Source organism: Lytechinus variegatus, chromosome 14, assembly GCF_018143015.1.
Source record: "Lytechinus variegatus isolate NC3 chromosome 14, Lvar_3.0, whole genome shotgun sequence".
NCBI lineage: Eukaryota > Metazoa > Echinodermata > Echinoidea > Temnopleuroida > Toxopneustidae > Lytechinus > Lytechinus variegatus.
In genome coordinates, this window is record NC_054753.1 from 30,238,532 (window position 1) to 30,310,620 (window position 72,089).

Consider the following 72,089-nt stretch of genomic DNA (forward strand, 5'->3'; position numbering starts at 1 on the left):
GACTACTCCTTGAAAGAAACCAAAAATCATCTTCGAGCGGCCGATCGGGGAAAATATGGCTGAAAAAAAAATTTGGGCCCCCCAATTGGCGAAGGCTGGATCCGCCCCTGTACTATATCATAAAGGTAAATAGGACAGGGGTTCTTTTATCCTTGTCTTTCATTTCCAGGCATCAGATTGTTATCCCCCCCCCCCGCCCTCACATCAACGGTTTTTAAAGGGGGGGGGGCTGGGGCTGACCATGCAAACAAATGTAACAATCACAATAATTTGGCCATTTTTACGTTTTTGTACACAGTTTTCGCTTCCGCGGCCCCAGCCTCCCCCAAATATTTCCAACATAGTGGCGTAATTGTAAGTAAAAAAAAAGAGAATGGCAGACATGGCGAATGAAGTAAAATCGTAGCAAAAATAAAAGAAAAGAAAAAATGTTGTGAGGGAGTGAAGCAAGCGCGTAAAGATTTTTACATACCTTTTTATACAAAAATCTAATTTTGTGATAGACTTTGACATGATGTTAAAACTTTATTTGAATTGTCACCCTTTTGCCTTTCTTTTTCGTATTTTAGGGTGGTTGGATTGCCAAAAGGTAAAAGAAACAGCTTAAAAACGAGAGCGGAAAAACGCACATAACAGCCAGGCACACTCCGAGTATCAGTATTGTCACAAGAAGAGATGCATTTTTGTGTTTTTTTTTTGTAATGCTTGTTTGCTTTGCTTTGCTTTGCACACGTCTGAATTAATTTTGGAGAGCGGATATAGTCGATAACTTAAAGCTTTCCATATTGCACGGTTGCACCTTTATTTGATACTCATGATTATTATATAAATGTGGATGTTATCCAAGAATTATTGCCTGTTATCAACATCTCTAATTTGGAGGTAGGCCTAGGGGAAAAAACTAATTATCATGAATTCATGATTGTTGAATTCATTTGTATGAATTTATGTGCAAGATTGCAACATCAGCGAGCAAATGGCATACTTGTCTAGGAGCATGAGAATGTTTTTATTATTTTTCCCCATCAAAGATACAATAACAACTGCTTCACCCACGGTGCGGAGCCCCGACGCGATCGATCGCGAAGCGAGGGCCTACATCGGCCTACATCCATGGACGTACCCCGCCGGGGCGGCGCGGGTACCCGGGTGTAGTCGGAGAATGCTGCTATCTCTGGTGAGTCCATCTCTCTTCGCTGACATCAAAAAGGTCTCCTCTAGCTTTCACAAACTAAACTCATCTTATTCATACAGGTCATTTGGGAGATTAAGAGTCATCATCTACCATTGTATGGTAGGGGGTCCTAAAGCTGCGCGGGTCCTAAAGCTACGCACCACCCATCGCGCATGCAGTTTTTAATGGCAAATGCGCACTTTGTGTGGAATTGTGACTGCACAGAGTGACGAACGATTCCTATTCAATCTTTTCTACAAAGGCTGCAGTAAATCTCTAAATGCAGAGAACACCCACAACTATTTTGAATTTTGGAGCTATATTTCTCTTTAATTTCATATTATCGTATAATAGTATGAACATATTTTAGAAATTGAGGCACAGGAAATACTATTTTTCTGCGTGATAAACCGAGTGCGTAGCTTTAGGACCCCTTCTAACATCGGGCGGCGAATTCAAGAGGTGTTCGGAAAACACGGCGGGATTTTCGTATTAAGTGAGTTTTGTGATATTTTGTTCTGCTTAATGATCTTTAGAATATTTGCCACAAGTTAGCGACAGATAATTTGTTCAAATATTAAAATTTGGATAGTTTTTATCGTTTGTAAACAAAGTGCGTAGCTTTAGGTCCCCCCATCATATACCGGTACCGTAAGGGCACTAGTATTCAACCCGTTTGGAGAGTTTCCTCAAATATATAGAAACATAGAATTTACCTGAATTTCAGACCCGTCTTATTTCTAAGAGCAAATGCTGGTTATTCTTTTTCCGTTATTTTTTTCTTCAACCAGTCGACTGTGTGCGCGGGCGATCGAATTATACGGCGACGGTTTTTTGCACTAGTATTCAACCCGTCTGCACTAGTATTCAACCTAGCGATGAAAGATGGTCCTGTCTCTCAATCTGCCCTTGTCCCATCCGACTATGGACTAGACCATTTGAGATGAGACCAAACAGGGAATTAATAAAAACCAGAGACTTACATAGATCTAGATCTAATTTACCAATATAAACCCTTTTGAGATTTGCTATCTATCCTCACTAGGTTGAATACTAGTGCAATTCAGTGCAAAAGGCCATCGGCGCATAATTCGATCCTACGCGCATCCAGTTGACAGATTGATAAAGAAAATACCGACAACAGATTACCCTGGAAATAACAAAGGTATGAAATTAAGATAGTTTCCATATTTCTAAATATTTTTGGAAATATGTCAAAATCTTTGAATTATGCCGGGTTGAATACTAGTGCCCTTACGGTACCGTACCGTAGACGTAGCCTAGTAAGTAGTATAACCTTGTTCATTGAATGAGTGGTTGTAACTTGTACTAAACAGAGTGAGTCAGGAGTTATTGGAAGCTTAATTAAATTTTATCAGAATCATGTGGGACTGGGAGAAATGATCAGATTAAGAAGATCCTTGCTTGATCTCGTCATGTCTGTATGTTTTATAAGAGATGATCAGATGGCAAGATCTTGGATCCGAGAGGCGAGATCCTCCCATGATCTGATCATCTCTCCCACACTATGTAGACATGACGAGATCCAGAGATGCCAAGTTCAAAGACCAGCTATGCGTGAGATTTTCTGTGAATCTGAGTGAGATCACAGACATTGTGTACAATGGGGATAGGCTGTGATAGTTGCGTGAGACAGAAATTTGAGGGGATGAACAGGAGTCCAAAATGCTTGAGTCTCACGCATTATAGCTCTGGAGATCTCGTCATCTTAATTCTTAATATCCCTATGGCTATGGCCTAGTAAAAGACTAGGCATGACAAGATGATGGGTTGCACTTAAGATAGGTTCCATAATTAAGTAAGTAACAACTAACCATGCTAACGGTTACTTAGTATGGTGGTGGTCCCTAAGTCTGCACACCTAACAATTTGAGTTAAGATTTAACATGATCTTCTTTTTATTTCACAAAATCTTTCTGTTGATAATGTTACTTCTAATTATCATGAGTAAGTGTATCAAATATCTCATTAGAATTTGAAAGAAATATAGGATATTCCTGGAAAAAACCTCAGCCCAGGCAGTCATTTTCAGATTGGATAAAAACAATACGCCATGTCTGCGCACCTATTCACTTTGCACACGATTCGGGTATTGGAAAAAAAAACTTGGCCAGTCATTTTCAGATTGAACAAAAAAAAAACGGTGCCTCATGTATAGAGATCTACGTAGCTGTACCTGCACCCATTCAGTAAAAAAACACACACTTCAGGAATTTTGATCACTCTTTTGAACATCAGGTTTATCCCTAACTTCATTATCTATTAATTATCAAGCACAGTATCATCATCCTCATAATCGTCATTGAAATGTTTTGGAGCAATCCACAAACATGAACATGTCTCATTTGCATTGCCAAAGGCATCAGCATCTTCATGACTCCATGCCAATTTCATTCCAAGTTTCGTTTGCTCTTACTTTCTTTGCAGATTAAACCCATGAATTCTGCAACCTGGACATCTCTGAAAATCTGATGAAAATCACAAGTTAGTACAACTACAAGTTAGTACAACTACAAGTGGTTAATATCTATGGCTATTGAACTCACCACGAAAGCCATAGAGGCGATGTCTTCTACCATAGGGCTCCCAGGACCGTCAGATGTTACGGGTCACTACAAGGTCAACGGGAGCCATGGGATGAACATCACATTGAATAACAGTAGCAGTAACGAGACAAACAGTGGCAGGAATATCGAATCTCTAAAGCTTGCCAACCAGTATGTGTTGATGGTTACTCTCGGACTCACCATGGTCGGGATGGGAGCTGCCATCGAGTTAAAAGACTTCAAAATAGTTGTAGGTATCAATCTAAAGAGATCAGGGGAACATTTCCTAAAAAATTAGTCAGAAATTTTCTCTGAAATATTTTTGGCTATGAGCCAAACTGATGCAAGTATTTCAGTAGCTATTCAAGAATACAGTGGTCAGTGAAAGCCACTGACTATGTTTCAAGAAAAACTCATTGGAGTCTAGAGTTACTGGGAATTTTGGCTCTGTGGCAAGTTCGTAATATCATTCTTTATTGCAGCAGGAAATTTTGATTTGCTATGGAGTGTAGGATGCAATCTTGCAATCAATACAATATCATGCAAAAGGGGCAAAGGGCCTATATTTTATACCATTACAGTAACTTTTAATGCTGGTTTATCACACTCTATATCTTATTCTTAACTCTAAACACTCACTGACCTTTTACTTTGAAGTTTTATGCATCCGTTGAGACCAAATTTGCAATGCCCTGCCACACAGTTCTGAAATGACAAAACATTTTGTACGTACAGTAGATAAGTGCATGTCAGATCTGAAATTAACCAAAATATTGATTTTGTGTACAAAGTCATTGTATACGGTGTTTCCTTACATCCTGTTCATAAACAGTCTGCTGCTTTTGTATTATCACGCATTGTTCATAATTCAGTTAAATTTCATTTGGGGTAAGTTTTTATATGTCAGGCTATACTGATGCCTCTGATGATATTCATCATTGCCATTTTTCTTACTCTTACCTGAGAGCTTTGTCTACCTGTTGGGGTCGGTATAGGGTTCGTATGTCAGGTTATAGGCCTTCTGATGCCTCTGAGGCGATTCGTCCTGGCTATTGTGCTTCGGATGCAGCTACCCTATACTCTAGGTATACATATATAGCAATCTCTAGTGTCAAGGCGAAACAACCTTAAAGGGATGGGGTGGTGAGATGACCTAACAGTGACATTATTTATTTTTCCTCTATTGAATACTAAGTGATAGGGTTAATATAGATGATGGTCAACTTTGATAAAGTCTTTCAACTTATCTTGGTTTTATTTGAATCTAATATAATAATATCCATATTGTATCTTTCCTGTCTTTCTTTTCTGATGTACATGTAGCTTCGTCGACCTGTTGGGGTTGGTATAGGGTTCGTCTGTCAGGTTATACTGATGCCTCTGATAGGATTCATCCTGGCGATTGTGCTTCGGATGGAGCCACCCCATGCTCTGGGTATACTCATTGCAGCTTCGAGTCCTGGAGGAACAACCTCAAACCTCTTCACCTACTGGACAGATGGTGACGTTTGCCTCAGGTGAGTCAAATGATGAATAATAATGATAATCCTGTGGAGGATTTGACAAGTTTCTTAAAGCCTTTCTTTATTTTTCTTTGGTAAATCCCCCCCCCCCCTATAAAAAGTTGTATATCACTTTTCCATTTCATTACAGACAATAATGCCCCAAAATTGTTGTGTGAAGAACATAAAATAAAAATGTATTTTTATTGGATAAATATACCTATTTTGCATAAAATTGTTCGGGTGCCTAGTCAACAATTGCCACAACACTTATATGACATTATACCTATTATCAAATACTTCAAGTCATTTCATTAAAGTGATTGCGGAATCATCGTGGTGTATCGGTTCTGACTCTCGCCTTGAAATCAGAGGGTCGTGCGTTCAAATCCCACCATGGCCTAGCGTCCTTTGGCAAGGTGTTAATCCACACTTTGCCACTCTCCACCCAGGTGTTAAATGGGTTATTAATTATTAGTATTGTCTGTAAATTTTTATTACTTCTTTTATTTTCACCCAATTTCAGCGTGGTGATGACAACGATATCAACGGTAATAACGCTAGGCTCGATGCCGCTCAACCTCTTTATCTATGGACGACGGTGGACGGACAGAGGGGCCGTTATACCGTACAAGGACATCATTATCGCACTGGTATCGTTCATCGGTCCCGTGGGTCTCGGTATGCTGATCAGATGGAAGTCAAGAAAGTGGGGGATCTTTATCGGCAAGGTGAGTCCACTTTGTGATAATATAATAATATGTCCATTTATATATCGCAGTTACTATGTGCATATACTCAACTGCGCTTTGATACTTGGTATCATATTATTACCCGGGCTGTAGCTGAGCCGCCATATTAATAGGCGCTAAAGCGTTCAAGGAAAAATCCTACCGGGTACCCATTCACCTCACCTGGGTCGAGTGCAGCACAATGTGGATAAATTTCTTGCTGAAGGAAATTATGCCATGGCTGGGATTCGAACCCACGACCCTCTGTTTCAAAGTACGGAGACTAATCCACTGGGCCACCATGCTCCACGCTCCTGATGTTATGATAAAGGATAAATTACCAAAAGCCATGGTGGGGTGGGAGGTTTACATGAATTTTTCGGATAAGCATAGAAACATGGAGGTCTAACGTCACATCCGTTAGAGCCGCTTTCCCCATATGAAAAATAAATCCCCCCTAAAATGTCTTGAAGGAAGGGGGCACAATCCCCCCTTGAGTACCTCCAGATCTGTGTCTGGATGTCAGTGGCCACTCGGTGGTGGTGGGGGGGGGTGTTTCACAAACAGCTGATATTGATTCACAGTAGGATGTATTTGCTTTTACATGATGGGAATGTTAATATGTTTAGAGCGAGGCCACTTATCCTTTGTAGATCAGATGTTTTATATTTTAGCTCAAATGACCAAAATTATATAACAAATAGGGAACAACAAATATTTAAGATTAACATTGTGAGAAAATGCCACATTTTATTCCAAGCTAAAATGCATTCTGTACGTAATGGTAATAAAATTGGTAAAGAGATATTATTTTGCCCCAGTGACAATTTCTCTGCTGATTTCTCAGAAAGTGAAGTGTGAAGGCAAGAATTGTGATGGGATTTATGGAGCAGAATCGATATGAGGATTAGGATTAAGATTAATACTGTGAAGTTGAAGTTCGCGAGTCAAAAGGGGCCTAAGCTTTTGATCCTAGCAGAATCTTCGTTGGAGGCAAAATGACAAACATATGAAGTGGAACAACCATAATATAGACCACAGACATTCAATAGTAACACTAGAAACAAGGAGACAAAAGGGGCATTAGTGAGTGGAGATGACCAATCAGGTTTGTGAAGGGGATGTAAGAAAAGGAGAAGGCAGACACAAAGGGAAGTTAGTGTAATACAGGACCTCAAGCCAAGAGGGATTAAGATAATGAGGCAGGCAACATCAAACAGGATCTGGAACAAAACAGTGATAGAGGGTATGAGGAAGAGATGAATAACAAGAGAATTAGTGAGAGGTGGGTCAAACAGGTAACAAAGAAAGGTAAAATAAACTGGTGCATATAAGAGTGGGGAAAAAAGGGAAAGAATGGGGAACAACTGATAATGTGCAAAAGACATATAAGTCAGTTTTAAGTTTGGGATAATTGTGTATGGCTTTTAAGGCCACTGCACACCCTACGACCCAACTGGTCTCTGACTGAGTGAAGGGAGATGTGATGTCACAGCTCTTGTCAGCTTGAGAGTCGCAGGCCGGTCAGAGTAAAGTCACAATGAAAATCGTAAAGATTTGACGTGTCGACTGGATTGCAAGCTCAATCCAACTTCCAGCCAAGCAGAGTTGCACGACGCATATATGATATACAACGCGTATACGCTGTTTTAAGCGTCATTTTCTCAGTTGCCATGGCAAAGGCATAACGCGCATGCATCAGTCGCAGACAGCATGGTTTTTCGGATCGCAAGCAGGTGTGCAGTGTCGAAGCTTATGACTACCTTGCGATTCATCTCTACTCACTCAGTCACAAGCCAGTCGTAAACCAGTCGGGTCGTGGGATCTGCGGTGGCCTTAATGTCTTCAATTTTAATAGGAGCAACTTTCGCAAGAGCAAATGTGACCAGGCACCACAAAACCACTAAAATGAAATTTTAGTTAAATAGCCCTTTGGAAAGAGGAGATACTAAGCTTTATTATAATGATATATAACTCATGCACAATGATTGATCTTAACCCACACAAGAGGAGAATGTTCACTACCATTGAACACTCCTTTTGAGAAAAGGGGGATAGAAAATTACTAGTCTATTGAATAGCAATACTCTTCCACAGTTATTGTGTATTGTAGACTACAGGAATAATAGAAAATAAAATTTCAATTGAAGGAATTATTAGCTTGTCCCCAAAGTTCAAACACTTAAGTACATCCTGTCCATTAGTTTGAACAAGTATCAATATTAGAAGTTATCCTGTTTAAAGTTTATAGGAGTTCAAAGAGAGATGAATATTTCAGGGTTTTTTGAAAAAAAAACAGATAAAATAGTTATACTAAAACACTCAAAAATAACCCTTTAGTTTTGATTGGTACATCCAAATTTTTACAGTAAGTAGGGGAGAGTATACTCTTTCAGAAAACACAAAAATCTGAAATATGAACATGCTGACCAAAATATTCTTAGCTGGCTCCAATTGAAAATCACACAGTGCGACTTTTTTGTAGGTTTTGTGGTGCTGGGTCACAAATGTCACATGTTATCAAGATTAAAAAGTGATATTTGCATATCTCTCTCCAGCCTCTTGGAGTAGTCAGTGTGCTTGGTACAGTATCATCATTGCTGCAAAAATGTGTAACAATACCGCATTTTGTTTAGATGCTAAAATGAGTTGTATCTAGGTAATGATGTGATACTATTATGATTAAATGGTAATGGGTCTGTCTCTCTATCCAGGCTCTCGGTGAAGTGGTTATGTGCTTGGTATTGTCACCAGTATCATCATCACCTGTGATGCAAAAATGTGCAATAATACCACATTTAATGTAGATGCTAAAATGAGTTGTATGTAGATAATGATGTAATAAAAGTATCATCATCACCTGTGATGCAAAAATGTGCAACAATACCACATTTTATGTCGATGCTAAAATGAGCTGTATGTAGAAAATGATGTAATAAAAGTATCATCATCACCTGTGATGTAAGAATGTGCAAGAATACTGCATATTTTTACAGGTATAGGTAAAGAGGTATTACAATTTTGATGACATGGTAATATTTTTATCTCTCTATTCAGCCTCTCGGCATAGTCGGCATGCTTGGTATCCTCACCAGTATCATCCTCACAGTCTTCATCAACCCGAACATCTGGGCATCCACCTGGAAGCTTTACGTTGCCTCGCTCCTCCACATGTGGATCGGCTGGTCTCTGGGCTACACCCTCGCCAGGCTCCTCTGCCAACCCCACAAGCAGTCCCGTACCATCGCCTTTGAGACCGGACTACAGCAGATAGGGATCGCGATGACGCTGATCTCGTTCTCCTACAAGGACGACACGGACCTGTTCCTGGGGGTCATAGTCTACCCGATGTTCTTTGGACCGTTCAGCATCCTTAGTTTCAGCTCCTGGACGTTGGCCTACAAGATATACAGGTTTGTTGGCTCATTTTTTAAATGCTTGGTTTTTTCATACACGATAACATTTCATTGACTTTTATTATTATTATTATAATTCATCTTGGTACTTGGTTGTAGTTCTTCCAAAATATTTCTGATGGAATTGTAACTGGCAGTTGTGGTGATTGAGGGTGGATTTAGAGAGTTTTTAGAATAGCAGCTTTGAATTTATCTGGGTCGGTTTGACATACCAGGGTAGGGTGGAGATCATTCCACGATGCAATTGTGCAATTCCACGATCTTAATTGAAACAAGCTCTTTTTATTCATTTTTCTTCTCTCAGACATTACAAACCTGAACTGGAGGGTGATGTCAAGGATGATGCCAAGGATGACCAGAGAGGAGGCGACAAGGAAGTTGAGCTCCAAGATCATGATAATGATGAACAAGGGATTCAACCAAGGGATGCTGAAGAAAACGCCACCAAGGAACCTTTCATATGATAAAATCATTTGAATACTAACAGGTATTAACACATTTTCTAACATATTTTTTTCAATGTGTCTTCTCGAGTCCTTGGCCAATATTCAAGTTTAAAATCTGCTCTAGAGTTATTATTTAAAGGCATACGCTCCCAGGATTCAAGAAGGCGCTGTTGGACGGTTTTTCTACGGGCTGTGCTCAAAGGTCTTCGACTTAATTTGCATGCTACTGTCCATCATTATCCAGTCACACAACACATACATAGTACACATACACTGCAGGGCTTATGTATACATCGGTGCTGGCCTAAATGTCCACTCAGGTCACTTCACGCAGTAGGGTCTATTAGATGCAATGTTAATTGTTACCTGAGAGACACATTTTTTTTCTGTCTAATTGATGTACATACTCAACACAAAACAGGTCACGATGACCCAGCCAGGGTTCAGCTTTATGACTAGGGACCATAATATTCATCTGTCGTCCAGAATTTTGCCAGTTTCTGATTGCGCCTCTGTGCAAAATTATCAGTCAGTGATATCTGTATTCCGAGTTTGTCAAACATAAGCTGCACAAGTTTTGTGTAATTGTATGTGGTAAGTGCCACGCACGGTAACAATAAACAGTGCAATTACTTTGCCAGTATTCAAGTACAAGCACAATACTGAAAATTTCATCAAAATCGGATGTAAAATAAGAAAGTTACGACATTTCAAGTTTCGGTTGTTTTTAACAAAATATTTATATTAACGAGCCAGTTACATCCAAATGAGAGAGTCGATGATGTCACTCACTATTTCTTTTGTTTTTATTGTTTGAATTATACAATATTTCAATTTTTACGAATTTGATGATTTGATGATTAGGACCTCCTTGCCTGAAGCACAAAATGTTAAAATAATTGAATTCCACGTGTTCAGGGAGGAATGAAACTTCATTTTACATGACAATGACGAGAAAATCAAAATATTTTCATATAATAAAATACAAAAGAAATAGTCAGTGAGTGATGTCATCAGTTCCTTCGTTTGCATACCGACCAAGATGTGCATATAACTGTTTTGTGAAATGAAATGAAACTTTAAAATGTCATAACTTTCTTATTTTACATCCGATTTTGATGAAATTTTCAGTGTTATGTTTGTTGAATTTTTTCTTTTAATTCAAATCAAGTTTTTGTTGGGGTGGACTTGTCCTATAATAAATTAATAAATTGTTTGGTTGGGGGTAAAAATGGGTTGGTTGGTTATTAGTTTTTTTTTTATATAAGTGAAGGACAAGGGCACATTAGCTACATGTATAAGGTGCAGTAAAATGTAGATTAAACAATGAATAGCAGGGTCAGATCAGTTCTTTTTTATGTATTGCAAAAATGTTTTATGTTACTTTGGTGATGGTATTTTAAAATATGTTATTCAATTGTGTTAGACTTGTGAATATTCCAATACGTATGGATTCTTACTAATAGCATATGAACTCCATATCAAATTCTCATCCCCACGCAACTACTGGTATTCTTTCCATATATTTACGATGCCCGATTCATCTGTGCCAGCTAAACCTGCCATTGCAACTATTTTACAGGAGGTAACTTCTGTTGATGGCCTACATCTATATGACGATTTCCATCCTAGTTTTAATGCTTCCGCTACAGCTATATTGTGGATGAGATCCAACCTTGAATAATACTGAATATTACATAGGCTATGTAGATTCGAATCAGTGATAGGTCAATACGCCATCACGTGACCATAGCTGCGAGGATCGCATTTGTTATATTCTAGGTTTTGACGTCACTTTAGGGAATATACTGCGTTGTATTTTCAATTGCGGCGTTATATTCACTAAGGTGACGTCACTCGCTGCATACAAGTTGCGTACCAAGGTAGTTTATATGATGTACGCGCTAATGTTAACGTGTCGATTGCATGAAGAACGCGCTTGATGTATTTTCCACACAAAAAATCTATTATGACGTAGATGGATCAGAGCTGTAGCAAGAATTTCGGGTTTGAGCCAGATGATGAATGCAATTTCTGATGGCGAATCCACATATACTATATAATATAACAGATATTGCCTGGTCTATCGTTTTAATAAATAACATTTCTACTCCCCTCCGAAGCTATATTTTTCCCTCGGGATAATATTTTCCCTCAGCGCTGCGCGCTTCGGGCAAAATATTATCCCTTGGGAAAAATATAACTCCGTCGGGGAGAGGAAATGTTATATTCAAACTCTAGGTAGGCAATATCTGTATAATATTACCTTTGACTTTACCTATAGGCAATGCAGTTAATGTGGCATTTTGCAGATTTTGTTCACTTTATGTGTGTTGTCATTCTAATGCTATGCAATCATTTTCCTTTGTTATATTGATGAATGATGCTATGCTTTTGGTAGGTGATAATAAATAATACATGTAATATGGGTGTTGTATAGCGTACTCATCCACTGTAAATTGCCATTTCTGATACTGCATTTCCGTCCACTCACAACATGGTCTACCTTCATTGTGTCGAATGCCATTTCGTCCATCAACATTTCATCCAATATCCATTTCGTCTAATCATCAGTTTGTCTGTAACAATTTTGTCTACCACCCAGCCTGCTACCACCCATTTAGTGTAATTCCATTACGCTAATGTCAACTCGTCCATTAATCTGTTCGTCCAATATTCATTTAGTCCAATAGCCATATTGGCTAATATCAGTTGGTCCAATATCTAAATTGTCTACTTATCAACTCGTCCAATTGCCTTTTCATCTGATTATCATTTCGTCCACCACCCATTAGGTCCAATAAGTTTGTCTAACAACCAAATCGTCTAATAAACATTTCGTCCAATTCCCAAATCGTCCATTAGTCATTTCGTTTGATAGCCAACTGGTCCAATAGCCATTTCGTCTAACACTCATATGGTCTTTATCCGAGCAGGGGTGGCAAAATGTTTTCTCAATTATACGTTGAAATTATTGAAGATAAAATAAATCATTTTTAAAAAATCATGATAACTAGGCCTACTATCAGCGATACCATGGTGGTGAGTGGACAAAATGACAGTAGATGAAATGGCAATAAACCATATCCACCTTGCTCGGTGCTCAAGGTGCTCCCATATTACCCCAGCTTAGCTTGTCTACCGATTCCAGTGCTCACAGCTTTTTGAAGAATTACTTCTTGCCAGTACCCATTTACCTCGCCTGGATTGAGTGCAGCACAATGTGGGTAAATTTCTTGCTGAAGGAAAACACGCCATGGCTTGGAATCGAACCCACATCTTTCAGATTAAAAGACGAGAGTTTTAACCACAAGCCTACGACGCCCCCTCATGCATATTGGCTATGTACTGGATGACTGGGGGGGGGGGCTGACCCATATTTTCATGCATCTTGGTCAGAATTATATTCAGGTACATTCATGTTTATCTCTGTTTGCCAATCTCTACCCAGGTTTAGTTGTTGGTCTTTCGGTGGGAAGGAATTTATTGAATGTTCGAGAGCCTTTCAGGAGTAATAGTATGCGGCACTTGGATGCATTGTATCAATTGCTGTATAAATATTGCAAGCATTCTAAATTTTAAGGCATGTGTGTCTACAGCATTTCCTAATATAAGAAACACAGTCAATAGTCTCCCTCATCCATTTTTTTTTCATTTATTTATTTTTATTTCTTTATATTTTATTTTTTTTTTCATTTTTTTTTTGGGGGGGATACTGTTCACAACTTGCTGTCTAAATCTGTAACATTGGATAAGCTTTAACATTGAGGTGAATGGGGAGTTCCAGGGCTCTTCTTTTCGTTTCCAGGGCTCTTGTGAGCATTTTGGGGGCCAAATCGCACCCAGCCCCCCCCCCCCCCCGTGTAATTTTTTTCCCCTGTCTCTTTCATAGTGTAATTTATGTGAGGCTGAAATTTTAAGGCTGAGGGAGTTTTATTTTTAATCTAAAAACAACAAAAGACCAGGAGTCCAACTTGATGTTTTTTACTGAAACCAGATTATATAGAAATTGCATTGGTTTTGCACTGCTGTATTCTATACTCTCTTTTAATGAAAATACTGCTGGTTCAGGAAAAATATATTTCCAAAAAAAAACATTGTATATGTGGATTGCTGAAAAGTAAAAAATACTATTTTTTCGCTCCGAATATTATTCTCACCCTTCAAATATTGCAGTGCTAGCCCTTCAAATGCACTTGTTTGAATCTTGCAGACATGTTTGTAGTGATTTTGTTTTTACTTTCAAGAGTCTTGAAAGAATATTGTCACTTCAATATCCAGTTCAATACTATCTATATAATTCAATAATCTAGAAATTATTTTTCCCTACAATCTGGTTTTTGTTTTTTTGTTTGTGTCTGTGGCATTGTGTGAATATCAATTAATTTATATGCACGCTTTCAATAAAATTGCAATATTTCTTGTGGCCTCTTTAAACTACGTCACGACAAATGCAACATCGTGATATGCAGTATTATATTACTTTCTACAGTGGCGATTCATTTCATTCTTATCTATGCATACAGCAATATTTTACATGAAACTTTTTTTATAATACTTTTATTGGGCATTCCTATTTTTAATGAAGATGAAATTACCATGGCATTTTAAACCAAAAAGATTCAAAATATATAACTGATTCCAAATAATTTGTTACATGATTTACCAACTCTCATGTCAGATCGCAAAGCCTGGCATACTATTGTTGATTAATTATCGGATGCATCCGATTGTAGTGTAATGATTCAATTAAAGGGTATGTTCATGACAGTACTCAGGAATTTTCCAGGAAGGGGAAGGGATGAGGCAAGACACGCGAGCGAGGAAGAAACTCGAGCGAGGAAGCGAAGCGACCGAGCCTGACGTGGGGGCACTTTTACATTTTCTGTGCATATTTTTTGGTAAATTTTGTGAATTTTGCACGGGCCGGTGCCCCCACCCGGATCCAGCACTGATATTAATTTATGTTATGTGTAGTTCCTTCAAATATGTACTCAGATATTGATACCTTATTCCTTTGATCAAAAGTATTGACTGACCATCATATTTTTTTGTAATGTTTGACTTGCTTGAATTATGATAATGGGAACTGGTTCACCTTGATTTTATTTTTTGAAAAACTTTCTTGGAGAATTTTCATTCACTTCACTTATTCAAGCTTGGCTGAAATAACTTTTATTACTTCATTTTATTTATTTCAATATATTTTGATATCCTTTGAGGCCTGTTGGTACTATGCTTGATATTGCGTAATAACAAAACATATTAAGCATTTACTAGTATTGGTTTGCATATTATTGGTTTAATGGTGTTGAAATATACTTGGGGCCCATCTTACAAAGACTTGCGATTGATCCGATCAATCGCAACTACGGAAAGCCAGCAAAGTCAACATATGAAATGCATGTTTGTTCAACGATTTTCTAGATATGAATGTACATCCATGAATTCATTGATTTCTTGACAATTTGGTGTTTCCTTCTTTTATTACAAAGGACATTTTGCAAATTTCCTGTAGAAAAAATATGGCACTGATGGATTTCCTTATAGTTACGATTGATTAGATCAATTGTAATTCTTTGTAAGACAGGGCCCTGGAATACCAGGCTCAGAATTTAGCGGGGGGGGGGGGGGGGGGGGGTTCCTGCTTGTCAAATCTTTCAGACAAAATTAGCACCCCTGTTATAGCCTCACTCTGGATCCGTGCCTGGATATCTTTTATAAACCCTGAACAAGGTGAAATGAAGGAGTGGTTGTGATTATATTATAAAATATATAAAGATTTTCAAATGTTTTTATACATCTGATCTAATCATGTCATTCCTGTTTTTGTGTATTTTTCTAACATGTCAACCTTAGGTTCTTTGGTGCTCCCTCTTCACTGGGATAAAAAAGTAAATGGATTGTATAAAACTTGTTGGAGGCTGCTACTTTTAAAGAAAGTGTTTAGCTGAATTTGTCTTTCCACTTGGTTTGAATGGAAATAAAGCATTTATACATTTTTTTATATCACGCACTTATGACTGGTAGTTTGTCTTCATTTCATCTGAAAAATGTGCATTACTTCTTAACTGGTCGGTACCATGACGTTTGCTCCGGCAACAGTTGCACCACTGCGAATTCCACACATTAATGGAATGACCAACCAACCCTGAACTTAAAGGGGAAGTTCACCCTGAAGAAAACTTTGTTGTAAAAATAGCAGAAAAAATAGTAAAATTATTGGTGAACGTTTGAGGAAAATCCGTTAAAGAGTAAGAAAGTTATTAGAGTTTAAAATTCTGGATTTGTGACGTCATAAACGAGCAGCTGCCCCATGTGTTATGTAATATAAAATGTATGAAATTCAAATTTTGTATGGTTCCTGATGACTCAATTTTATTTTCTTTTCATGATCGGGTGTGAAAAGATTTGTCTATTGATATACAAAAGTTACAGTGAAAACCATTTTCAATTTTCTGAGAAAATGACATTTCATTGATTTTTTACCATTCGCTATGTAGGAATGCTGCTCGCATATGACGTCACAAATCTAATAACTTTTTAATTATTTGATGAATTTTCTCAAACCTTCGGCAATATTTTTTATTATTTTTTCTGCTATTTTTACAATAAACTTTTTGTCAGGGTGAACTTCCCCTGTAACACTATATTATCCCATCCTAAGCTTAACCCTATACCCGACATAAAACCCTATTGCAACCCTAATCCTTACCCTATATCTTAGACGAAATAAAGCCCAGAGAAATTGTCGCAGGAGCAAATGTCATGTCGCCCACTGCTTACCACTCCTGAACACGGGCCTGTTGCAGAAAGAGTTGCGTTAAGACGCAAGTCAACATATCAGGCGCAAGTCCCGAATACGGGTGCTTCGTTGGCTGAAAAATCAAGTTGCGCAAGATTTTTTGAGTTGCGTTTGATCGCAACTTGTTTCTGCAACGGGCCCCTGGATTGCTTCATTTATATTGATAGTAGTTGGTATTTCATAGTCTTTTCCACCAGATATAAAGCACTTTGAGATTTCGTCCTTGATCATTAAACTTGAAATGATAAGTTAACTTTTAACTACAGTTATAATCTACTGAAATCAATCAATTCGATTGGCTGATGGTTGATTTGTTATAGATATTATGCAACGGAACACTGAATATTCACTTTGAGATGCCGTACCTGATCTAGCCCGGCCCCATCATGCGCATTGCATTATAGTTGCGATGATTAAGTCTTTATGAAACTGGTCCCTGGATTGAATTGGGTTCAATTATGGGAATGAGTGCGATAAAGTGAAGAACATAATAAAATGGATATTATTTTGGTACCAATGGTATTTAAAAAAAGGATTGGGAGAGAGTAATTGGAAAAGAGATCGGAGTGTGAAAAGTGTAGGCAAGACAAAGAGAGAAGGGAGCACATAAAGAGAATAACAATGAAAGAGAGAGAGGTGGGTAGCGGTGAAAATCAAAATTAAAACTAGAGAGAGAGGGGGGGGGGGTGATACCAAGGATAGAAATAGGGCCTAATAGGTACGAAATCATGAAGGTAGGTCCATGCTTGGATCCAGAGTGGCTTGTGGAGACGATTATGAAGAGAGAGAGATTATAATATTGTAAGGGGACGATGGGGCCATGAATCGGGGACAACTCGGACCGCGGGCCGAGTTGACCCACCCGTTTCGTGAATTTTTCCCCACAAATTTGCGTCTATTTTTCCGTCATTTCGAAATTTCTTGAAACGATTTTCTAGAGATATGGTTTGATGGTAATGTTCTTCACTTTCCATTACTTGTTTTCGTTGAAATAAAAAAAAGTGTAATTTTAGGCGTTTTTCCTACAATAAAGTCATGAGACTGGGAGAAAATTTTCAAGCGAAACAAGCAACAGAATGGTGAGTTACTTTGTCATGTTTGTAGTCAAAGTGTTGAGGAGAGTTGGAGTGATGTATTGAGAAAGGTGAGAGGGAGGGATGAAAAAAGAAAGATAGAGAGGGGGAGGGAGAGATATGAAAGTGGACAGATATACGGGAGCACATGAAGGAAAAAAGTACTGAGAACAGTGACTAGTTTTGGACACTAGATGGCGTTTTCCAAATCCACTTCTGTCTGGACATGCTGGATGTGTACACTGCTAGACCAATATTGTTACGTCTGAGAACATTTTTTTTTTCCAAAAGGAAGAATTATCATCGATTTTCAATGTTGATTTCTCTCACCTTCCCCTCATCCAACATAGCCACCTCCCTTAAAGGGCTTACCATTCATGCCCTGTGTCTTAGATCGATAAGCAGTGAATGCAAAATCAATAAAAGGGACCTTACAACGACGCAACCCGATTGTGGTTTAACAATCATGAAAACCAAATGAAATCAATAAATACGTCTTGGTCAACTATTTATATATCTGTATATACAATCTTTATGCCAACATCAAACAGACTTGTGATGTCGAGAGGGACGACGCCATGATGGTATATTCTTCAGGATAGGAACAATTTTAAAGCTGATGCTATCTTTCGACTTATTCCATCTTCACCATCTAATGTCGATTGAGGACATTTATTTTCAAGCAATCTAGACCTTATCGGAACTCGTTTAAGGTGAGTTTTAACCACTGGGTAGAAAGTTCTTCACGTCTGTTAAGGAGGTTCAAGTCAATAAGGGCGATTAGCACCAGTGTGCTGATTTTTTTGGTTAATATTGATATCAATTAATTCAATTCCGGGAATTATTTTTTTTCTTAATGTGTGTAATTTTCCAATGTTGAACATCCAATTAAGGTACACGTGGCATGTGGAACATTAATAAAACGTTCGCCTTTAATTTGGTGTTAATATGAGCAATCGCTTTGAAGGAGAGTTGCGCAATATCAGTTATACCAATTTGATGACCCGAAATCTCTACACAAACCGGATCACTCCTGTCAGCATCTTCAGCACAATCATTGCAATGTTTATAGAATATAGTTGAAATCATCATGATTTCGTGTAAAGCAAGCTATGTCTGCATAATGATAGAAAATATGATTTCTAAATTCACCCTAACAGTTTCTAATGGGCCCCTTCTCTCCTTTTTTACCATCAAATTATTAACCACCCTAGCCTGTGAAATAACACAATCCTTTACTGATCAGCTTAGTTTTTCATGATCTCAGTCATCGTTGATACTGGTGTATAGTTGAGGGGCCATGGACACCCCCCCAAAAAAAAAAGAATAAATAGATAAAATAAAATAATGATAATAAACAAATAAGTTAATAAATACATGAATGAAATAATAAATGAATAGATAAATAAATAAACGAAGAAATGAATAAATAAGTAAATAAATAGATAATAAACTAAATCATGCCAAGAAAAAAAGGAGAAAAGAAAGAAAAGGAAAAGGAGGAGGATTAAATTATGATTCTATTTTCTGAATCATCTTTCAAAATCTATCACAAATTTAGATTTTTGTTAGAAGAACGGTCAAAATTTTTGCCCATACGCCATGTCTGACCCGCTAAAAAACTATTGGCTCATTACGAAACCATCGTCGTCATCATTCCATGCTTGATACCATTTTATCTTTTCATTAATCTCAACCAAACCACATGCAGGAATCTCCCGAGGATGGCTCTTTGGGGCACGATCTCCTTATCCTTCTTTGTCATCCTCCTCCACGTCACATTGGGGGAGCACCAGCGCATCGAGTGTCCCAAGAAATCCGGCAAGTCAGCCCACTTCTACGCCCTCGCCAACACAGCCATGGAGATCGCGTACACCGAGGAGCTCAACGTAACCGTCTTCGAATGCTCGAGACGCTGCCGAGATGATGGTGGCTGCATGAGCTATGGCTACTCCAAACGTCTTGAGTCGTGTCAGCTTTACGACTTCGATCGAGAGACCGGGCCGGAGTTCTTAGTGACGTCGTCAGATTACGTCTACTACGACACCGTGGACACAAAAACTTCGAACCCGGTAGGACCATTACCCCTCCCCCCCCCCATCAGCCCCACCCCTATCATGTCGTATACGAGAGGGATTGCAACAACAAAATAAATGTTCAGTTCAGCTCCGTTTTCGTTATTTATTTTCTCAGCATAAATAAAAAAAATGCAACATTAGAGAAAAACGGAACACCGTAAAATTTTATGAAAAAAAAAGAAATTTTAGGAAAGATATATATTAAGAGCACTTAATGTCATCAATGTACATGTATAATCTAATGAAAGAAGATTAGATAACAGTTGTTTTAATTTTCGTTTTCTTGACACTATAAACAGTAAGTTTTGTGCCACACTAAAAAAATATTCTCTTCTTCTATAGCTTCTCAGATTGACACATGTGCTCCCAATTCGATTTTTTTTGCAATTGAGTTTATATGATACGGGGGGGGGAGCCCAGTTATGCTGTATTATGGCAGTGTTCGTCCATGTCATGGAAAATTTCAGCTTCCGAGCCCCCCCCCCCCCCCCCTCCCCCAAAAAAATAAAAAAGATGAAAAATAAATAGCCTAAATGAAATAAATAAATAAATAATGAAGAAATCGGGGGGGGGGGGTATCTAGTTCGTAAAGAAGCTCCTCATTTCATAGCAACTTCGGTATGATTTCAGATTTTTGGGGATCGCACACCCCTATCCTATCCAAATCCGAGTGCCCCCTCCCCCAGGCATTTTCGACAATGGTAGAGAATTTCACAAAAAAAACCCGTCGTCACAGTAGGGTGGGGTTGGGAAGACACGGCCCTGCCCGTCATCCAACACGCCCAAAATAACCATGAGTCCCACTCTTTGTTTAATCATTTTCCTATATTGCCTAATTGCATTGACGCCCAATGGCGACAATGCATTGTTCTTGTTCCATATTCCTATTCCGTAATTGCATTGACGCCCAATGGCGACAATGCATTGTTCTTGTTCCATATTCCTATTCCGTAATCTTCTTCTTCTTCTTCTTCTTCTTCTTCTTCTTCTTCTTCTTCTTCCACCAAAATCCCATTTGTTTAACACATGGTTTTGTTAGCTCTACCCTGACTCCGTCCCTGATCCAAATTCATCCAAATTTGGTAGACATGTTGTCCAGCATCCCTAGTTGTGCCTCTCGTCTTCCATTTTCCAAAATCACTCATGCATGACCATCCAGGCGCCATTTTGTCAATTTCAAGTCCATTTGCATACCATTCTTCATTCTTTCATATCTCAGTTATCCTGCATGCTACAGACTTCTAACAAATTGCTATAGATAGTCCAAGAGTTGCTCCATCATCTGCGACGTATAACTTGACCTTCAAAATGCCATCTTCATGCCTTAAATTCAAATCCGAAATAGCCTTCCTTCAAAAACTTCATATTTATTGAAATGTAATGTCTAAAAGTCGTAAAATGGCCGTAACTTTTGTGTTTTTATTCATTTTGCGCCCATTCTTTTAGAAATTGATCACGGTATCATAACATACATGCTCCTAAGTTTTCACGCATCATTGATCTTCTGTCATTGAAATAGCGCCCTCTAAAGTTTCAAAAACGCTTACCTTTGAATGCCCCTCATTGCGCCATGCATGGCCAAACCCGTACCCTTTCTTGGATTTAGGGTCTTCAAGATATGCCCTTTCATGCCATTTAAAAAAATATATACCTTACAACTGACGAAATATCTCAAAAATGCTCCCGAAAATCAGCAAAATACCCAAAAATGCACTTTACTGCCAGCACAACTTCAACTTGCTCTTATTTCCTTATTATTGAAGCTTATTCTTTTTAACTTGGCAGATATGAGTATTGATATATACTTAAACAGTTCGTTAATGTTTTGTAACAGAAACTAACAAATTGCTGACGGTAGCTTAAAATTATTGTGCAAAACCTTCATTTTTAATGTCTTTCTTTATATGGCATTTACTTCCGGTCTATTGCCTCCACACAAATAAAAGTGGTATCAATGTCACCGCATTGGAATACTCTTTCTAGTGATACCAAATACGACATAGGTTACAACAGAAAATTTCAAGATAAGTCAATCTGAACACAAGGTATCCTGCTCACAATGCACACATTTTCAACAACCACGTATGGGCCGCCAATATGGTCTAAAAAATTTTACTCGAGAATGTAACTTCCTATGGACAGCAAAAAGTGCTAATATCCAATTTGATTAACATGTAATATTTGTTAGTCCTCCCTGCCACCGTTCCTCATCAAAATTCATTCTAATTTGGTAGACATGTTATCCATAATTAGTGACCATAACTTTAGAAATAGCGCCCTCTATTGCAAAGTCTTAAAATAGTTGAATTGCCATAACTTCCTTTGAATTTATTTTTGTCTCATATTTTCAGGGTTTGCCAATTGTATCATTTCACATAATCTAACTGTGTTTTACGCATCAGTGACCATTCCTTTAAGAAATAGCGCCCTCTAATATTTTGAGAATGTATATCATCTACAGTTTTCTTTCTATCTCTTTCTGTTTCTTGCCCTCTATTAAATCAGAGGCGTCAATGCATGCACATCGTTCTGAAACGATTGCAGTTCTAGTCTTCTTCTTCTTCTTCTTCCACCAAAATCCCATTTGTTTAACACATGGTTTTGTTAGCTCTACCCTGACTCCGTCCCTCATCCAAATTCATCCAAATTTGGTAGACATGTTGTCCAGCATCCATAGTTGTGCCTCTCGTCTTCCATTTTCCAAAATCACTCATGCATGACCATCCAGGCGCCATTTTGTCAATTTCAAGTCCATTTGCATACCATTCTTCATTCTTTCATATCTCAGTTATCCTGCATGCTACAGACTTCTAACAAATTGCTATAGATAGTCCAAGAGTTGCTCCATCATCTGCGACGTATAACTTGACCTTCAAAATGCCATCTTCATGCCTTAAATTCAAATCCGAAATAGCCTTCCTTCAAAAACTTCATATTTATTGAAATGTAATGTCTAAAAGTCGTAAAATGGCCGTAACTTTTGTGTTTTTATTCATTTTGCGCTCATTCTTTTAGAAATTGATCACGGTATCATAACATACATGCTACTAAGTTTTCACGCATCACTGTGGCGTGTTGACCTTCCGTCATCGAAATAGCGCCCTCTAAAGTTTCAAAAACGCTTACCTTTGAATGCCCCTCATTGCGTCATGCATGGCCAAACCCGTACCCTTTCTTGGATTTAGGGTCTTTAAGATATGCCCTTTCATGCCATTTAAAAAAATATATACCTTACAACTGACGAAATATCTCAAAAATGCTCCCGAAAATCAGCAAAATACCCCAAAATGCACTTTACTGCCAGCACAACTTCAACTTGCTCTTATTTCCTTATTATTGAAGCTTATTCTTTCTAACTTGGCTGATATGAGTATTGATATATACTTCAACCGTTCGTCAACCTTTTGTAACAAAAACTGACAAAAATCTGACGTCAGCTTCAAATTATTGTGCAAAACCTTCATTTTTAATGTCTTTCTTTATATGGCATTTACTTCCGGTCTATTGCCTGCTCACAAATAAAAGTGGTATCAATGTCACCGCATTGGAATACTCTTTCCAGTGATACCAAATACGACATAGGTCACAACAGAAAATTTCAAGATAAGTCAATCTGAATACATGGTATTCTGCTCACTATGTACACATTATCAACAACAGAGTTGTACACAGTGTCTATTGCATCGGTTTCGCACAAAAACGAACTGAACGTACTATGGCACGCCATCTGTCCAGTAAGGCGATAAACTCAGTTTATGCATGCACATCGTTCTGATATGTACTTAACACTGGGTTACGTTGATGAATTGTCAGCGAATTTGTATGCTTATTTCTATTACTCTCTCTGCGTCTTTCTCTCTCTCTCTCTCTTTCTTCAGCGGCCACATGGTCTAAAAATGGACGAAATTTGTTTGACTCGAGAATGTAATTTCCTATGAAAAGCAAAATCTGCCAAAATCCAATTTGATTAACAGGTAATTATTGTTAGTCCTCTCCTGCCTCCGTTTCTCATCCAAATTCATTCTGATTTGGTAGACGTACTGTTCATAATTAGGGACCATAACCTTTAGAAATAGCGCCTTCTATTGCAAAGTCTTGAAATAGTTAAATTGCCATAACTTCCTTGTTTGAATTTATTTAGGTCTCATGTTTTCAGGGTTTCCCAATTGTATCATTTCACATACTCCAACTGTGTTTTACGCATCAGTAATCATTCCTTTAAGAAATAGCGCCCTCTAATATTTTGAGAATGTATATCATCTAGAGTTTTCTTTTGATCTCCTCCTGTTTCTTGCCCTCTGTTAAATCAGAGGCGTCAATGCATGCACATCGTTCTGAAACGATTGCAGTTCTAGTCTTCTTCTTCTTCTTCCACCAAAATCCCATTTGTTTAACACATGGTTTTGTTAGCTCTACCCTGACTCCGTCCCTCATCCAAATTCATCCAAATTTGGTAGACATGTTGTCCAGCATCCCTAGTTGTGCCTCTCGTCTTCCATTTTCCAAAATCACTCATGCATGACCATCCAGGCGCCATTTTGTCCATTTCAAGTCCATTTGCATACCATTCTTCATTCTTTCATATCTCAATTATCCTGCATGCTACAGACTTCTAACAAATTGCTGTAGATAGTCCAAGAGTTTCTCTATCATCTGCGACGCATAACCTGACCTTCAAAATGCCATCTTCATGTCCTAAATTCAAATCCGAAATAGCCTTCCTTCAAAAACTTCATATTTATTGAAATGTAAAGTAAACAAATCGTAAAATGGCCATAACTTTCTTGTTTTGATTCATTTTGAACTCATTATTTCAGGAATTGATTATGGTATCATAACATACAAGCTACTGAGTTTTCACGCATCATTGATCTTCCGTCATCGAAATAGCGCCCTCTAAAGTTTCAAAAACGCTTACCTTTGAATGCTCCTCATTGCGTCATGCGTGGCCAAACCCGTACCCTTTTTTGAATTTAGGGTCTTCAAGATATGATCTTTCATGCCATTAAAAAAATATATACCTTACAACTGACGAAATATCTGAAAAATGCTCCCGAAAATCAGCAAAATACCCCAAAATGCACTTTAATGCCAGCACAACTTCAACTTGCTCTTATTTCCTTATTATTGAAGCTTATTCTTTCTAACTTGGCTGATATGAGTATTGATATATACTTCAACCGTTCGTCAACCTTTTGTAACAGAAACTGACAAAAATCTGACGTCAGCTTCAAATTATTGTGCAAAACCTTCATTTTTAATGTCTTTCTTTATATGGCATTTACTTCCGGTCTATTGCCTGCACACAAATAAAAATGGCATCAATGTCACCGCATTGGAATACTCTTTCCAGTGATACCAAATACGACATAGGTTACAACAGAAAATTTCAAGATAAGTCAATCTGAACACATGGTATACTGCTCACTATGTACACATTATCAACAACAGAATTGTACACAGTGTCTATTGCATCGGTTTCGCGCAAAAACGAACTGAACGTACTATGGCACGCCATTTGTCCAATAAGGCGATAAAGTCAGTTTATGCATGCACATCGTTCTGATATATACTTAACACTGGGTTACGTTGATGAATTGTCAGCGAATTTGTATGCTTATTTCTATTACTCTCTCTGCGTCTTTCTCTCTCTCCTTTCTTCAGCGGCCACCTGGACGAAATTTGTTTGACTCGAGAATGTAATTTCCTATGAAAAGCAAAATCTGCCAAAATCCAATTTGATTAACATGTAATTTTTGTTAGTCCTCTCCTGCCCTCGTTTCTCATCCAAATTCATTCTGATTTGGTAGACATACTGTCCATAATTAGGGACCATAACCTTTAGAAATAGCGCCTTCTATTGCAAAGTCTTGAAATAGTTAAATTGCCATAACTTCCTTGTTTGAATTTATTTTGGTCTCATGTTTTCAGGGTTTGCCAATTGTATCATTTCACATACTCCAACTGTGTTTTACGCATCAGTGATCATTCCTTTAAGAAATAGCGCCCTCTAATATTTTGAGAATGTATATCATCTAGAGTTTTCTCTTGATCTCCTCCTGTTTCTTGCCCTCTATTAAATCAGAGGCGTCAATGCATGCACATCGTTCTGAAACGATTGCAGTTCTAATTGCTAATTGTATCCCCCTTACTCTTTAGCATTACATGGGCTCATGCAAGCACCATCAATGTGAACATGGAGTGTGTAGAATGGATTGCTCAAACAGGGGCTACTACTGCGAGTGTGCCGAGGGATACCGAGGAGAATTCTGCCAATCTGGTAAGGCCAAGGAACGATGGGGGTGGGGGGGGGGGGCAGTGAGGAGGGTTGATGCGTTCTGAGTGAACGAAGCAAGCGAGAGAATATCTTGCATGTACAGTGGTGCTCAAAAGTTAGTGAACCCCACCGAAAAATCTTTCAAGACAAGTGTTCAAGTTCTGTCATGTTTTAGACATTTAATTTTGAAGTAAAGTTATGAAATACTACTGAAGTTTGTTTCTCTTGGCTCGCCGAATATTGCAGTGCAGTTGCCTACATTCAAAATACAGCATAAAGGAGTGCATTTTTGGTGGGGTTCACTAACCTTTGAGAACAATTGTGTATACATATGATTATTTTAGTAGTTCTACATGTATATGGAGATTGTTTCATAAGCATGTTAACTACTTACAGTAATGGAAATGTTTGCCGTAATATTCTGCCATGGTATACTATAGCCACTAACACAGCCAATTAAAATCAAGGGTCCCATTGTGGTTACCGGCACCATGTCGATATTCCCATAAACTTTTTTGAATCGGGTCACGGTAAATAACAAATTTATGCTTTCACCATTTTTTGTTGAAAGGCCATTAGTAAAATATGGGAACAAATTAGCTCTAATCAGTTAAAACAACTCGCAATGTTGGGAAATTTGTAACAATTGGGGAGGGGGCGGGAGACGAATAGGATATACCAGAATTTCAATCTTAAACTCAGAACCTTCTACCAGAGAATGGGAAGGGAGAGAAGAGGTGGATAGATTATAATAATAATAATACTCAATGATAAGGAAACTCAATAACGCGCTTTTCCCAAATGGCCCAAAGCGCTCACAATTTCAGTTAACGTATTTATACAAACAAACATAAGAACGACGTGAAGGGAGTTGCCTATAGAACAAGAGAGTTTTAAGGGACTTCTTAAAGGACTTGATTGTTGGGGATTGTCTTATTTCAAGAGTGAGTTTGTTCCATTCCATTGAGGATGGAACGGTGAATGTTCTGAAGGATGAATGGAGAAAATCTTATTTGTTAGATTTGTTAAGGCCTGGTCACACCGCCCGAGCGTCGTTGGAGCGGTCGTGGAGCGAAGAGAAAACAATTTATCAACGCTTGCTACCGTTTACCATTTTCGATTTCGATTGTTTTTTTATTTTGTTTTTGATTTTCCCCCAATTTTGTGAGCGAAATTCGACCCTCTCTCCCTACCGCTCCACGACCGTTCCAACAACGCTCAGGCGGTGTGACCAGCCTTTAGATTTATTTCTTTTCTCCCATTAACATGTGGAAGGTTCATAGTCCACTAATATATCGATAATGTGAAGCAAGGCGAATAGAAAGAAGATTTTCCCCCATTTTTTTGCCCTAATGGGCAATTTTATTTACAACAAAAGAAATATTGTACGTTTACAAAAGTAAAATCATTATATGAACCATACAAATAAATCTTCAGCATTCATCAAAATAATATGTCTAAATTGACTTTTGTATCTTTTAAAAATCAGGCACAATCTTGTTCAGCCTTGAATAAACAATTCAAAGGATCATTTCGCTTTTCTTTGTATCCAAATAATGTGTTCTGTAAGGTTAACTAATAGGATATCCACGTCTCTGCTGTACTACAATTATTTCTTCTGAAATTACAGAATTTAAACAAAGGTGTTTCCTTCACAGTATTAAAAAGGGTGCAAAAACACAGTATCCATGATCTTCACTTTATATAGAATGTCATTTAAAAACACGATTTTATTTAAAACTTGGTATTGGAAATATTTTAGCCTACACAGTAAAAACGCTGTTTAAGATTTTATACAACGCTTTTTACTATATGAACCTTACAGTTTTTGTTTAACCGTTTAAAAAAATCATGTTTAATTTATTGAAGATTGGATATTGAAAATTAAACGTTTGTTGCTTAATATTTAAACACTTGTTTAATCTGTTTGAACAATTACTGTAAGGTTCATATAGTAAACAGCGTTGCATAATTTTTTTTAATGTGTAATGTCCGTTGCTGTTCTGAAAATCATCCTATTAAAATCAGGTATTAGAATGTGATCTACCATATTGGAATTTCTTTCCCATTTTCTTGCAATAGTTTTGTAAAAGTCATTATTTCCTCTCAGTAGTTGTGCATATATTTTACATATGGAAGCTTAAAAGTGCCACCGAGATGTTGAGATAATTATCTCGGGAAGTCGACATCTTGATAGCAAAATATAAGATGACGAGATCCTGGATCTCATCATGTTGACATCTTGTAGAAGAGATGTTGAGATGACAAGATCCCGGATCTCATCATGTTGACATCTTGTAGAAAAGATGATGAGATGATCTTGTCATCTCAACATCTCTTCTTAAGATGTTGACATGATGAGATCCAGGATCTTGTCATCTCATCATCTCTTCTACAAGATGTCAACATGATGAGATCCAGGATCTTGTCATCTCATCATCTCTTCTACAAGATGTCAACATGATGAGATCCGGGATCTTGTCATCTCATCATCTCTTCCAAAAGATGTCAACATGATGAGATCCGGGATCTTGTCATCTCATCATCTCTTCCGAAAGATGTCAACATGATGAGATCCAGGATCTTGTCATCTCATCATCTCTTCTAAAAGATGTCAACATGATGAGATCCGGGATCTTGTCATCTCAACATCTCTTCTAAAAGATGTTGACATGATGAGATCCGGGATCTTGTCATCTCATCATCTCTTCTAAAAGATGTTGACATGATGAGATCCAGGATCTTGTCATCTCATCATCTCTTCTAAAAGATGTCGACATGATGAGATCCAGGATCTCGTCATCTTATCTTTTGCTATCAAGATGTCGACTTCCCGAGATAATTATCTCAACATCTCGGTGGCACTTTTAAGCTTCCATATTTACATCCCTTTTTATCATGCATTAAAGAAGAAAAATATGATATAAGGCATATTACAACAGTCTCACATATTTTACGACTTGGGTTTTGAAAGGTTTGATTAAACGTGCAGCATCTTGGAGCCTGACATATTAAACTTTTATAGAGAACAGGAGATGGCTAAACATCGGAAAGAATGATCGCGGGATAACATTAGAATGAATGGGAGAGGGATGGAAAGAAGGCAGGGAAATTATTTTTTATCATACAAGTGTACAGCATAGTTGCCATGAATGGGTACTATAGCATTGTCATTTATTTTAACGTAGAGTAAATGAGCACAGATGATTAATTGCCTTGAACACGGGCAATAATTGCGATGGCCGGGGATGCAAACCCCGGACTTTCATGCGGTCTAGTCAGGTGGACAGACCGCTCGGCCTCGGCACCTAATCGTCAGGGCATATTTTGTGTAAAATTACCAAAATGTGCAAGTTATCAAACTATGTCTTAACAAGGCTCGGGCACATTTTAGTCAAAGAAGCTTATTATGGTGCACCTATATACATGTAGGCCTGATGAGATCAATTGTCACCACCAATGTGCAGTTAAAACAGGCTTATGCCGAAAGGGTGGATGCTGTCGCGTTAGGGGGTGTTGACACTAACGCGAAGATTCTTTTGTTCTTCTTCTTCCTCTTCTTATTCCTCCTCTTCTTATTATTATCATTATTATTATTATTATTATTATGAAAAAAACAAAATAAAACGCACCCTTTCGGCACTTCCGGGGGGGGGGGGCTTTGGACGAATGGATGCGTTCCAGTGAACGCGACGTGACGTAACACTCCAAGCGCACCCTTTCGGCCAAGCCGGGGGGGGGGCTATTTGGGCGAATCTTCGCATTAATGTCAACACACCCTAACGCGACATCACCCACCCTTTCGGCATAATCCGTTAAAACATGATGTCCCTGCACATTTTGGTAACATATCCTAAATGCCAACTGTTATAGTTATTACCGTCAAGTTTTGGTAATTTACGAAAATGTGCCGTTAACACACCTCCATAAGGAGAAAAAATTAAAGTGAAAGTACGTGAATATTACCATATCTTTCTTTTGTTGTAAAAACTAATTATGATTCGATATATTCTTATTTTTCTATATATATCTTTTTGTCTCACCTGCGAAGCAGAGTGAGACTATAGGCGCCGCTTTTCCGACGGCGGCGGCGGCGTCAACATCAAATCTTAACCTGAGATTAAGTTTTTGAAATGACGTCATAACTTGGAAAGTATATGGACCTAGTTAATAAAACTTGGCCATAAGGTTAATCAAGTATTACTAAACATCCTATTAGAGTTTCATGTCACATGACCAAGGTCAAAGGTCATTTAGGGTCAATGAACTTAGACCATGTTGGAGGAATCAACATCGAAATCTTAACCTGAGGGTAAGTTTTTGAAATGTCATCATAACTTAGAAAATATATGGACCTAGTTCATGAAACTTGGACATAAGGTTAATCAAGTATCACTGAACATCCTGCATGAGTTTCACGTCACATGACCAAGGTCAAAGGTCATTTAGGGTCAATGAACTTTGGCCGAATTGGGGATATCTGTTGAATTCCCATCATAACTTTGAAAGTTTATGGATCTGATTCATGAAACTTGGACATAATAGTAATCAAGCATCACTGAACATTTTGTGCAAGTTTCAGGTCTCATGATTAAGGTCAAAGGTCATTTAGGGTCAATGAACTTTGGCCGAATCGGGATATCTGTTGAATTACCATCATAACTTTGAAAGTTTATTGGTCTAGTTCATTAAACTTGGACATTAGAGTAATCAAGTATCACTGAACATCCTGTGTGCGTTTCAGGTCACATGACCAAGGTCAAAGGTCAATGAACCTTGGCCGAATTGGGTGTATCTGTTGAATTACCATCATAACTTTGAAAGTTTATGGATCTGATTCATGAAACTTGTACATAAGAGTAATCAAGTATCACTGAACATCCTGTTCGAGTTTCAGTTCACATGATCAAGGTCAAAGGTCATGAAAGGTCAATGAACTTTGGCCATGTTGGGGTTTTTTGTTGAATAACCATCATATCTCTGTAAGTTTATTGGTCTAGTTCATAAAAAGTGGACATAAGAGTAACCATGTATCACTGAACATCTTGTGCGAGTTAGAGTAGTATTCAAAGTCAGCACTGCTGCTATATTGAACCGCGTGATGCAGGTGAGACGGCCAGAGTCATTCCACTTGTTTATATTTTAAATGCATACTTAAAACTGATTCCCAAGGTACAATTACAAGTTCATACAAGTTAGATAATAAAAACATCTTATTGTGTTTTTAGCAATAAGATATTGAGATCTATACTCCATCTTAATGAAGGAAAGAAGGGAATGAAAATTAGGCATTTATTTTCTAATCTTACATCGATAAATATAAAGACGGGTACAGAGAAGGAATGATTAGCTTTATACTTATTGTTCCAATCAATGCGAATATGGATTTTAATCACAATTCCTATTGATCATCAACAAAAAGCTTCTTGCAACGCCCATATAATGCATTATATTCCTCTTTCATTCAATGTCAAGCTTACATCCATGAGCCTCGACTGGTTGACGAAATCATCACTGACCGAGCTAGGGACGGCGTCGGCTTTACTTTCAACAACATGAATTTCCTCGCAATTTCATCCTTGTAAGTCTCTCTTTTTTTTCGTCCTTTGAATGATGCTAATTTTGTATAATGAATGGGATTTGTTATCTTCACTTTTCAACAGTATTTTGTTTTATAAGAACCCAATTCTCAAGCATGGGATCGGGATAAACACCTCAGTATAGGCCTACAATCTTGGCATCTATTCTGATGCATAACTCATTTTATAAGTATTGGACAGAAAATAGCATTACCTTTTACTGATGAACGTTTTGAATGATAGCCCAATGGCCATGCAGTTGTACAAATTTATTTTACCCGGGGAGTATCCTTCATCGCCGTATCGGAAATAATTCCAAGCATCGTCGTATATGGTCATCGAAATAACGATTGGCAAATACCAAGTGGTAAATACCAAGCGGTAAATACTGAGTGCTAAATAAATGCCGGTAAATACCGGGTGGTTAAAAAAAACGTGCTGTAAATACCAAGCGGTGAGTACCGCGTGGTAATCACTGGATGGTAACGAAATGCCGGTAATATCGGATGGTAAATACCGGGTGGGTGTTTCATAAAGCTGTTCGTAAGATACGAATGACTTTACGCACGACTGGTGATCCTTTCTTATGCTATGTGATATCTCTATGTAATCGAGTTATGACCTAAGAACATGTTCCAGTCGTGCGTAAAGTCGTTCGTAACTTTACGAACAGCTTTATGAAACACCCCCGGGTCGGTAAATACCGGGTGATAAATACCGGGCGGTAAATTCCGGATGGTGAATACCTGGCAGTATTTACCAAGTGATAAATACCGTGAGGTAAATACCGGGTGGTAAATATCAGGGTCCCATACGTTGCACACAAGTTACCATTATGATGACTTCTCTGAAATCCTTGATTCTGATTGGTTCATCGTTCATGGTATTTACCATTGGATGGCAACGTGATCATTATGGTAACTTTTATGCAACGGGGCCCAGGTCGGTAAATATCGGGTGGTAAATACCGTCATGCATTTTTTTTGACAAATACGGGAATACTTAGAAAATTGTTTCTTGAAATGAGAAAATAGAAATATGTACATATTTTGTACATCAATCATTCAGATAACTGTTATTATTGCCCCCGGGTCATGGCTGCTTAAGCGCTCAAGCGCGCTCAACGAACGGAATGACTATTATATACAGTCTTGTGGGTGGATGAGTGGCAAAGGCAAGACAATCGCCAAATGCCCAAAAGCGGCACCAGGAAAGCTGACAGAACTGGGCGGGGGGAGGGGGTTAGACCTCTCCAATTTGATAACACCAATTTAATTGACTGATGAATCTGAGTCTTGATCATTTCTTTTAGGCACACACAGGACTCAGCTGGTAACAATGCCCAGGCTGACCAGGTGATTCTCCGCTATGATTACTCGACGGAGCAGTACGAACCCATGCAGATATTGACTGGAATTAGCGTTGCTTACTTCCTAACCGAGTTTCAGCTCACCGGAAAACAGTACCTCTTCATATGCAATTACAGGGAATTCGGAGACACGCAAGACACCGATTCCTATCTGTGGGTCTACGATAATAGTTCTGGTAATTAATTTGGTCACCTACATTTTGTTTTTATTATCAATTTACCTTGTTTCAGACAAGTCACGTAGCTTCCAAGCTACATGTAATTGAATCAAGTTCTCCACTTATCCATTCATCTCTCCGATTATCATACTATAATATGCTAAAAGTATACGCCTATTTCATGTATACTGTTTTCCCTACCACTCTATTCAGTTCTTAATATTAGGCCCAATTGTGCAACTTCTGTTTTATTGGGATTTTTTTTCATGTTTGTATTAGCCATGATATTTTGTTCAAGACTCAATAGCTTCCTGATAATGTAGCCCAATTTTGTTTAGATTTATTATTCATTTACTTATACCTCGTTCCAGCTGTTTTGTGGTCCGTTACAATTGGACTTTCGCAGCTGATTGCTAATTTTTTTAACCATCATTTTTGTCTCACCTGCATAGCAGAGTGAGACTATAGGCGCCGCTTTTCCGACGGCGGCAGCGGCGGCGTCAACATCAAATCTCGACCTGAGGTTAAGTTTTTGAAATGACATCATAACTTAGAAAGTGTATGGACCTAGTTCATGAAACTTATAAGGTTAATCAAGTATTACTAAACATCCTATCAGAGTTTCATGTCACATGGCCAAGGTCAAAGTTCATTTAGGGTCAATGAACTTAGGCCATGTTGGGGGAATCAACATCAAAATCTTAACCTGAGGTTAAGTTTCTGAAATGTCATCATAACTTAGAAAATATATAGACCTAGTTCATTAGACTTGGACATAAGGTTAATCAAGTATCACCAAACATTCTGCATGAGTTTCACGTCATATGATCAAGGTCAAATGTCATTTAGGGTCAATGAACTTTGGCCGATTGGGGTATCTGTTGAATTACAATCAAAACTTTAAAAGTTTTTGGATCTGATTCATGAAACTTAGACATAATAGTAATCAAGTATCACCGAGCATCCTGTGCAAGTTTCAGGTCACATGATCAAGGTCAAATGTCATTTAGGGTCAATGAACTTTGGCCAATTTAGGGTATTTGTTGAATTACCATCTTAACTTTGAAAGTATGTTGGTCTAGTTCATAAAACTTGGACATAAGAGTAATCAAGTATCACTGAACATCCTGTGCGCATTTTAGGTCACATGACCAGGGTCAAAGGTCAATGAACTTTGGCCATAATGGGGGTATCTATTGGATTACTATCATAACTTTGCAAGTTTATTGATCTGACTCTTGAAACATGGACCTAAGAGTAATCAAGTATCACTGAATATCCTGTGCAAGTTTCAGGTCACATGATCAAGGTCAAAGGTCATGTGAGATCAATGAACTTTGGCCGCATTGGGGGTATTTGTTGAATTACCATCCTATCTCTGTAAGTTTATTGGTCTAATTCATAAAACGTGGAAATAAGAGTAACCAAGTATCACTGAACATCTTGTGTGAGTTATAGTAGTTTTCAAAGTCAGCACTGCTGCTATGTTGAATGGCGTGATGCAGGTGAGACGGCCAGAGACATTCCACTTGTAAGTTTTTCTTCTTTTATTGTTTATTTACTTATGTTTTTACAATCACAATGATTGCCACAACTAACGTCAAGATCAGAAATCCTGGTAGGTGTGAAAATATGGCTATATGTAGCCAAACTTAACCTCATTTTCAAAACCAACAATAATTCGACCAAAATTAGAGATTTTTATTGAGCTTGAAAATTCATTTATAATATGTTAAAATTGACCAACAATAACCATTAAATGTACCTGATTGAATGCAGACGAAATTAAGCTAGTGCTTAACAAATACGAAGAAAAGAAGTTTTGAGGTTTGGGGTTTACTCAAGCATGAGATGTGCAAACTGTGCAATCTCAGTAAAACTTCCAAGCAGTTGGGAAAAAATATTTTCTTTGATTCCATTTTTTCACAGTATGAATAAGAAGAATTATTGCTCTTTCAGATAAGTTTTTTTGAAGTATTGGATTTGGATACTAAATAACTATTTTTGGCTATTCTGTTTGTTTTCTGTTTGTGGTAACTCCCGTAGGAACTCAGCAGGACAGCATTTTGCTGATAAACGCCAAGCTGGTATATAGCCAATTACCTATGAAACATTTTACGCCTAGGTAAATCAGTCATAGTGGCTGACGTTATAGACGGCAGATGTCACTCTCGGGTCTTTTTATACAAATCATTTTTATCAAAGTGGAGACAATGGCAGAGTTTGGATTCGAACTCACAACCTTGTGATTATGAGTCCAATGCACTAACCACTGGACCACACGACCCGTCTGTTGACAGAGAACCTTACCTTGCCACTTATTAGTGTTTTGGGGTGGTAGGTCATCTACTGTATTTGTAAGCTTTAACTATCATACCGTTTTTTCATTCTTGCGAAAAAAACATGTTTCTCCATAGATTCCTTCATCGTTCATCAAACCTTTGATACCAAAGGATGTTTAGCCCCTGCTAAGATCAGAGCATCAGACAGTGGATTTTATTTATTCCTCGGATTTTACTATGCACCCTCTTCATATGACCAGGAATCTCCCGTTTTCAAGGTAAATCTGATATTGCATAACTTCTTGCCTGACATTATGTAGTGTCTGGCTAGCTTGCCATGATCCTGCTATGTGAGGAAAGCATTTGACAATTCAGTAGGCCTATGGGGAAACTCCTTCATATCTCTGTCATTAGCTACTACGTTGACCCCATTTCATAATGAAGGGTTTTTTCTGGAATTTACGATTCTGGACTGGCAACTTCCTGATTTCTATTCGCAGTAGTATTGAAAAAACAAATCCAGCTTCCACATTCCACGTCCATTGTATTTATGACATTATACACAAATCATGGTGCCAACACTTCCTTTGCGTCGCAATCTTGCTTATGCCTTGGGATATCCTAAGATCGTATGCCTTGAGTAGCTTAATTACCCGTCGTGGATGATGCTCCATCCGTTATCATTTTTCTTCAAATCCGTCCGCTGTCATGTTTGCTTACCTACAAACCCGACCTACCATCTTCTTCCTACTGAATCCTAACCGACTACGTGTACGCATTTTTCTCATTTTAAATGTTCTGACAGTGGTATCCTCGATACGAGCGCTTCGTAGAGGTCGACACCGTATCGACGACGGGCGTGTATAAATCATCCATGTTCGAGATCGACGGGACTGTTTATGTCGGACTTTCAAGCTTCCGAAGCAGTTCTGGGTTTCAAAATTCTGCCGAAGTGTGGGAACGTACGGACACGTATGGTGAGAAGTTCATTCACCCTTTCTCTCTCTAACAAAAAAATCTGTTTAAACAAAGTAACGTCGATATTGCTTTCAGAAATTTAAAAGGGTGCTATTCCTCGCATTTGTTACAAATCACATTGTGTTTTATCACAGATCTCTACCGTGGTTGTTACGTCGATGGGACCAATCGTGCTTTAGACGGTGACTCCTTTTCTTCAAGCTCGATGACTGTGACAATGTGTATCACGTACTGTCGAGATCTCGGCTACCCCTATGTTGGACTCCAAGCGCAGTCACACTGTTTCTGCGGCGATGAGAACTACGATGAACACGGAAGCGTCAGTGATGGTGATTGCAACCAGCAGTGTGCGGGGGACAGCTCGGAATACTGTGGCGCTTCGTGGCGAAACAGCATCTATATGACAGGTGAGAGGGTTGAGTGAAACGGATTTGAGTCAGAAGCAAAAGCCAAGCGTTGTACAGAGAGCCAGACTTCTCTTAGACCAAAGACACATTTAACAAGGACTGACAACTCGGCCAAAGACTGACCAACCGAGACCAAGGCCAAAAATTAAATGTCAAGGACTTCAGGGGAGCATTTCATGACACAAATAGTCATTGCCCATCACTGATTGTCGTTATAAGCTACTGAAATCCTCGCACCTGATAGGCTTGGAGCAAGTTGTTCAGAGAGAGTCACTGACAAGTTGCTTCATGAAACACTCCCCTTATTTCTGAGGCCAATGACAACTTCGCTAAGGACTGACCGCCCGAGCGCGAGAACAAGGCGAAAGACTTCAGAACTCTAAAGGCGACCGCACACCTAACGATTGGTCTGCGACCCGATTTCAGAATAAAATGTAGTAGAATTTGATGCTAATGTTGAGACTTGGAATATCTTACTGTGTAATGTTCTAAATCATCGTACGAATACCTATGTTCAAATCTGTAACTACGCTATCTTTCTTCTTAGAAAAAAACGAATTTAATATCTAGTCGTAATGACGTCATAGCAGTTGTACGATTGGCTACGATTTGAAACTAATTTGGCCTTTACTCCAAAATAAAACCTTGCAATCTTTCAAAATGGTTATATTTGTATTCTTTCAATTAATTTTAAACTTAAATAAAATATGTTCCATTCACATTTTCAGAAAATGAGCAGAATGCGATTTGTTCCAAAATCGGATCGCGAACAGTCGTAAGGTGTGCGGTGGCCTTAAGGTCAAGGTCAACTTTGCAAATGACTTATCAAACGAGACCAAGGCCAATGACCCAAGGGTAGGACTTCAAATTTCTGAGGTCAATGTAAATGTTCTGAACGTTAAGGCCGGCCTCAGCCAGCATGCACAGATAAGATTAGGCCTGATGTGGAATTTGGAAGAAGAAAAAATTCTCCAACACAACAGTCTAGTATAGCAAACAGTGGCGTAACTATGGGGGGATGGGGGCACGTGCCCCCCCCCCCCCCCATCGGCTGGCCAAACAAAGGGGGGGGGGAGAAAAAGAGAGAGAAAGTGAAAGAAACGTAGTGGGAAGGACAATGTTGTATTATGTTCAAACTTATATTACATTAAAAAAACATATTACTTTATGAAACATAATTTGCTCAGGGCGTATGTCTTCATTGTTCCTGATACTCGGATTGTCTGTTTAACGAGATATATAATCATGTTCTACTAAAGTTTCATAACAGAAACTAGTTTTTCTTTTAGTCATCCTCAGGCACTAGTCGGTGGTAATTTCTCCTTCTTGTACTTATTCTTGATGTCTTTTGCCTGGAAATAAAATAAATAAATAAATAAATAAAACCTCCCGTTTTCAAGTCATTATACACCAAATATATTTCCTCGCAATTCGAATTATTATTATTTCATGTAGTGACATATCATTTTAAGGTCTTGATATAAAACATTTCCCGTCCGTGCTTACGTTCGCATTAGTGGATTAATGAGATATGTCTGCTCTTCATGATTTGCTAAAATTAGTCCTTAAAATTAAATGGGTTCCTGTACCGTTTGTCTTTATCAAGTAGATGCCGAATCAGCAATGTTCATAGCTGTGGAAAGAGCAGAACAGGAGAAGTAGGTTTTAGAATCCTCTAAAAATGTCCCTTTTCTGATCTGAATATCAAAATTTCAGCTTGGGCTCGCATCATTTGGTTAGTGACAAACCTTAGAATGCCCCTCTTCAGGTGTGAATTTCCTAAAATTTTTTTCAGCACAACAGAAAATCATTCAAGGAACAGTCCATGTTCCATTACACGTCGCTTGCCAGACTGCTTGCTTATGCGAACCGTCAGGTTCGTCAGCAATTTCCATTGCAAGACCCCCATTTGTTACAATTTGGTCATTTTTTTACTTTTTATTTCAGAGCCATCGTGGAGCCAGACGCAAGTCTTACCGGACTCGAATCCAGGCTCCATGGATATCGAGTACTACTCGCACGAGGAATCGCATTACATCGTATTGAGTCGCCACCATGACGGGTCCGAATGCGATCAAGATACGGAAGTCTATATATGGAACGCTGGATTGAAGGAGTTTGAGACTCATCAGACAATTTCCTTCTCCGAGACCTGTTCATTAGGTATTGAGGTATTCGAGGTGAGTTTTATCATTCTTTCAAAGATTCAATGTAAAGGTTATTCAAGCTGACTACTGTATTGTTAATGCGTTGTATAAGGAAAACAGTATTATATGTGTACGGATTGTTGTGATTAGAAAACTTTCCGTCTATATTTTCAGGCTGTATATCTATTTGCATTGACGCCTACTTGCGACAATGCCTTGTTGTTCCGTATTTCTATTCCGTCGTCTTCTTTGCATTGACGCCTACAAGCGACAATACTCTGTTGTTCCGTATTCCTATATTCCTTCGTCTCGTTCTGCTTCTTCTTCCACAAAATCCCATTCGTTTAATACGTGGTTCTTGTGAGCCCTGCCCAGGGTATGTTGTTGTTGTTCCGTATTGCTATTCCGTCGTCTTTGCATTGACGCCCACAGGCGATAATGCCTTGCTGATGTTCCGTATTTCTATTCCGTCGTCTTCTTATTTGCATTGAAGCCTACTACAGGCGACAATACTCTGTTGTCCCGTATTCCTATTCCGTCGTCTTTTTCTGCTTCTTCCGCAAAATCCCATTCGTTTAACACGTGGTTCTTGTGAGCCCTGCCCAGGGTCCGTCCCTTATCCAAATTACTCGAAATTTGGCATACATGATCTCCAGCATCCCTAGTTGTGCACTTCGTCTTCCATTTTCCAAAATCACTCGTGCATGACCATCCAGGCGTCATTTTGTAAATTTCAAGTCCATTTGCATACATGTACCATTCCTAATCCCGTCCTAACTCCCGTATCCTGCATGCTACAGACTTCTAACGAGTTGCCGTAGTTTGTATAAGAGTTGCTCTTTCATATAAAAACTCCGAATTGCCCTTGAAAATGCCATCTTCTCGCCCTAAATTCAATCCAAAATAGTCTACGGTCAAAAACTTCATATTTATTGACATGCAAAGTAGGAAAATCGTAAAATGGCCATGACTTCCTTGTTTTTATTTATTTCCATCTCATATGTTCATGGTTTACTAATGGTATCATTCTTTACAATTTTACAATTTGTTACGCATCAGTGATCATTAAATTTAGAAATAGCGCCCTCTATTGCAAAGTCAACAAATAGTAAAATGACAATAAATTTGTTGTTATCATCCATTTCGGTCTAATGTTTTCAGGGCTGGCTTATGATATTATCCCTCATAATCCATATGTTTTTGCGCATCAGTGACCACTACCTTTAAGAAATAACGCCGTCTATTGGAAAGTCGAAAATAGTAAAATGGCCATAACTTCCTTGTTTTCAATCATTTCGGTCTCATATTTTCAGGGTTTGCTCACAGTATCAACTCTCATAAGAAAAACTTTTCTTACGCATCAGTGACCATTACCTTGATAATCAGCGCCCTCTATTGAAAAGTGCAAAATAGTAAAATGATCATAATTTCCTTGTTTTCTAATTCGTCCGTTTTCTACGCATCAGTGACTATTACCTTTAGAAAAAGCGCACTCCATTGAAATGTTGCAAAGTGTAAAATTGCCATAACTTCCTCGCTTTCATCCCTTTTAGTCTCATATTTTCGGGGTTTGCTTATGGTGACATTCTTCACAGGCTGGTTTGTTACGCATTAGTTGTTTTTTTCTTTTTTTAAACAAGTGCACAACTAGATACCAATAATGCATATAGTATTTCCATTTATTTGAAAGCAGGATAAAAGAGCATTGTAGATTAAATGCCTTGCTCATGGGCATAGGTTCCGCGGCCGGAGATCGAACTCCGGACTTTCCATGTATAGCCAGGCGCACTAGACCACTCGGCCACGGCACCACTCGGCCACCAAACCTTTATAAATAGCGCCCTCTATTTAAAAGTCTCAAAATTCATAATTGCCATAACTCCCTCGTTTTCATCCATTTTGGTCTTAAGTTTGCTTAAGGTAACATCCTTCATAATTCACTGGTTCGTTACGCATCAGTGATATTTTCAGGGTTTGCCAATTGTATCATTTCACATAATCCAACTGCGTTTTACGCTTCAATGACCATTCATTTATACAATAGCTCCGCTCCCGCCTTTTCAACTATGTTCGCAAAGGTATGAATAAGAGCATAAAGAATTGTACTAATCACTACGTGTCGTCAGTCGGTTTAGACGTAAAATTATCATTTTTATAGCAATTGACTAACAAGTTCATTGAACTGTTTTCGTTTCAGAGAGGCGGTGAAAAGTTCATGCTGACTTCGAATGCCCGCAAGTTCTACAGCGCAACGGAGCCCGACCACTGGGCGGTGAACTGCCGCATTTTCCGTCTAGTTGACACAGTGTGGATCGACCACACTACCGTCAGTGGGTTCAATGTTGTTAACTTCCAGACCTTCGAGCGTGATGGCGAGCTTTACATCTTCCAGACAGGAGGAAGAAACGAGACCAACCCAGGGAGCACCTACAGCGAGTGTACGCAAAAAATATATCAATGGATCTGAATCTGATTGGGTGGAAATCAACGATGAAGAAAAAACTGGAAATTAAGCACGCACAAAGTTCCACATTTTTTTCTCTCTTGTGTGTGCTTGTCGTTTCTCACTCGTTGAGTCGTTGGTATAGCCCCATATAGGGGTAGGCGGGGTAAGTTGAGCCCAAAGGCAATTTGTGCCACCACCACCCGGCCAATTATGAATGAGTCAGACATTGTGGTGGTGACAGATATTGATGGCCCATCGCATAACCCCTAACCCCGCCACACTGTTCTGAGTATTGGAAAGTAAAATAAATTTTCGGAGGCAAAATACAAATTTAAAGCAAAAAAACTTCAAATATATAAGTGGATTTTTACCCACATACATCTGTAAATATAATAAGGACTGAAGATGACAACATCGTTAGTCCTGGTAGGGATCCTCATTCTTGTCGTAGTCTTTAACATGATGGGTGTATACGTAATGTGTGGATGTGAAAATATCACATGAAGTAGGGTAGGTGAGCCAGCATGCATGGGGCAAATTGAGTCATGGTAATTCGTATGATATAAACAAAGGGTCGAATTCTTAAGACAGCCGTTTTACTAAAAGATTTTAATTTCTATTGAGAATTATAGCAAGCGAAAAGACCTTATAAATAATAAAAAGAAATCGTGTGGTTCTTGCCCCATAGCTTTTGTACATAGTATTTGTGGCTCAACTTATCCCATGGGTGGGGTAGGTTGAGCCATTTGACTTTTTTTAATGATAACGGTGCCTTTCAGTGGGGGTAGAGAGCTACATATTGGCAAAAAAAATGTTTCCAAATAATCAAATTTTGCGGCAAGGTACTTATATCGTACAAGATTATTAGCCATATCGGTCCTAAAATGCAAAAAGCAAAAATTACTCAACTTACCCCGCCTTCCCCTACATTTGATTATGTCGTAGTATTTTTCCGGTATGAAGTATAGCAAGGTCGTTTGTGCAGCAGCATGCAATGCGCTCTATCCATTTTATTTTTATTGCTGGCGGAAAAATTACTGCTTAGTTCTCAACCCACTCGTGTACACCCGCTCATTTTGAAAATTGCTGTAAAGTTTGATTTTCTGTTGTGTCCAAGAGGTATAAGTAGAACAGTATATCTTTATTATTTATCGATAAAGTGACACTACGAGATCGTTATTGTTTTCATGGAATTTAATGTACCATAAAAAAAGTCGATAGCTTAAAAGAAAATATAAATCGATTATTGTAAGTATAACTTATTCTTTTCAAAATATGTATGCACTCCAACACTGTGGATTAGGAACACGCTCTGGTTTGTAAGACATTTCCAAACGAAAGGTGTAAGAGAGGGTGATTTGAAACAAAAATCAAAATGATTTGACCACAAAATGTCGAGAATACATCAGCAACGACGAAGAAATTGTACTGATAATGATAATAACAATAATACCTTCAGAGCCATACCAATAACTATACCTGACGCCTCATGGAATACTTTGCATAAAGATTTCTTTCTGATCAAGATAACATAATTGATAAACTTGATTGTATATAATAATAAGAACGTCTGTAAAAAAAGATAACATGTGTATTCATTGTATTCATTGCAGCATATTTCTACTTTTATAAGTTTGTTGACGATAGGCTTGATAGCGAAAGGTTTAAAGAATTTTGGAAATCAAACTAAAAATAGTAAGACAGTTCGATGTTGCAGTTCATATCGTTTAAAGGAGGATGAAATCTTTGGAAGAAGTGGGCTTGTGGGGAAACAGAGAAATCAAAGAATAAGATTGTAAGATTAAAGGAGGATTAAGAAAAATCGGACAAATAATTGAAATTGATGAGCATTCGAATATTACGATCACTAATGCTATGGAGATCCTGCCATTGGCAATGCAACAAAGATGTGCGATGTCACATGTGAACAACTTTCCCTTTAATGGACTATAAAACACCCCGATGATGTATATCTTTGCTCTTTCTCATGGTGATACAACTATGTATCCATAATGTTTTCTTTGAAAATCTTTATTTCATACCCTCCTATAGAAAAAAAAACATATTCTACTGAGAAATGTGATAAAGGGGGCAGTTTAAGTTAAATATACAGTGCGTCCCAGAAAAAAAAAACGAAACCGAGATTAAGCTATGATTTATCATAACTTAATAATAATAATGTACATTTATATAGCGCTTATTACAATAGTTTCTAAGCGCTTAACATTTACATCTTAACGTATATAAGGATTATTAAGAGCATAGTAAATTATATCGCATTACGTTGCATAATATTACATTGAATTACATTATATTAAATTACATTGCAAGACATTATAATAATAATTAAAGAAAACAGATGGGGTGACATGGAATCAGTGAATTTAACTACAGTCCATTGAATAGATATGTTTTGAGTCTGATTTTGAAGGTGTCTACAGAAGGAGAATCACGGATTATCACTTAATCACAAAAACAATAGACAAATGACCTACCAATGTAAAGCTTAGAATCCCCTCTTTTATCTGATATTACTTACATTATTCCCCATTCACGCATGAGTGAGCAAAAAAACATTGAAGAAAGGATTACAAAAACTCATTTGGCGGGGGTGTCTGAATTTCAAAAAGAAAATCACATGCCTAAAAAGTTCAATATCTCCTCTTTTATTGGGACCTTAATCACAACAAATGGTCAAGAAGTAAAAAAGTTATGTTCCCTCGAAACAATGCTTATATTTCCATAATTTCATTAACTAAAAGTGTTTTCACCGGTTTCCAACAGAAGCTATCGCGTGGTTAACGAAAGATTTAATGCATGGCTGATCGTCAACAAGACGGATTGTCAAGTGGGTTTGAACATGTTGAACGCTAGCCTGTAAAACCTCTTCATTCTATGAAATTATTGAAGTTCAAGCCTTATTTCAAATAACCAGAACTTTCTTATTTCTTGATCATTTTCTGTAACTAAGGTATCAAATTAAAGAGCAGATATTGAACTTTTTAGAAATGTGGTTTTCTTTTTGAAACCCAGATACAGCCCGCTAAATGACTTTTTGGTATCCCCTCATTTCCATTTATGCTATATTATACTGTGTTTTTTTCCTGTTTTATAAAGTAAGAATGCCCTAGAAAATTGTACTTGATTTGTATTGCTTTATATTACTTTATATTATGTTTTGAATGGAAATGAAATAAAAGAATTGAATTGATTTGAAAATTGCTTTTGCTCACTCATGCGTGAATGAGGAATAATCTAAGTAATATCAGATGAAAGAAGAGATTCTAGGCTTTACAATGGTAGGTCATTTGTCTATTGTATTTGTGATTAAGTTATGATAAACCATCGATAAATCTCAGTTTCGTTTTTGTGGGACGCACTGTATACAAAAGTAATGGGAAAGTTGTTCACACGTGACATCACCATGATCACACATCTTTGTCGCATTGGCGGCGGGAGGATCTACATTTCAATGATGATCTAAACTTCAAATGCTGATAATAGTCATGTTATTTATTCAGTTTTTTCAAACTTTTGTTGATCTGTTTCTTAGATTTTTCTATTTTCGCACAAATTATCTTGTTCCAAATGTTTCATTTTTTAAGTGTAGAGGCGACACGACATTGAACAAGTGCTTAATTTATCGAATCACATTAAATTCGACTGATGAACTGCTTACCAGCGATTGGCTTACTATACAACATGTACAAAGTGAGTTTAAAAAAAGGAAAGAAATGACACCTCAAAAATCCCCACTTAAACGGGGGGGGGGGGGTCATGAACGCATATTCATTATATGTGGCTGGAAAGAGTATTTTACTCCCAAATAATTTGTTTGATACCAATTTATGTGGTAGGTATTCACGCTTAGACAGTCATGAGGTATTCCTTACTGTGATGTAAATTCTTATTTGCACTAATGTAAGGCATGACTGCAATGAATAAATCCCAGATGCCAAGGACGTCATAATCCTGCATGAGTTCGTCGCACGCACCACGAACCGTCCTCTCTGCGCACTACGATGCGAAAGTTAGTTTGGCAGAAAACGCATTTAAAGAAAAGCTTTTTTAAAACCAGCAACAACACCTACAAGGAGAGCAAATTATTTACCGGTGTCTTCGTTTGATAGTTCAGGTTCCAAAGCTCCACCCCGTATCTTTATATTTTCTTGAAGTGAATTATTTACGCTACAGTGGACATCGTAACAGAGCGGACGGTTCGTGGTGAAATCGCGAGGCGCGATAGCGCTTGGTTTCTATTCCACGAACCGTCATCTTTCTTACGAGGCGTTCGTGGTGCGTACGACGAGTTAGTAAACATAATTTGCAAATCCCTTCTCAATGAAATTAGCTTAGGAGTTGATACTAGAAAGTGTTTATCAAATAATTATAATGTAAATTACTAGGGAAAAGTGTTTTGAAATGGATTTTAATGCAACCTTTTGTAGGGTTATGACATCTTTGTAACTCGATTCATTCATTGCAGCCATACCTAAAGTTTGGCGCAATTTAAAATTCACTGCAAAGAACACCACCTGATCATCTAAGCATTATTACATATCACGTAAATAAGGTACCAGACATGCTCTTCAGGTCATATGATAATTATCTGTATTATCTGTATTATATGACAGATAAAATTTCCTTAAATTTGCGATTTATGAGATGTCAAGTTTTTTTTATAATTTTTCTCAAAATATATACGATTTCAACTTGTCTTCGAATGCGTAAATATGAACATATCGCTTAGTACTTCAGATACAAAATGGGGGAGGGGGCTAAAGATTATTTGTAGAAGTAAAAAAAAGAATAGTTAAACAATCTTTTTTATCTTGAATTGTTTGTTGCGAGTTGTGTTTGTTAAAATAGATTTTCACGTGTAACATGATGGACTTTTTAAGCTATAAGGCGCCTTTGTAAATTAAAGCAATTTGTAAAACTGACAAATCAATCATGTAGTATAAAAATACAAAATAAACGCATGACGGATCATGTTTGATACACATCTATTAAAATATGATAGCTGTTGTGCATGTAAAAGCTAACTTTATAAATCCTGCACTCTTAAGAGGAGGTTGTCGTAAGATCCGTGAGAAGAAGATGTCTAACCTACAAGACACGGCCAAAAATCATTGGAAAATGTACCACGGACCATTTTAATAATAAGATAATAATGAAAATAATAATGATAATAATAATAATAACGGTATACTTACCCAGAGTAACCGCTTCAGTCCCGAGAACTGTATTCCCAGGTGGCCTGATTTTATCATTAGGCCTACTCCGGCTTAGATTAGTTACCTATATATAGGCGCTCAATACAAGCATTCGAGGAATTTCTTCCAACATTGTACTCATACACCTCATCTGGGTGAGTGCTGTACAGCGTGGGTAAATGTCTTGCTGAAGGAAAACACGCCATGGCTAGGAACCTGGGCTAGGAATCGAACCCACATCCATCAGATTGAAAGACGAGAGTCGTTACCACTAGACCACGACGCCCCCGCGTCTGATCTGACACATTACATCAACATTATAGTCCTTTTTTAAAATCATATAGTTTTCTATCCCTTGTTCTTAATCCGGAGAACCATTTCGACTCCAATTGGATTTGATTTGATTAAGACAATGTATATGGGGCATGGCAATCCTTTTCTGCCCTCCTTACTTGTGTGTGTGTGTGTGTGTGTTGGTTTGCTTGTTTTTCACCATGCAAAACAATAATCACATTGACCCCCAAAAGGTTGTATTTACGAATAATACCTTAGTAGGAAATGAGGATAAACAATATTTTTGGAGCGCAGAGTCCCTTAACATTAATAACACATTAAGATATTTTTTCAGGAGTTTCTGCATTTTATTCATTAATCAACAAAATGAAAATATAATGATACAGTAACAATGACATAATTGAGTATATTTTGTGTGACAATCCAAAATATAAATAATGAATAAGGCTGAAAAATACACAAATGAAGCATGAAAAATAGTAAAGTGGGTAAAAATGCAGGGGCCAGCTATAATAAGCAGGTAAATTCTTGAAACAATAGCAGGCATTGAAACAATAGCAGACATGGCTTGAAATAAATCATTCATTGAAATAGAAACAAAAAGTAATAAAGCTTAAACAAAAACAAAATAAAACAATGCTCTGATAGCATATAGATATCGTTTGAAGTAACATCTTGATAGAAATAACTCCTTCATGTTCCTTTTTAATGATGAAATATTGTTACAAATTCATATATAAAAAAACGTACAAAGTAGTGAATTCCAAATTTAGGTCTTACGTATTGAATTATTTTATCGACTAAAGCTTTTCTCAAAGTGAACAAAATGAAATCGATAGAATGTCGAATAGGAGAGCTATAAATGTCTCTATTCAATGAAAATCATCACAAAAAGATACAATTCCAAAACATACACAATGCACATTTCCTACATAGTTTGGAACTGATTTAAAATCAGTCATGGTTAAAGAGAGAGTATGTTCAACAGAGACCCACCAAACACGCAATCCTATGCACTTTCCAGGGGGACACATATTCAAACATTTTAAATTTAATCCCGATCGTCTTATGAAATATCTAAAAAGCTGCGATTGAGCGAAGCGAGATAGAGCGAATATTTTTTAACCTTTTAAAAAAAAATAATGGGACAGTTTGATTTACATAATATTTGGAAAATAGTAGAGTGTTTTACTCCTTTTCATTTCCTTTTCTCAGTGTTTCATTTTTTATTGGAAGTGACTTGTTTATTTGTGGGTGGGCCCGGTTCCCAAGCCCCCCCCCCCTGTAAACCAGTGACATTATTGATAATACAGCTTGATTTTAAGAAAAAGAAAGAAAAGGAAAAAAAGACGTTTTCAGAGAAAAATAAGCAATACGATTTTTTTTTAATGTAAAATAATTGACAAGGAAAATACTCATGTAAACTTCAAATTAGCTTTTGCTAATAAAACAAGGTGAGTACATATTGGTCAAAATGTGATTTTTTTTTCAAATGTTTTACTTCCAATTATATATTTCATTTACGAGGACATTATCAAATATACTACGTTGGTTACACTTTGATTTCTTTCCCATGCAGGGGAATATGCACTTAGGAAAATAAATAACTTTTCTGATATTTAGGTATATGGCGTATGGAGGAGTTTTCTCTACCAGTTGTCACACCCAGTTGCCAATTTCGACTTTATGTAGTCTTAGGGATCTCATTTTTAAAAGAATATAAAATAAGCCATAAATTTCTTAATGCTTGTACGATTTCTTTCAGATTTTCGCCATTCTGTTTGGCTTTTTTTCTCCTCTTTCACACAACGTTTTATGACGAAAGTTGGATTCGCCTTTAAGGCGTATAATTTCCCGAAGATGACTATTATAGGTTGCCTGCAATAATAGATTATGGTTAGATTACAAGGAATCTCACCGGAAAGTTTTTGATAAATAGCCTTTAAAGTCTCGCTGTCTTTTCAAATTGAAAATGTGATAGTTCCCTTCAGTTGCACCTCGCCTTTATACGGTGCACGTTTTAGAGCTAAGACTAAGAGGCTGGATCACGGAGGCTAATTGCAACTACCGGGGTAGGGGACCGGTGCGGAAGAGGGTAGTTTTCAAGTCACAATCGAACAAGGGGCGGTGGCAATGAATTGCCAATAGCTACAACATAGCCCCATAAAAACTTTGTGGAACTTATTTCCCCCGTGCACTGTGCGTGCATCTAGATCATGCATGTGATATACGAGGCATCCAGGCCTGGGTGTGTATGTAACCAAGCATTTCTATGTAACGCTCACATACACATCGTTAGGCTACATGAACTGGATACGTACATGCAAGTGTGTGTGTGTTGTGCGTGAACTTTTTTTCTTAGCCATTCATGTGCGTGCATGCGACTCACGTAAAAATTAAAGCGTGTTACAATCTCTGTACCTCCCGACCTGATTCGGGGAATCAAAATGGCGGCGGTGGAGACGAGGAGAGTAAAAAATGGCGGCGAAGGTTCACACCGGAGGCAAGAAAGACCCGTAACTTTCGCTGAGTTTGGACTGGATTTAAAACCATATTTCACTGAATTTAAAGACGATGACAGACCTTCAACCTTTGCAGATTTTGGTGTTGACGTCGAAAGCGAAAGGCCTACAGTTGACACATTAGTCGGAAAGGTAACAAAAAGTTTTTTCGTTTAAGTCTTTCTTACTTTCATTAAGAATCATTTTCGTTTTTCTTGGCGTTATTTCATTTATATTTTTTCCTTTTCTATGTTCTCACATCCGTACATAGCAATGTTGCGCATAATGTATTGCTGATGGAAAGCGTATTTCAATACAATGCCTATATGAACTTATGAACTATTACATAACATGCAGTTATCTATATTCAATAATTCCATTAATAGCCCTGTTATTGTAAGACCCGACAAGACAGCAATGTCAGAAATGAAGAATATTTCATTAATCCCTTGAGAATGATTAAGACGATATTACAAGGCACAAACATTCAAAATCATTTTGCACTTATTTTGCTAAAATGAAGAGCAAAGGGGTGGTGTTTTTATCTGCTTATATGTGTCCGGACATCGGACCCCCCCCCCCCCCCTCCTACTGTACCTTAACTCCTCAGACTTTGACTTTGGAATGAGATTCGTTTGTGTTCTAATGCATTGCCTTTTAATATTAGCATCTCTGTATAATTTTATTTTTATTTTAGCACTGCCTAAGGCTAACATTAATTAATAGGCGGCCTGCAACCTTATTTCAAATTATTATTAGTATTGTTGTTGTTGTTGTTATTATTATTAGTAGTAGTAGTGGTAGTGGTAATAGTAGTAGTAGTAGTTGTTGTTGTTGTAGTAGTAGTAATAGTAGTAGTATCATAATTATTATTATATTACACAAATCTCTGGTCAGTCATATTAAACGTCCTCGAATAGGATAACTTGATATAATCATACAAGAATGGTCAATGTTCAAATTGTTGACATATTGATTACAGGGCTTACATCGATTAAGTAAGTTATGACAATGAATGGAGCTGCTTAAAGAATTTACCATTTTAGCTAAACTTTTGGACTTTGAAATGAGGAAATTATCATTCTTGGCAGTGAGTGACCTTTTACGATTCCTGGGGCCCGTTGCAGAAAGAGTTGCAATCAATCGCAACTCTAAAAATCATGCGCATCTTGATTTTCAACCAATAAACAACGCGCATTTGGGACTTGCGATTGATTTTTTTGACTTGCGTATAAACGCAACTCTTTCTGCAACGGACCCCTGACCCCATTGTGTAATGGCTTCACCTATTCATGCTAGTAGTAGTTAGCGAAAATCATTATGAATACGTCCAGGTTTGCACTGAAAACAAAAGAAAAGACAAAAATAATACATTATATAAGCTTTGGGTCTTCATGCATACCGCAAATTCATGCAAACCTTTTGATTCGTTTTAAACTTTAAGCAAAGGCCTCAAAGGGAATCAAGCATTTGCCATAAAATGTTGTGACGGAAAAGAGAAAAATATATTAACAGGATGGTAAATGTTTGAAAGAAATTGTACAAGCAATAAGAAGGTTATAGCTTCTTTAAAATTGAGATCACTAAGACTATTTAGATTTCAAATTGGCAACTGGGTAAGTAAAATGAGACAAGGGGCAAGGACAACTTTCGCATAGGCCATGTACTCAATTTGTCGTTTTCTCTTAGGTACCTATTCCCCCGGGCAGTAATCCAGGTAGTATATTGTTTTATGTCATGAAAGAAAAATATGATTTGAAATACAGCTTATGAGAAAATGACATTTTAACCATTATGTACATGAAAGAGTGGTCATTGCCTTATAGGGCACACGAGAGTAATTCATCTGCGCGCAAAGCATGCCGGACAGGCGTAAGTAAAGATCACATGACTTTATTGATTAAAATAATTCATTAAAAATAGATAAAATGTTTGTATATCAAAAGAAAAAACGATAGAGATAATGATATGTTCATACTCCTTCATAATTGAGGCGTTTGGGGAGGCTAGACTGCATTTTTGTATTTCATTTTAATTATTATTACCCACAATGCAGTTCTGGTTTTTCTAGCAATGATCTGGCCGAAATTATGATTAGTCTTTTGATTGAGCTGGGCAAGTACCTGATTTCTTAATGTACTGTTAATTGTGACTCATGTCAGTGAATTAAAGCAAAATCTATCGAGGGATTGATTTTTCATTATTTTTTTATGAGCTATGATATAACACGTGAGTAAATGGGGGTCTGTAATACTCATGTGTTCCCTAAAGCGCGACTACACTTCTACACTGTCGTTGCTATGACTGGGCGTCGTCTGCTAGAAATCGGCGGTGAGAATGCTTCAAACACTTTAATGCAAAATGGTTATGTTTAACAACAGTTGATAAGTATGTAACTCGGCAATAAGTGCATTTATCGCTTACGATGCGGAAATGACGCTTTCAAATGTATATTCAATGCTTTTTATCATTTATCATGCAGAAATGCTAGTTTCTACTGCCAATAGCAGATCAGATCTGGTTGGTTTGAGACTGGTGTGAAATGAAATAAGTAGGGATTTCAAAACAATAAATAACTTCCAATTATCATCGGGATTCCTATTTTCAATACTTAGAGCAGGTAGAGAAAGAATGATGAACAAAACATTAAAATACATAAAATTGTCTCAGTCAGATGTTATACATCATAGATTGCGCACTTCAATACAATTCACTTCGTTGAAAGCTACGGGGGGATGGAGCTGAGTCGGGATACATACCCCATCCTCCTGGCTTACAAGCAGGGCGGGGATAATGCCTATAGTACCCCCCCCCCCGCTTCTTCCTCCAAATTAACAGTTATAATGAGGAAGAGAGGCGAAAAGAGCAAAAGAAATGCTTACACTCTTTGTTTGTTATCAATTTTCTTTTATTTACTTTGTTTATTTTTATGCGAATACAAAGGTAATAAATCACCTCGAACAAAATCAAACATGTAAACAAGAAGTTGTAAATCCACACAATACATATTTAGACCATTGATGGACATCAAGCAAGTAGAACTTGTAGCTGCAATACCTTAAGCGCACAAAATACATGAATGGAACACTGCATTTTTTACATTAGAATGAGGAGTGTCTAATGAGACGTTTTCTTTTGTTTTAACACGTTTAGTCAGATTAGGTATTGAATGCAAGGTATCAATCTCTTCAGGAGAACCCGCTCTTTCCTTTGACACCAAAATTTTTGACTTTTTGTCATTTGACCCTCAGTATATCACTGTGACATCCCATTGCAGAAAGAGTTGCAATCAATCGCAACTCTAAAAATCATGCGCATCTTGATTTTCAACCAATAAACAACGCGCATTTGGGACTTGCGATTGATTTTTTTGACTTGCGTATAAACGCAACTCTTTCTGCAACGGACCCCTGACCCCAATGTGTAATGGATTCACCTATTCATGCTAGTAGTAGTTAGCGAAAAATCATTATGAATACGTCCAGGTTTGCACTGAAAACAAAAGAAAAGACAAAAATAATACATTATATTAGCTTTGGGTATTCATGCATACCGCAAATTCATGCAAACCTTTTGATTCGTTTTAAACTTTAAGCAAAGGCCTCAAAGGGAATCAAGCATTTGCCATAAAATGTTGTGACGGAAAAGAGAAAAATATATTAACAGGATGGTAAATGTTTGAAAGAAATTGTACAAGCAATAAGAAGGTTATAGCTTCTTTAAGATTGAGATCACTAAGACTATTTAGATTTCAAATTGGCAACTGGGTAAGTAAAATGAGACAAGGGGCAAGGACAACTTTCGCATAGGCCATGTACTCAATTTGTCGTTTTCTCTTAGGTACCTGTGACATCCCATGTGCGGCCAATTTGAAGTCTCCATGGGTGAGTAGGCTACACGTTCAGACCCTTAAAATTTGGGTGAAGGCTTTGCACAGACTAATTATCACCCATGTAGATATCGTTTCACCTCCGAAAGATGTTCGTAACAACCAACAGGTTTATTTGAAAGCGATAATTTGGTTAGTTCGCTAGCCTTTTATTTCAGACTCTACATGTTGAACACTGTCTCTGATTTCCCTGCCTCTCTCCCTGTCCCCCTCCCACCCCTAGATGAATTAATTAAACCCATAAAATCCTATAACGATCCGGTATTTTATTAGGGATATCCGATCTGTATTTTTATTTTTTTCGGGGGGGGGGGCAGGTATATTTTTTAGTAAAAGCTTGGTCAACACGCCAGTATAAAGCTTTTTTTTTTAAACCCACGTTCGTGCTAATAATGCGATAGCATTCCCATTTCTTATTTATACTGTGTCATTCTGCTTTTCCCTCGTTTACTCTTTCTCTCGTACCTCTCGTTACACACACATGTAATAACACTCGTAAATGTAATACGACAATTTACACACCAATGAAATAATTTCCGCCTCATGATACCTCACATACAAATGTCGTAATGACTTTACCCGCAAATGTACCGTAACTCGAAATATTACTGAAGGTTGATTTTTACCCTGCCCTTTGTCATTGCAAGTCCTTACCCAAGATGAATGTTTGTGCCAAATTTCAGGAACAATGGTTAAAAACAAAACTTGGGAAGTAATTTCCAAGGGATTTGGGCAATAACGTGCTGTTACCATGGCAACAAACTTCTAAACACATTCAGAGAAGGGAATTACACACTGTAAAAAATGTGGTGTTAAAACTGACACCAATTGGTGTTAATAGAGGACCACACCCTGAGGTGTTAGAATTACACCCTAGAGATTAAACATAACACCAAAGAGTGTAAATGTAACAACAAAAGATGTTGTAATAACACCTATAGGTGTAAAACTAACACCACCAATTTAACACCGGTGTAAAATAACTGGTGTGGGCCTCTATGTACACCGGTTAAGACCACAGTTTTTGCTGTGCATGTAGCTACCCAAAGACCGATGCCAGTGCCAACTTTCACGAGCACTGGCCAAAACTGTGGTAGTATTTTATCCACAAGGAATTTTCCTGATGTTTTGGCCATCATATGCGGTTGCCATTCCTAACAAAATTGAAAATTGTGTCTTGCTCTCCTTATTTTAAGACCTATGTGTGTGTAAAATTTCATGAGAATTGGTTAAAGATTGATAAAGAAATTCAAACAACAAGGTTTTTAGTTAATATTCATCATATATATACCATGGCAAAATGATTTCCGGCACATGCAAGAAATGCGCCTACCACATCTTACCTCAAAACCAATTTGTGAGCCAAACCTCATGAGAATTGGTTGAAAACTGATGAAGTAGTTCGAAACGAAAGATTTTAAACATGATTTTGCCATAATGTTCCATTACCATGGCAACACAAATTCCAAAACAGGCAAGAAATATGCCTTGCACATCTTTGCCCCAAGACCAATGTGTGTTCCAAATTTCACGAGAATTGGTTAAGAATTGAGGAAGACGTTCGAAGACCAATATTTTCAGCGGACCGACCTTCAAACTTCGTACGACAGGGATATAACAAATGTCAGGGGACATTCTGTCGAATTTGTCTTTAACAACTAGTTAAAAATAGTTTAAAGAAACTAAAACCCTTTTAATAATAAATAACTATCTGTAAGCTAAAATAGGCTACCCCCGGACATCTACCTCAGTCAAGTACCCCTCCCTTGACAGTGCAAATGATTTTTTTTTTCTTTCTTTTTACCACAGACGATTAAAATCGACCAAAATAGATCTTCCCTTTTTTGTATTGTCTGTGGTTTAAGCCACTCTTCCTTGTTGCATGTCAGCTGCTTACCGGAATCATATCGCACTCTGTCTTGCTGCTTGAGATATATGGTATCCGTTAATCGGCAAATCATCCGTAAATCTTTGGTTATTTTTTTCACGAAACAGATACAATAAAGGGTTTTTTAAGCAAAAATTAAAACAGAAAATACAAAATATCCCAGCAAGAACACAGGAATGATATGAAATAGATTGACTGACTGATTTGATTGATTGATTGATTGATTAAGAATTAATTTCATTTCAAATTTTCAATAAAATGAAAGAGTGAGGCGAAATATAATACAACGTAAAGAAATTAAATAGGAACCTGCTGAAAAGCACAAAGCTTGGGGTTATAATTATCATTATAGTTTTATAAATGCAATTATATACATATTGTAATCAGTGGTAGCAAGTTGTATAATAATTATTATTGTCATCCCATACTGTGAAGAAAACAGTTTCCCACTGTGTAAGCCACAGTGTGTTCACAGTGTGGAACAAAATGTGAAATCACCTTCACACCTTTGAGCAATTAAACAATATGGATGGCATATCGACCATGTGAGCACGCTATGAACAGTCATAGTGTCGAGGTGTCCGCAGTGTATAAATTTATTCACACTGTTGAAATTGAGATTTTTAACCGTGTGAATAATATTGTCACTTATTGGCCACTATTTAAACACACTGTGATTATACTATGCGAGACCGTGTGGTTTTCAGCAAGGTTACTTAAGTGAGAATTATGATTGCATAACTGATCAGTGTATCAGTGGTTTACCTTAGTTCTTACCATACCTATCAGTGATGTATATGATACTATTGTTATTTACTTTAGTAGTAGGTAGTAGTAGTAGTAGCAATAGTAGATAGTAGTAGTAGTAGTAGTCGTAGTAGTAGTAACATAGTAGTAATAATAGTAAGTATAAAAGTGTAAGTAACAGTAGTATAGTGGTGGTAGTAGTATTAGTAGTAGTACATGTAGTAGTCGTAGTAGTAGTAGTAGTAGTAGTAGTAGTAGTAGTAGTAGTAGTAGTAGTAGAAGTAGTAGTAGTAGTATAACAGTAGTTTGAAATAGTAGTAGTAGTAGTAGTAGTAACATAGTAGTAATAATAGTAAGTATAAAAGTGTAAGTAACAGAAGTATAGTGGTAGTATTAGTAGTAGTACATGTAGTAGTCGTAGTAGTAGTAGTAGAAGTAGTAGTTTGAAATAACAGTAGTGGTAGTAGTAACATAGTAGTAATAATAGTAAGTATAAAAGTGTAAGTAACAGTAGTATAGTGGTGGTAGTAGTACATGTAGTAGTCGTAGTAGTAGTAGTAGAAGTAGTAGTAGTAGTATAACAGTAGTTTGAAATAGTAGTAGTAGTAGTAGTAACATAGTAGTAATAATAGTAAGTATAAAAGTGTAAGTAACAGAAATATAGTGGTAGTATTAGTAGTAGTACATGAAGTAGTCGTAGTAGTAGTAGTATGAAATAACAGTAGTGGTAGTAGTAACATAGTAGTAATAATAGTAAGTATAAAAGTGTAAGTAACAGTAGTATAGTGGTGGTAGTAGTACATGTAGTAGTCGTAGTAGTAGTAGTAGTAGTAGAAGTAGTAGTAGTAGTATAACAGTAGTTTGAAATAGTAGTAGTAGTAGTAGTAACATAGTAGTAATAATAGTAAGTATAAAAGTGTAAGTAACAGAAGTATAGTGGTAGTATTAGTAGTAGTACATGTAGTAGTCGTAGTAGTAGTAGTAGAAGTAGTAGTATTAGTATAACAGTAGTTTGAAATAGTAGTAGTAGTAGTAGTAGTAACATAGTAGTAATAATAGTAAGTATAAAAGTGTAGGTAACAGTAGTATAGTGGTGGTAGTAGTATTAGTAGTATTACATGTAGTAGTAGTACTAGTAGTAGTAGTAGTAGTAGTAGTAGTGGTGGTAGTAGTAGTAGTAGCAGAAGTAGTAGTAGCAGAAGTAGTAGTAGCAGTAGTAGTAGTAGTAGTAGTAGTAGTAGTAGTAGTAGTAGTAGTAGTAGTAGTAGTAGTAGTATAACAGTAATAACAGTAGTTTGAAATAATAAAAGTAGTAGCAGTAATAGCATTTTTAGTAATGATAGTAACAGTAGTAGCAGTAGTAGTAGTAGTAGTAGTAGTAGTAGTAGTAGTAGTAGGTAGTAGTAGTAGTGGTAGTAGTAGAAGTAGTAGTATATTAGTAGTATGTAGTAGTAGCAGCAACAGTAGTTGTCATTTTCAAAGTATTAATGAATTGAATTGTCATTTCAATCATCTCAATCAACATCAATATTGTAATTATGTATACACTTACCTCTCTCTCTCTATTATTTTTCCAGTATCGAAAGTTTTCAAAACTGAATCGTGAAGAAAAGATATTCTTGGTCACTTGTCTGCTGACCATTTTAGCCATTCTTGGATTGACATCTGACAGAGTAGCCATTGTCGAGAAGGCTTCGGATGATTTCACATTCGCCATCTTACTCCTTATAAATATACGTAAGTAAAAACTCGTTTTTAAGTTATTTTATATTCACCATCTTATGATAATTATAGGTAAACAAAGATTCTTTTTAAATGTTTTCACCTTCCTTATCTTACTCCCTGTAAGTAAAGACTTGTTTTAGTTAATCATATCCGCTATCTTACTTATCATAATTATACGTAAGTAAAGACTTGTTTTAAGTGAGTTTATATTCGCCATCTTACTTCTTATTAATATATGTGAGTAAATATTTTAAATGAGGTCATATTCGCCATCTAATTTCTTACTAATATAATGCAAGCAAAGATTTGTTTTAAATGATTTCACCTTTTCTCACTCCTTATTAATATGCTTAAGTAAAGACTTGTTTTAAGTTAATTTATGTTCACCATCTTACTTATCATAATCATATATATGTAAGCAAAGATTTGTTTCAAATTATTTCACCTTCCTTATCTTACTCCTTATAAGTAAAGACTTGTTTTAAGTGAGTTCATATTTGCCATCTTACTTCTTATTAATATGACGCAAGCAAAGATTTGTTTTAAATGATTTCATCTTCCTTATCTTACTCATTATATGTAAGTAAAGACTTGCTTTAGGGAGTTTATATTCGCCATGTTACTTCTTTTTAATATAATTTATGTAAGTAAAGATTTGTTTTAGGGAGTTTATATTCGCCATCTTACTTCTCATTAATATATGTATGTAAAGACTTGTTATAGGGAGTTTATATTCGCCATCTTACTTCTTATTAATAAAATGTAAGTAAAGATTTGTTTCAAATTATTTCACCTTCTTTTTCTTACTCCCTATAAGTAAAGACTTTTTCTAAGTTATTTTATATTCACCATCTTACTTATGATAATTATGGGAAAGCAAAGATTTCTTTTAAACGATTTCACCTTTCTTATCTTACTCATTATTAATATATGGAAGTAAAGGCCTGTTTTAAGTGATTTCTTATTCGCCATCTTAGTTCTTATTCATATTTGTAAGTTTTGTTTTAAATGATTTCATCTTCGTAAAGATTTTTTAATACCCATTGTTATGCCTGTGCTATGCTGCAAGGACTATGCTGTGATTCTGAAGCTATGCTTTACAAAATACATTTTAAGTTATGATTATCAATAATTATTAACTAATTTTGTGAATTTATTGTTATATTTCAATGTTATTTGAATTGTGTCTTTCCGTAACATTCTAAATTTCAAGGATTTGAAATAAATCCAGATCAGCTGTGAATAGTGACCAGTCGAATATTAGATTTAGATTTAAACCTATTTGATTGAAAGGTAAGTCTAAAAGTTTGAATTCAAATCTTTTGAGATTTAAAATTTATTCTTTAAGATTCAAAATAAATTCAAAATTCGGCTGGTCACTATTCACAGCCGATGTGGATTCATTTTAAATCCCTGGAATCTAAAGTGAATGGCTCTGAGATGTACAGACTTTATTTTTTGTTTTTGTTGCGGAAAGAGATGTAATGCAATGAGTGAACGTATATAACTATTACTCCCTCAATTTTGCTCTTCTTTTTTGATATATAGTGTTTTGTTTGTTCTACGTGGTTAATGGTGTTCTAGGCGAGCATGCCTACGAGTTGTTCGTCTTCGCTTTTAGCATGTCAGTAATCTTTGTCTACTGTATCACAAACTTCTTAGAAACATCAGACGATTCTGTTGAATTGGTAAGCAAGGAATTATGATACTTGATCCACACATTCCAATTTTGAGGCATATCTGAGGTTTTGTACCCCCCCCCCCCGAACTGCATGTCACTAATACATTTAATTACAATGTATAATATTCTATCGATGCATGTGCCCCAAAACGGCTGTCGTGTGAAGGATTAAGATGTGTTTCATTGGATGAATTTACTGAGTTTACATTTTAGAATTTCTATCATGTAATGGGCTTAAAATTCCCATATAATCTTTGACAGTCGTGACAGTAGCTCTCTAATATCCAGTTCACATATTACGTGTGCAAATATGACAGTCGTTTATGAAACACATGTGGTTAATTTTGATACACGATAATATTTTTTATTTTTATAATTCTTCATAGATTTAAGTCAAAACTTCCCCAATTTTGTTTTTATTATTTTTCCGTTATTTTTACAATCAGCTTATTGTAAGGATGCACTTCCACTTTAAGAATGATTTTTTTCTGTTTTATTCTGCAGGCTCGATTGATCATCGAGTGTATCTTCTTTCCATTTCAAATCGGTTTCAGTATCTCCATGGGCATCAAGTACAAACGAGCGAAGAATTTAATCTTCCGAACCGTGGGCGCCAATTTATACCTTCAAGACCTGTGCGGCAATATGTACCTGTTTGTTGATTTGTTAAAAGTTGATTTGCAGCTAGAGGTAAGAGCGATTGATGGATTGAATGGACTGAGAGAGGAATATCTCCCGCCCCCCCCCCCCTTTACATCAAGTCCCCCTCTTTATATCACATTTTCTTTCTACATTTCCGAGTTCCTCTCTCCATCTCCCATCCTCCGTTTCAAGTTTATTTTCAGTTGGAGGTAGGAACAATTGATGGGACAGAAATGGGAACTTGATCCCCTTGCCCCTCCGTCCCTCTCCCTCTCCAAGTACCTTGTTTACATCACATTTTCTCTGCCCTGCCCCCCCCCCCCCCTCAAAGTCCCTCCCTCTTTCCTTCTCTCTTTCTTCTCTTTCTCCCTCTCTATGTTCATCTCCCTTTCTTACTCAAAGTTAATTCACAGCTTGAGGTAGGAATGGTTGCTTTTACAAAAATGGGGCTAAATCGATATCCCTCCTTTTTTCCATCCCCTCTTTTTTTCTGCACCCTCCGCCTACCCCCCCCTTCTCACTTCCTCGGTAAACTGCCGATTCGTCTACTTCCAACTCGTCCATTCATCATAATGCCTACCTTCACTTAATTCATTTAGTCTGGTGCCATTCCGTCCATCAACATTTCGTCTAACAGCCATTGGTCCAATAATCACTTCGTCCAATCTCCAGTTCGTTTATGATTATATAGTCTCATGACAAGCTGGTCTAATAACCACTTACTTTTCATTCACTTCTCCCTATTATAATTTTTAGTCCAACTAGACCGAATGGTATGTGGACGAATGAGTATTGGACCATCTTGTAATAGACGAATTGATGAGGCAATGAGACCATGTGAATAGTGGACGAACTGATGGAGAACCACTAACGTATTTAACGTGGGACAGGCTGCCCCCCCTGACATGTCAAAACTCATGTAGGGGACGTATTCCTACCCCCCCCCCCCCGTGTGAGAAGCAAAATTAATAATTTTGACCCTATTTTGAAGCTGAAGACCTTTTTTTGCTTGCTTGTCAACTTATTTTCTGGTAAGAGATCCTTGATTTTTGGTAGAAGACTCCTTTTTACTGGTTAGAAATCCTTGATCCTTGAGGACCAAGTGATATAAGACGAGTTGGTAATTGGACGAACTGGCATTAGACAAATTACAAATAAACCTCTCACTCTCCCTTTCCCCTTTTCTCTCTTTAATCGTTTTTACCTTTTATGGTGCCATCAATACATACATGTACCTTATATGAAATGTTTTGTCTTTTTCGCTGTCTTTTTCCTTTGTTTTTAATGTTGTGATAACTTAATATGTACATGTATGTGTTAGATAATAACAGGGTTAATCCGGTTGTCACTGAAAATTATCTAGATTGGCAATTGTGTTACACATTAAAGGAAGACTTCATTAATTCAATAAAAGAACAGTCAAATTAAAATGGTTTGGGTTAATGATTGAGTCGTACAACAAAACTATTATTTGAGTTCTTCTTCTTCGGGTTAAATCTGCCTCCTTCAGGATTGAAGATTCTTGTAGATGGTTTATTTGACATGTGTGTATGGCCAGGTTTAGGTGTGCAGTGCAGTGCAGTTTTGCGATAAAGAAGTGCTGTTATGGATTATACAGGTTTACCATTCTGGGTTTAATTGATTCTATTTATGCATTTTCTATTATCCATAATAAATTATTTTGTGACATATACCTTATTTGTTCAGCATCATGTTTTAATTGTTATATGATATTAAGTATTTAAACGAGATTAACATACAGTGACCTTCCTCTTAACTTTTTAACAGACCAGCATGGTCATTCTGGTCCTCGATGACGGTATCAACATCAATGGCTTTGAAAAGATTGTTCTCAGTCTTGGTCTCCCTTTAGGGTTCATGTGGAACATACTTGGTTTCCTGGCAGTAAGTATATATAAACCATGATCAGGTTAAAAGTTATTTATGCACTATAACAAAAAATTAAGTGCTTATTCAGCACCTACAGTGCAGTCACTATACAAGCACTGTAAGTGCTAAATTAGCACTTCATTTTTTACCGTGTATAGTTTTGATTATTCACTTTTTAATAGTCAGTTTGAAACGCCTATGCCAACCAGAAAGTTCAGTCTTGATTAATCATCTATACATGAAATTGACTGTTATATGTTCTCTGTAAGTTCTCGAATTAATGTATTGTAAATACCAGGGCGTGCTCGTTAAACTGCAATATATATACTACTTCTGTTTATAATTTTTGTGGTTAAAATCGTAATCCTAAAGATTGTTGCCCTCCTATGAAAATACCCGGACGTCAGTAATGTGACCCCTGGAATTTTATCTCCTTGTCTTCTCAGGTAGTTCTGGGTTGACATTGGCGTGCAGATAGTGTGGGGCGTCTAGGGCGCTTGTGCCACCCCTCACCCCCCCCCCAAAAAAAAAAAAAAAAATCATGACTAAGAAAATAATGACCCCAAAAAAGCAAAGAGAGAATGGTAAAATACCACATCATTTTCTTGATTTCATGTCAAAATCTGACATGAAATTAGATTTCGTATTAAAAATTGTCGAAAATGATTTTCGCTCGCTTGCAACTTGTCATAGATTTTGCCCGATATGCCAAATCCGCCCTTTTTGCACATGACGCCACTGTATGCTGATATTAGATACATACGTTCAACGCTTTCTTTAAATCATAGCGAAATAGTTTGATGATTAAAGTTACATTACATTTTTGGTTGTCTCGAAATGTTTTGTTTTATTATTCACGTGTTTTAGTAAGTCGACAGAAGTATGTGAAGCATTCAAACAATATCAATGTCTATCGATCTATCAAAAGGAGTCAAATCCTATCCAAGTTTAAACTCATGTGACTCTTCTTCTTAATTTTCAGTTACGATATGAAAACAGAATTCTGGTGGTTCTCTTCTTAGCAACTGGATGGATCTTACCCGCATTCATCACATACAAGTTCATTGACGTAAGGAATTTAGAATAAAATCATGAATTTTGATTAAGAGTAGACGCTCAGTGCCCGTCGCCATGTTACCCGGCTTCAGCTCATGTGACTGGCGTTAGATGGGGATTGGAGATGGCTTGGGGCCATGGAGCCCCAAACAGTTTCACAACCAAGAAAAAATGAGTAGGCCTAAAGAAACAAAAATTAAGAAGAAAAAATTAAGAAAAATCTATCACAGATTCAGATTTTTGCCATCAAAATGTTTTTGGGGGCAAGATCGTAGCTTTTAAAAAACATTTCCCCATACTCCATGTCTGGTCCCCCATTCTGGCCCCCTCAATTTTTTTGGGGGGCTCATTATATATCACGTAAGCTCAGAGCAGGTTCTAGCTAGGTTACTTATATTGTAATAACGTATTAGCCTTGGTCGGTCTGAAATCGGTTTCATTGGTGGGACTGAGTAGCTGCAGTGTGTAGGATAAATTGTCAATTTGTCCACTGCCAACCCATCCATCCACCGCATGGTCTACCTCTATTAAGTCTAATGCCATTCCGTCCATCAAAATTTCGTCTAACATTCATTTGGTCCAAATATCGCTTCATCTAATCACCAGTTCGTCTATTACCATTTCGTCTAATAACCAGTTGGTCTAATGCACATTTTCTAAATTCATTCATTTTGTACAATTATTAGACCACATGACACATGGATTAAATGGCTATTTGACCAACTGGTTATTATACGGAATGGCCACTAGCGTACCTACGGTACCTACCCCCCCCCCCCCCGACGAGCTTGAACCCCCCCCCCCCTGGTACGATTGAGGACCCTTTTTTTGCTTGTCAATTTTTCGGCGGGCGGTTCCCCCCCCCCCTGTGGAAAATCCTATAGGTACGCTACTGGGAATGGCACTAAACTAAATGAAAGTAGACCATGTGGCGAGTGGACGAACTGATGGTAGACCAAATGATAGACAGTTGGCATATTTGGCAATAAACCGTGTGTAGCATGACAGATAAACGGTTTTATTGCGAGGGGACATATATGGTTGCCCTTACGCATCGGAAAAAGAAAACTCATGGGTACAAATTGGGCTATTTATTAAAATGAAAAAAAAAAATAATAATAATAAAAAAGGAATTTAAAATGGCATTCCCTTCAACAAACCCGCCAATCTTTAGAAGAAAAAAATGATGCTTAAATGGACGGCTAACAATAATACCAACATAAAAACATCACTTTGATAAAGGTCTTTGACCGGAATATTCGTGAATTTTATTTTACGTCTTACGTTGTTTTTTGTTATGCACTCTGAAAACACTGAGTAAAAGTTTGCCCAATATTTGGTAAAAAGGAAACATGTATGTTTGCTTTGAATTTTTATCCCATATGGTCAAAATGTATGTTTGTTAATATTAGGTATCTTTTTACCCAACCAACATACATGTTCCCATTTTACTCAATATTGCGTTAACCTTTTTTATACAGTGTATCAACGCCATTGTGTGATTATAACAGTTTGTTCATTTAATTTTCATTTAATTTATTTCCATCTCCAACAGACGAATATGATTCCAGCAACAAAGTTTGCTTATCAAACAATGTAGAGCATTCAAACAATAAGTTTATAATAATAAATAGGCAGTTGATGTATTAACATAATTATGTAGCCTACATGAATGAAATGAAATGATCTTTTAACCCTAAATCTCCCGGGGTATTTTGATTCTTGTCATTCCCGGGGGGGGGCCATTATGGCCCCCCCCCTTAAGATCTCGGCCGCCGATCGCGCGAGCGACGCAAAAATTTGCACGCTGGTAGTGTGCGATGTAATCTACAAGGCTGTATGGTAAAATTTTCCAAAATAATGAGATTTTATTTTATATGAATTAATTATGCTAATTTATGCATAAATCATACTTTTTGCTCTTATTCACTAAATAAAGCTCCTAGAATGCTAATTTTTGGTAAAAATTTTCTTTGTAGCATTCTTAACAATCGTAATTCAAAAAAAACTTTGGTTTGGAAATAAATTTCTTATGTATTTTATTGTTTTATGAATTTCTTATGTATTTCTTTGTTTTTTTACTTTTTGTTTTTTATTGTTTTTTTCAATGGAAATTGTTCCAGACATAATTCTGATCATAAACAAGGCAAAATTAATTAAGTTTAATCAGTAAAAGTAGAAATAATGATACATTTATGAATTTTGGCTAAATACACAATTTGCATTGGATTTGTACATGAAATCACGTTTATGAGCAATTTTGGGTCTGACATGCACTTGCATAATGTTGCGTAATGTCGTAACCGCGTACCCGGGCGTCACAACTTTGGTCTCAAAATTTGCGCGAGACTTGAATGTAAAAAGTCAGTGAGCTGCGAGGTGAAAAAATTTCGCGCAGCAGATATATCGCGAAAATTGTTGAGGGGGGGGGGCCATTATGCCCCCCCCCCCGGGAGAATTAGGGTTAAGTGTTCTTTCATCATATTAACATCTTGCTAATTTGTTTGCCCCCCCCCCCCTTTCTTTCTCTCTGTCTTGCGTACAGTTGTCGATGAGATGGGAGGAGTGGCCGACGAAGGAAGATAAACTACTCCCAACATGTATCATAGTCTGTGGGATACTAGGTCTCATCATACGTGTGTTTCTCGTGGTCGTATGCGTTCATCTTACCGTGAATTTCGGTCATGGACTTGGAGAAAAGGGTGGGTTTCAGTCCGTGTGATTTATTTCTTTATTTCCTCCATTGCCATATATACGGGGTAATACTAGTACCCCTTCCCCCCCCACGACGTAAATGTTAATAAATTACATTTTATATGGAGAATTTCCACGAAATCCCTCAATTTAATGTTAGGACATTCAAAAGCACCCCATTTCAAGCTTGGTCACTTCGCTCCCTCACTTTCATATTTCTTCAAAAATAGTTAAGGCGTATTGCTCCCGTCCCCGGAAAACAATTCTGCATAAAGCTGGGACTTCCTATATGTTGGTCAACCTAAAACTCATATCCATAGCACATTGCTGAACACAACAGCGGGCACATTGATTATATCAAACTTTTAGAATTTGTATAAATAAAGAGAGGGTGGGCTCACCTTCAAAGAACATTTGTCCAAAGAGTTGCTTCACTTTAACAATGTTTTTAAGGTATATGGCAAAACCAAATCTGATGCTCTCCAAAAAACAATGACGTCAGGAAATTTTACGCACTCAATGCCAGTGTACAGAAGAATGGCTCTCGAATAATGAGATTTTTTAAGTTTTTCGAATTTGTTCTCAATACTCATGTTTTAAAGGGGAAGTTCACCCTGACAAAAAAAAATATTGTAAAAATAGCAGAAAAAATAATAAAAGATATTGTCGAACAATTAAAAAGTTACTAGAGTTTCAATTACTAGTAATTGATTTGTGACGTCATATGCGAGCAGCATTCCTACATGGCGAATGGCAGAGACTCCAACTCTCCCGTTTTGGCGGAGATCTCCCGCTGTAAGCCCACTTTTGCAAAATCTCCCGTTCTCCCGCCTTGAGATTTAATATCTTCCGCCCAGGCCCTGTGTTTCCCGCTTAAGATGTGTTATATCCTGCTTAAAATTATCTTTCTCCCGCCCAAACACCTTTTTAAACTAACTCAAATTTTCATATCTCTACGGTTCCATCCTAAGATGTAAACTCCCCCCACAAAAATAACGACCAAGAACAAGAGAGAAAAGGGTGAAATATGATGAAATATGATATAATTTTTCAATATGATGATTGTCAAAGTCTATCAAAAAGTAAGATTTTTAAATGAAAATGTCATGATTTTTGCTTGCCCGCTCACAACTTTTTATTAATTTTACGCGACACGCCATATATCTAGCCCCCTCAATTTTTTTGGCTCATGACGCCACTGGTGCCATGATATATTGAAAAATTAGCCTGAGATATAGCATGAGAGATAGAGCAACTAGAACCCTACTCTGTGAACCCTAGAGCTTCCTGGGTCCTTTTAGCGAGACCTGGACCCCGGCCGCAAGGTACTACGCGCTCGTGATGTGCGCTTCGCGCACTCAAGTTGGAGTACGTCTCCAGTTTGCTAGGGGATCCAGGCGGGAGATTCTCCAGATCAGAAGATCTTGGGGTTGGAGTCTCTGGAATGGTAAAAAATAAATGAAATGTCATTTCCTCAGAAAAATGAAAATGGTTTTCACTGTACCTTTTGTATATCAATAGACAAATAATTTCACACTCGATCATGAATAGAAAACAAAATTAAGTCATCAGAAACCATACAAAATTTGAAATTCATGCATTTTATACTACATACATGTAACACATGCTCGTTTATGACGTCACAAATCCAAAACTTTGAACTCTAATAACTTTCTTACTCTTTAATGGATTTTACTCAAGCTTCACCAATATGTTTTACTATTTTTTCTGCTATTTTCACAACAAAGTTTTCTTCAGTGTGAACTTCCCCTTTAAGTGAACATCCAGTACACCCTAAGAAAATATTGGGTAAAAATGTTCCATGAGGGTAAGTACGTACCCGATCAACATTGAACATTTCTTATAGGAATTTTTTATTATCCAGTGTGATGAAAATTTTGCCCATTCTAAAGTAATTGCTGCTTATTTATAGGACAATATTCTTCCCGGATTGGGTAAAATACTGCCCCAAATTGGTTGGTCACGATTTCCCTCGTGCTGGTTTAAATTTTACCCATTATTTTTTTAAAAGTGTAAGTCCCTCTTCGTTGTAATTCCAAACATCACTTTCTTCGGTATGTTTCCTTCCCTACAAGTCATCAAAGTGCATCATTGATATGAAATTGGTGCATTAGAAATATACTTATAACCTACCTTTTTTATGTTTAGTTATAACCTACCTCGCCTCACTCTGTCGGTTTTTTTCCTTCTTATTATTTTCTTGTTAAATTATTTTTCTTTATCCATATCATTTTTCTTATCATCTTTTTCATGCGTCTTATAATTATTTTTCTATTAAAAAATGTTTGGTTTTTCACACTTTCATTGCAATTTGATTCGAACAGTTTATGGAGCAAGAAAGCGAACCGACACGACGGATAACCTCACCAATCCACCCGTTCAAAGAAGAACACGAACCCGGTTGCTTCCTATCCGGCCTTTCAGCTGGCCCCAGTTCTCCCTTAGCAGCCGACAGCAGCAGCAACATTTCCCGCTAGACAGGCTGGCCGAGAGGTCCCTAAGTGGAGTCGGCTGATTGCCATCATATCGCATTCTAAGTTCCGTTCATAGTTCATTTGTAAGACCGGTTATCCGTTGATTATCAATTTTAGACGAATGGATAACCGGTATCAGTATATTTGAGGGATATGAATAAAATCAAGTACATTCATCCCGTTTGTCTTTCACTGCAGTGCTTTGCAATTTATTTATTTTATCAATCAAACAACAGATTGTTTCACTAGTGTTTTTCATCACATATCCTGTTTCCTTAAGGATTTTCGACAATTGAAAATAGGGCCTACTTTTTGGAAATTTACCACACCGCTGTCATTCATTTAAACAGGTAGATCTACTGTACTCGTTATTGCAAAAAATGAATACTTTAAGGGTAAATAATCTAGTGATCACTGCTGTGTATATACTTGCCTAATACCTTATTTTTTGTCTTGCTGCTTAGCAGAGCGAGACTACAGGCGCCGCATTTTCCGACAACGGCGGTGGCGGCGTCAACATGATCTACTGTACTCGTTATTGCAAAAAATGAATACTTTAAGGGTAAATAATCTAGTGATCACTGCTGTGTATATACTTGCCTAATACCTTATTTTTTGTCTTGCTGCTTAGCAGAGCGAGACTACAGGCGCCGCATTTTCCGACAACGGCGGTGGCGGCGTCAACATTGAAATCCTAACGAACGTCAAGTTCTTGAAATGTCGTCATAACTCTAAAAGAGTGTGACTCAAGTTCATGCAACTTGGACATAAGAGCAACCAAGTATTACTTAACATCCTGTGTGAGTTTCAGGTCACATGAAATAGGTCAAAACTTATTTAGGGTCAAGGAAGTTTGACCATGTTTGAGGTATTTGTTAAATTGCTATCATAACTTTGAAAGTATACGGATCTAAACAGTCAATGAATCTTTGACATAAGCGTAATCTAGTATGACTGAATATCCTGCGTGAGGTCAGGTCGCATGACCAAGTTCAAATGTCATTTACGGTCAGTGAACTTTGGCCATGGTGGGGATATTGGTAGAATTGGCATCATAACTTTAAAAGCTTAATGGATCTGGTTCATGAAACATGGACATATTCGGGTAATCGCATGAGCCTTAGATTATAATTATGATCAAGGTCAAATGTCATCTATGTTCCGATATGAATATCATATTTTATTATCATGAATGGTGTTTTCTGAATAATTATACAGTAGTCGTTTTCAAAGTCAGCACTGCTGCTTTATTGAATCTCGTAATGCAGGCGAGGACTGCCAGATGCGTTTAACTTGCTAAAAAGTAAAAAAAAAAAAAAAAACAGTGTTTGTGTTAAAATATAGTTACCTACGGAGCCTTTAAAGTGCCATCGACTTGACGACTTGGCGAGATACGGTATCTCTTAGCCGAGTTATAAAAAGTTATATGTCGACATGGCGAGATTCGGTATCTTGCCAAGTCGACTTATAAAACATCATTTGTTGACAAGGCAAGATACTAATTAGTGTCCAAGGCTCGGCAAGAGTCCAAATATCTCGCGAAGTTGACATAATAAGGTTATTATGTCGACATGACAAGATTAAGTATTTCGCCAAGTCGTCAAGTGATGGCACTTTGAAGGCTCCTTAGTCACCCGTTGTTGATTTGCAAGTTTTGGTAGGGCATTCTGAAACTAATATGATGAATTAAACATTTACATTGGGTTGGGCAAAAGATGAATAAACATGCAGATAAGCTAGTTAAACTCGTTCAAGGGTGATCCAAACTTGGTCATAAATACATGTATAATGTATGGGAAAATAGAAAAATAAGTAAAAAAAAAATGGTGAAAGTTTGAAAGAAGTCGCACAAGCAATAATAAAGTTTCGACTGTTTTGAAATTGAAATCCCTTAAATATGTAAATTTCAAATCGGCAACTGGGTAAGTAAATCATGACAAGTTGGAAGGATATTTTTTTATAGGCCATGTACTTAATTATGAAGGATTGTGCTTTTCTCTCAAGTAACTATTCGTATTATAACGAAATAAAGCATAATGCATATATCCTCATGAAAGGAAATGTACCTTCAAATAAAATGTTTGAAAGAAACGACAATTTAACATTTTTATGTATTTGAGTAAATGGGAGGGTAGTCCTTGTTCACCATGATATCACCAATGCGGCCAATTCGATTTTGTCAAAGCATTCATCCATGTACTTGTCTGGATTTGTTTTCTTCCGATTGAAATAACCGTTTTATTTGAGTTGGATTCCCCTACTGATAAACGTACAGAGCATCATCATTGTGGGGTGCTGTGGTCAAGTTGTTATGACTCTTGTCTGTCAATCTGAGGGACATGGGTTCTATTCCCAGCCATTGTGTTAGCCTTCATCCAGAAATTTGCCCAACTGTGCTACACGCAACCCAGATGAGGTGAATGGGTACCCGGTATAAAAAAAATTCCTCGAATGCTTGAGCTCTTAAATTGGCAGCGCAGCAGATTAAGCCGGAGTGATAATAGCAGCGCTTTCTATAAAAACAAATGCTTCATAACTCCAAATGTTATTATAATTATAAAACTTGTCAACAAGATAGTAATAAAGTCGTTCAATTTTAGTTAATGATAGCAAACATTATAGAATCAGATATCTCCAGTTTACCTTCTTTATGTTTAATATTTCTATCAAATATTTTGAAACAATTCAGTAATAGCAGAATGCTTTTCTTGTGTAATCGTACTCTGACCTGTTCTATGATAAAATTATCGATTTACTATTTCCCAACTTAAAAGCCTATAGGTATGCTGATTCAAACTGGTTGAATTTACATTGATATTATGTAAATATAATGAACACAAATTCTCATTGATATGTCATATAATAGGACAAGTCTACCCCCCCCCCCCCTTTCCCCAAAAAAGTTGACGAGAAAAATCCAACAAGTATAACACTAAAAATTCATCAAAATTGGATGTAAAATTAAAAAGTGGTGAAATTAAAAAAAAAATCACTTACGATCAAAAAAACAGTTAGGCCTATAATTATTCACATCATGGTCGGTATGCAAGGGGAATGATGACGTCACCAACTCGCAATTTACTTTGTATTTTATTATATGAAATATTCTCATTATCCTGTGAAAACAAATTTTATTCCTCCATGAAAATGTACAATTACCAATGTCTTAGCATTAAATGGCTCAGTAAAGTTAGTCCTTATTGTCAAATCTGTAACAAAATATACATTTTACAATAAAAAACAAAAGAAATGGTGAGCAACGGACATCATAGACTCTCTAATTTGCATGCCACTGGGTTGTGCATATGACCTTTTTCGTAAAAAATGAGTGAAACTCTTAAATTTTACCTCCGATTTTGATGAATTTTCAGCGATAAGTTCGTTTGATTCCTCTCTTATTGATTTAAATCAACATGTTTTTTCTAAACCTTTAAAAGCGAATTACTAATCTACCTACCCATTTGATACACTGTCTAGACATACGCGTATTCTACGAGTCACTATTTAATAATAGCAAATACGTTCGAATGTTTATATATCTGAATAAACTAGCTGAGAGAAGTGTGTGAATATTCTTCCAAATAAACTTGTAAATTTACTTTGATTGTAAAAAATTGGAATCAAGTTAATGTAAATTTTGATGCATTATTTGTAATTTGCCCGTTCGTCTTTCTTGGTACATGTAATTGTGACATTAGAAAGATGTATGATGATATTGTACTGAGATTGATAAAAGATGCATTCTGCGGCTCACGTGCAAATAAACCAGTGCAATGTGTAAAAGACCCTTTTGATGATGTTGTGTCATATATTTCAGTCCTAAAATATGATTCCTGTCAAGTACTCACCATGATAATACCACCGCAGGGGAGCACCTCTTGTTAAGAAAACTTGCTATTTAATAAAGTGTCATGACGGGGGATTGTAACGCCCTGC

The 72,089-nt window shown here is 37.1% G+C and overlaps 3 protein-coding genes across 3 annotated transcripts; all 3 read left to right on the forward strand.

Moving 5' to 3' along the window:
• Positions 1-816: 816 nt before the first annotated feature.
• On the forward strand, positions 817-10,509 carry LOC121427918 (ileal sodium/bile acid cotransporter-like). The gene is made up of 6 exons (XM_041624495.1): positions 817-1,177; positions 3,623-3,991; positions 5,065-5,258; positions 5,770-5,974; positions 9,032-9,387; positions 9,695-10,509. Exons 2-6 carry the CDS (start codon positions 3,725-3,727, stop codon positions 9,852-9,854), a joined length of 1,182 nt encoding a protein of 393 aa, XP_041480429.1. The 5' UTR covers positions 817-1,177; positions 3,623-3,724; the 3' UTR covers positions 9,855-10,509.
• A 7,727-nt stretch (positions 10,510-18,236) lies between these two features.
• On the forward strand, positions 18,237-42,233 carry LOC121427676. Its single transcript, XM_041624195.1, has 10 exons — positions 18,237-18,427; positions 19,426-19,786; positions 25,952-26,072; positions 31,545-31,650; positions 32,961-33,193; positions 35,593-35,735; positions 36,263-36,434; positions 36,570-36,842; positions 38,790-39,022; positions 41,187-42,233. Exons 2-10 carry the CDS (start codon positions 19,439-19,441, stop codon positions 41,454-41,456), a joined length of 1,899 nt encoding a protein of 632 aa, XP_041480129.1. The 5' UTR covers positions 18,237-18,427; positions 19,426-19,438; the 3' UTR covers positions 41,457-42,233.
• Positions 42,234-49,026: 6,793 nt separating this feature from the next.
• On the forward strand, positions 49,027-71,061 carry LOC121427833. Its single transcript, XM_041624401.1, has 8 exons — positions 49,027-49,599; positions 57,548-57,707; positions 59,244-59,383; positions 59,881-60,066; positions 61,807-61,923; positions 62,891-62,977; positions 65,510-65,666; positions 68,004-71,061. The coding sequence occupies exons 1-8, from the start codon at positions 49,393-49,395 to the stop codon at positions 68,192-68,194; spliced, it is 1,245 nt and encodes a 414-aa protein (XP_041480335.1). The 5' UTR covers positions 49,027-49,392; the 3' UTR covers positions 68,195-71,061.
• Positions 71,062-72,089: the final 1,028 nt, after the last annotated feature.

What these genes read in the sequence shown, in the direction of transcription:
- LOC121427918 (XM_041624495.1), top strand. Translation starts at nt 3,725, where the DNA reads ATGGCTATTGAACTCACCACGAAAGCCATAGAGGCGATGTCTTCTACC. An exon ending in GATGGTGACGTTTGCCTCAG is followed by an intron (nt 5,259 to 5,769) that starts GTGAGTCAAATG and finishes ACCCAATTTCAG; the next exon opens with CGTGGTGATGACAACGATAT. An exon ending in TTGGCCTACAAGATATACAG is followed by an intron (nt 9,388 to 9,694) that starts GTTTGTTGGCTC and finishes TTCTTCTCTCAG; the next exon opens with ACATTACAAACCTGAACTGG.
- LOC121427676 (XM_041624195.1), top strand. Translation starts at nt 19,439, where the DNA reads ATGGCTCTTTGGGGCACGATCTCCTTATCCTTCTTTGTCATCCTCCTC. An exon ending in TTCCTCGCAATTTCATCCTT is followed by an intron (nt 31,651 to 32,960) that starts GTAAGTCTCTCT and finishes CATTTCTTTTAG; the next exon opens with GCACACACAGGACTCAGCTG. An exon ending in AAACAGCATCTATATGACAG is followed by an intron (nt 36,843 to 38,789) that starts GTGAGAGGGTTG and finishes TTTTTATTTCAG; the next exon opens with AGCCATCGTGGAGCCAGACG.
- LOC121427833 (XM_041624401.1), top strand. Translation starts at nt 49,393, where the DNA reads ATGGCGGCGGTGGAGACGAGGAGAGTAAAAAATGGCGGCGAAGGTTCA. An exon ending in TTGACACATTAGTCGGAAAG is followed by an intron (nt 49,600 to 57,547) that starts GTAACAAAAAGT and finishes TTATTTTTCCAG; the next exon opens with TATCGAAAGTTTTCAAAACT. An exon ending in AAGTTGATTTGCAGCTAGAG is followed by an intron (nt 60,067 to 61,806) that starts GTAAGAGCGATT and finishes ACTTTTTAACAG; the next exon opens with ACCAGCATGGTCATTCTGGT.